The 62,760-nt window shown below is 47.1% G+C and overlaps 13 protein-coding genes across 18 annotated transcripts; 6 read left to right on the top strand and 7 right to left on the bottom strand.

Annotated features, from left to right (window-relative positions):
- Positions 1 to 3,632: 3,632 nt before the first annotated feature.
- Positions 3,633 to 5,522, top strand: LOC101768737 (probable aspartyl protease At4g16563). Its single transcript, XM_004976304.3, has one exon. It carries the CDS (start codon positions 3,732 to 3,734, stop codon positions 5,229 to 5,231), a length of 1,500 nt encoding a protein of 499 aa, XP_004976361.1. The 5' UTR covers positions 3,633 to 3,731; the 3' UTR covers positions 5,232 to 5,522.
- A 6,202-nt stretch (positions 5,523 to 11,724) lies between these two features.
- On the bottom strand, positions 11,725 to 12,733 carry LOC101768334 (peroxisomal membrane protein 11-4). Its single transcript, XM_004976303.3, has one exon. It carries the CDS (start codon positions 12,581 to 12,583, stop codon positions 11,900 to 11,902), a length of 684 nt encoding a protein of 227 aa, XP_004976360.1. The 5' UTR covers positions 12,584 to 12,733; the 3' UTR covers positions 11,725 to 11,899.
- Positions 12,734 to 13,548: 815 nt separating this feature from the next.
- LOC101767930 lies at positions 13,549 to 16,195 on the top strand. Its single transcript, XM_004976302.3, has 2 exons — positions 13,549 to 13,684; positions 14,791 to 16,195. Exon 2 carries the CDS (start codon positions 14,829 to 14,831, stop codon positions 15,819 to 15,821), a length of 993 nt encoding a protein of 330 aa, XP_004976359.1. The 5' UTR covers positions 13,549 to 13,684; positions 14,791 to 14,828; the 3' UTR covers positions 15,822 to 16,195.
- A 609-nt stretch (positions 16,196 to 16,804) lies between these two features.
- LOC101765894 (vesicle-associated protein 1-2) lies at positions 16,805 to 20,381 on the top strand. 4 transcript variants are annotated; one of them, XM_004976296.4, is made up of 9 exons: positions 16,805 to 17,150; positions 17,382 to 17,452; positions 17,578 to 17,659; positions 17,762 to 17,877; positions 17,955 to 18,152; positions 18,240 to 18,275; positions 18,359 to 18,400; positions 19,552 to 19,629; positions 19,991 to 20,381. In XM_004976296.4, the coding sequence occupies exons 1-9, from the start codon at positions 17,093 to 17,095 to the stop codon at positions 20,096 to 20,098; spliced, it is 789 nt and encodes a 262-aa protein (XP_004976353.2). In that variant the 5' UTR covers positions 16,805 to 17,092; the 3' UTR covers positions 20,099 to 20,381. The 4 variants fall into 4 exon arrangements, with proteins under 4 accessions (XP_004976353.2, XP_004976356.1, XP_004976358.1 ...); XM_004976299.4 differs by having other exon boundaries at positions 18,234 to 18,275; XM_004976301.3 differs by having other exon boundaries at positions 16,807 to 17,150; positions 17,955 to 18,110.
- Positions 20,382 to 20,681: 300 nt separating this feature from the next.
- Positions 20,682 to 23,881, bottom strand: LOC101765485 (calcium-dependent protein kinase 27). The gene is made up of 6 exons (XM_004976294.3): positions 23,524 to 23,881; positions 23,060 to 23,167; positions 22,789 to 22,950; positions 22,646 to 22,706; positions 21,739 to 21,863; positions 20,682 to 21,092 (listed from the first exon to the last, which is right to left on the bottom strand). The coding sequence occupies exons 1-6, from the start codon at positions 23,833 to 23,835 to the stop codon at positions 21,024 to 21,026; spliced, it is 837 nt and encodes a 278-aa protein (XP_004976351.1). The 5' UTR covers positions 23,836 to 23,881; the 3' UTR covers positions 20,682 to 21,023.
- Positions 23,882 to 24,164: 283 nt separating this feature from the next.
- Positions 24,165 to 30,219, bottom strand: LOC101765091 (probable LRR receptor-like serine/threonine-protein kinase At1g63430). The gene is made up of 14 exons (XM_004976293.4): positions 30,044 to 30,219; positions 29,292 to 29,944; positions 29,032 to 29,170; positions 28,131 to 28,202; positions 27,903 to 28,046; positions 27,691 to 27,819; positions 27,251 to 27,370; positions 27,113 to 27,174; positions 25,807 to 26,049; positions 25,522 to 25,727; positions 25,312 to 25,444; positions 25,057 to 25,214; positions 24,722 to 24,928; positions 24,165 to 24,623 (listed from the first exon to the last, which is right to left on the bottom strand). The coding sequence occupies exons 2-14, from the start codon at positions 29,368 to 29,370 to the stop codon at positions 24,369 to 24,371; spliced, it is 1,947 nt and encodes a 648-aa protein (XP_004976350.1). The 5' UTR covers positions 29,371 to 29,944; positions 30,044 to 30,219; the 3' UTR covers positions 24,165 to 24,368.
- A 1,692-nt stretch (positions 30,220 to 31,911) lies between these two features.
- On the bottom strand, positions 31,912 to 34,931 carry LOC101764671 (protein O-glucosyltransferase 1). The gene is made up of 5 exons (XM_004976292.3): positions 34,517 to 34,931; positions 33,989 to 34,181; positions 33,741 to 33,805; positions 33,422 to 33,632; positions 31,912 to 32,467 (listed from the first exon to the last, which is right to left on the bottom strand). The coding sequence occupies exons 1-5, from the start codon at positions 34,825 to 34,827 to the stop codon at positions 32,120 to 32,122; spliced, it is 1,128 nt and encodes a 375-aa protein (XP_004976349.1). The 5' UTR covers positions 34,828 to 34,931; the 3' UTR covers positions 31,912 to 32,119.
- A 125-nt stretch (positions 34,932 to 35,056) lies between these two features.
- LOC111257962 lies at positions 35,057 to 37,015 on the bottom strand (the record flags this gene model as incomplete). The annotated part of the gene is made up of 2 exons (XM_022828537.1): positions 36,679 to 37,015; positions 35,057 to 35,215 (listed from the first exon to the last, which is right to left on the bottom strand). Coding segments are annotated over exons 1-2 (303 nt in total), but the record flags the coding sequence as incomplete, so codon positions are not given.
- Positions 37,016 to 40,423: 3,408 nt separating this feature from the next.
- Positions 40,424 to 43,114, bottom strand: LOC101763993 (O-glucosyltransferase rumi). 2 transcript variants are annotated; one of them, XM_004976290.4, is made up of 6 exons: positions 42,745 to 43,114; positions 41,833 to 42,419; positions 41,527 to 41,719; positions 41,339 to 41,403; positions 41,021 to 41,240; positions 40,424 to 40,919 (listed from the first exon to the last, which is right to left on the bottom strand). In XM_004976290.4, the coding sequence occupies exons 1-6, from the start codon at positions 42,898 to 42,900 to the stop codon at positions 40,575 to 40,577; spliced, it is 1,566 nt and encodes a 521-aa protein (XP_004976347.1). In that variant the 5' UTR covers positions 42,901 to 43,114; the 3' UTR covers positions 40,424 to 40,574. The 2 variants fall into 2 exon arrangements, with proteins under 2 accessions (XP_004976347.1, XP_004976348.1); XM_004976291.3 differs by having other exon boundaries at positions 41,833 to 42,413; positions 42,745 to 43,112.
- Positions 43,115 to 43,794: 680 nt separating this feature from the next.
- LOC101763184 (heavy metal-associated isoprenylated plant protein 39) lies at positions 43,795 to 44,701 on the top strand. 2 transcript variants are annotated; one of them, XM_012847661.3, is made up of 3 exons: positions 43,795 to 43,881; positions 43,987 to 44,065; positions 44,331 to 44,701. In XM_012847661.3, exons 1-3 carry the CDS (start codon positions 43,870 to 43,872, stop codon positions 44,498 to 44,500), a joined length of 261 nt encoding a protein of 86 aa, XP_012703115.1. In that variant the 5' UTR covers positions 43,795 to 43,869; the 3' UTR covers positions 44,501 to 44,701. The 2 variants fall into 2 exon arrangements, with proteins under 2 accessions (XP_012703115.1, XP_004976345.1); XM_004976288.3 differs by having other exon boundaries at positions 43,825 to 43,881; positions 43,984 to 44,065.
- Positions 44,702 to 45,951: 1,250 nt separating this feature from the next.
- Positions 45,952 to 49,080, bottom strand: LOC101753065 (putative non-inhibitory serpin-10). Its single transcript, XM_022828536.1, has 2 exons — positions 48,986 to 49,080; positions 45,952 to 46,708 (listed from the first exon to the last, which is right to left on the bottom strand). Exons 1-2 carry the CDS (start codon positions 49,078 to 49,080, stop codon positions 45,952 to 45,954), a joined length of 852 nt encoding a protein of 283 aa, XP_022684271.1.
- A 350-nt stretch (positions 49,081 to 49,430) lies between these two features.
- Positions 49,431 to 51,904, top strand: LOC101763592 (probable ascorbate-specific transmembrane electron transporter 2). The gene is made up of 4 exons (XM_004976289.3): positions 49,431 to 49,902; positions 50,899 to 50,947; positions 51,057 to 51,259; positions 51,335 to 51,904. Exons 1-4 carry the CDS (start codon positions 49,750 to 49,752, stop codon positions 51,641 to 51,643), a joined length of 714 nt encoding a protein of 237 aa, XP_004976346.1. The 5' UTR covers positions 49,431 to 49,749; the 3' UTR covers positions 51,644 to 51,904.
- A 5,423-nt stretch (positions 51,905 to 57,327) lies between these two features.
- LOC101762776 (remorin) lies at positions 57,328 to 60,341 on the top strand. The gene is made up of 5 exons (XM_004976287.4): positions 57,328 to 57,790; positions 58,971 to 59,036; positions 59,113 to 59,200; positions 59,587 to 59,668; positions 59,856 to 60,341. Exons 1-5 carry the CDS (start codon positions 57,589 to 57,591, stop codon positions 60,054 to 60,056), a joined length of 639 nt encoding a protein of 212 aa, XP_004976344.1. The 5' UTR covers positions 57,328 to 57,588; the 3' UTR covers positions 60,057 to 60,341.
- The last annotated feature ends 2,419 nt before the right edge of the window (positions 60,342 to 62,760 follow it).

The following is a 62,760-nucleotide window of genomic DNA, read 5'->3' as shown; positions in this document are numbered from 1 at the left end:
CAAATCCTGATGCAATAACAATGGTAAGATGACGAAGTTTTAACTCACATGATATGTGCTGTGCACTTCTGCTCCACTTCTGTGCACATCATCGGTTGCATGTGCATTCGCTCTCTTCCGTGCACGCAAAGTCGGACAGTCTTTGAAGTGACTGCTACGTCTCTTTTCTTATGCTGCTGCTGGGAGAATTTAGGCAGCATTTCAAGTCATATGCACCACTGCTACCTCGTGAATCAGAAGGTAAACGTGTCCCGAGCCCCAAACATTCCTCTAGGGGGCGATTGGTTGGCTGCAGCAGCCTCGGGTCAGGCTCCTGACCTGGCCGACGCATGCAACGGAGCCAGGCTCGCGGGAAACAGACTTCATCTGCGTTTCCCGCGAGTCCGTTTCCCGGGAGCTAGGCTCAGCCGGATGCAGGAGCGCGCTAGCTAATAGGTGATTAGCGTGTATTAAGTGATATTAGCGTTTTCTAAGGATGATTAAAGTTTAATAAGGTAAACTAAGAACTATTAAAATATATTTATGCAAGGTAAACATCGTAAGGATACTCAGTTACAAGATTTTATCTCATGCGACGTATCCTTATACAAGCAATCAAACAGTTTCTATTCATAACCTGGTTGGATAAATACATGCAACCAATCAAACTGCAGTTGCATTGCGATCTTACTTTGTCCCGCGTTTGGTTTGGAGATAGGTGGGACGGAGACATCCCTACGAGGGAATATACCCTCCAGATTCGGGATGCTCCTGTCTCACCAAAACGAGCGGACGGGGGCATCTCACTTTGCCCCCATCACGCGCCGTCCGCCATGGCCGTGGACGAGCCTGCAGCATCGCCGGCGGAGCTCGAGGGGAGGGGGGGTGGCGCGGCGAGCCCGCGCGGTGGAGTTCGAGGGCAGGAGCCGCTGAGCATGGTGGAGAAGATGAGGTTGGGAAAAAAAAAAAGAGGATGACATGTGGGTCCCACTAGAAACTGCAGCTAACGGTGTTACCAAAGCCATCCATCCCTCATTTTCAATCCATCGTACCAAACAAAGAATTAGGATGGACCCATCCCTCTTAACTAACACCAAACAGGGATGATCCTATTTCAAAGGATCGGCACTGTTCCATCCCTATTGTCTTCGAACCAAACACATCCTATGCTATGCTATGGTTCTCAGCTGCTTTTGCGTTCGCGGCTGTGGACACGGACCAGAGAGTAGTAGCAGCTCTAGCTTGCCTCTGCAGGGTCCCTCACTCCCTCCCTCGTCCTCTGCCATACGGCAGTATCCAGCTGTCCACAGCTGTTCTCCTCCGGGCAGCGTACGACGCATATCGTGAGGAGGGCAAAGCAGGACAGCAGATGAGCTCATGAGCAGACCCTCGCCTCTTCTCTCTTCTCGTGTCCAGATGTCCTTCACCGAGAACCCTGCTGCCATGGTCATGGAAGCCCCCACCCGGCCACCCGCCGCCGTATGCGAGTCCGTGTCATGGACTCATGGTGGCCTGGGAATCCGAGACAGGGGGAACGCGACGGAGGAGGGAGGTGACATTGTGACAACGTCCTCGCTGTCTCTGAGCTTGCTTCTCAACCTGCTTTGGGCCTTTGGCCGCTGCTGTCACCTGCTTATTGGGTACAGCATGCCCCACATACCCCTGGCCCCTACGAGCCTCACGTCCTTCGCTCCGTACACCAGCTACTTTGCACGAATGGGCGTCGTGCTCTGTAAATCAATGCATCCTTCGTTTTGCAGGATGAATCGTGCATTTGAAATTTGAAATTCTATGGAGAGAGCTCAGTCTAGCATGACCCAACAGAAGACGTTGCAGAAGAGTAGATGATTTTTCAGACAATTTAGCTTGCAAGGCAAGTACTGACCCTGTTTCCAAATACTTCCTCCGTCTCATAATAAGTGCATTTATAGAGTTCAAAATTTATCCAAAAATAAGTGCACATCTAAAAATGGGACCACCTAACTCTGGTTGACTTTTTATACTTTTCCTCCTCCCAAAGTGTAATGATTACATCTTTATAGAGGTATATATGAATTTCTCACTAACATTGATCTCTTCACCCAAATTCTAGAAGCACATTTATTTTGGGACAGATGGAGTACTGGTCACTTTTGACTACTTTATTTGTTTCAAAATATCTGGCACTTCACATTTCCTAAGAAATACTTTCTCATTTCGCCCTTGAACAAATATTGTAGTTTTAAAATATTTGGCACTTCACATTTTCCAAGAAACACTTTCTCATTTTGCCTTTGAACAAATATTATAGGAACGTCCTGAAAACACTTAAATGTTGCTTTGTAAGGGTATTTTGGTCATTACATTCTTGAAAAGGTGAATTGCCATGGTATCTGTGTTTGGTCAAAATTGTCAAGTATTTAGAAACGGAGGTTGGTACTCGTTTACGTTACGAGGAGCCGAGGATGTCCGTATTCGTACCTCTCGCATTGTGTATTTCGAACAGGATGCGTACACCGCTACAGTCGACGAAGCCAGGACGCTGCATAAACAAGGGCAAAAGCCTTTCCGAGAGATGCTGCGCGTACGCCTTCACGGCATGAAAAACGCAAAACCTGGCGCTACATTTGGTTGGAGCACACTGGCTCCAGCTCACGGTTCTCATGATAACGCTGCCACGTACGACGGCGCTTAATAATTCAATGGAAACACTATTCGGCGAAAGATCAATCGAACTAATCCACTTCGGTGGGGCCCCCTAGAGGCCCTTTCGGCTCTTGCACAGGAGTGTGTTTCTGATTCTGTTCATCTTGCATGGTTTAGTACTGGTAGTCTGCTACTACGATAACGAGGAGACGGGAAAAGTGAACGAAGTACGGTGATAGCACTGATTTTTTAGTGATTTGATCAGTGCAATCAACAGTTGGATCCACCTAAACACTGATGATCGCTGTGCATCTGGGGTCCCTGTAATTTATCAGGACGCCTTTAGTTTGATGTAACAGCTCCTCCTACTTCAAAATGCTTCGTCCTTGTCAGTAAGTGAGGAACTGCACTAAAATTGTGTGTTTTTCCTCCGGACCTATTACTAGCTTGTACATTCCTTCTTTCTTTGTTTGTTTCTTTTTTCTTTTTCCTTACTCAAACAGGCGTTGCTGGTCTATTTGCTATCACCTGGTACGCTTCGTGCAAATAATTGCGCTGAGCTCAAGTGAGGGAAAAAAGAAACACAAGTATTTTAATTCATGCGTGCAGGTTTTCTGGAACTCATCAAGCATGCAATGCAAGTACGCTACTACAGCACGGAAAGCCCCGCCATTGTTTTACGTCGAGAATCGAGAAGCACGTCCTGAAATCTTTGAGCCGACGTCCCTACTCCGTCAGGCCGGCCGCCACAGCAGAATGACCCCAGCATTGCGCTTGGCACTTTGGGCCTTTGGCACTGCCACTCCCCGCCTCCTCGGCACCAGACACCTCGCTTCCAGGTCCGGCATTCCCCTGCGCCGGCCGCTCCGCTCCGTACCGATCGCCATTCGCCAGGAAGCGGCCGCCGCGGCTGCGTGTCCTCCATGCACGCATCGTCCCCGTACGGATTTCCCCCACGCGCGAAGATTCACCAGTTCACCACCCGGCCCCAGTCGCGCCGCGCCGTCTCGGCGCTTCAAAACCCCCGTCCGTCCCCTAGCAAGTAGCAAGCCAAAACCCCACGAGAGCACCATCGCCATTTGCCAGGCCCAGAAACCCGACGGTTTCGACCGCGACAACGCGGTGCCATGCGCCTCCTCTGCTTGGCCGCTCTGCTCGCCCTCAACCTCCTCCTCCAGCAGCAATGCCACGCCCTGCTCGTCCCGCTCACCAACACCCTCTGCTCGCTCCGCGGGGCCAACGGCACCACGCCCCTCCCAGTCCCCGTCCACCACCTCATCCGCTCCTCCTCCCTCCGCTCGGCCGCGCGCCACCGCCGCCACCGCGCGCGCGGGGGCACGCAAACGCCATCCCCCGGGCACCACCGCCAGCTCTCGCTCCCGCTCGCCCCGGGCAGCGACTACACGCTGTCCCTGTCCGTGGGGCCGGCGTCCGCCGCGGCCCCGGTGTCCCTCTTCCTCGACACCGGCAGCGACCTCGTCTGGTTCCCCTGCGCGCCCTTCACTTGCATGCTCTGCGAGGGCAAGCCCACGCCGCCGGGCGGCCACTCCGCGCCCCTCCCGCCGCCGCCCGACTCGCGGCGCGTCCCCTGCGCGTCGCCGCTCTGCTCGGCGGCGCACTCCTCGGCGCCACCCTCCGACCTCTGCGCCGCGGCGGGGTGCCCGCTCGAGGACATCGAGACGGCCTCCTGCGGCCCGTCGGCACACCCGTGCCCGCCGCTCTACTACGCGTACGGGGACGGCAGCCTCGTGGCGCACCTCAGGCGGGGGCGCGTCGGGATGGCCGCGTCCGTGGCCGTGGAGAACTTCACCTTCGCGTGCGCGCACACGGCGCTCGCCGAGCCCGTCGGGGTGGCCGGGTTCGGGCGCGGCCCGCTCTCGCTGCCGGCGCAGCTCTCGCCGTCGCTCTCCGGCAGGTTCTCCTACTGCCTCGTGTCCCACTCCTTCCGCGCCGACCGGCTCGTCCGGCCCAGCCCCCTCATCCTCGGCCGGAGCCCGGATGACGCCGCCGGCCTCGGCGCCGCCGAGGCGGGCGGCGGCGGCGGCTTCGTGTACACGCCGCTGCTCCACAACCCGAGGCACCCGTACTTCTACTCGGTGGCGCTGGAGGCGGTCTCGGTGGGCGCGACGAGGATCCCGGCCCGCCCGGAGCTCGGGCGCGTGGACCGCGCCGGGAACGGTGGGATGGTGGTGGACTCGGGCACGACGTTCACCATGCTGCCCGGCGAGACGCACGCGCGGGTGGTCGAGGCGTTCGCGCGCGCCATGGACGCGGCGGGGTTCGCGCGCTCCGAGCGCGCCGAGGCGCAGACGGGGCTCGCGCCCTGCTACCGCTACGCCGCGACGGACCGCGGCGTGCCGCCGCTGGCGCTCCACTTCCGGGGCAACGCGACGGTGGCGCTGCCGCGGAGGAACTACTTCATGGGGTTCGAGAGCGAGGGGGGCGGCGGCATGGGGTGCCTGATGCTGATGAACGGCGGGGACGGCGACGACGGGCCAGCCGGCACGCTGGGCAACTTCCAGCAGCAGGGGTTCGAGGTGATGTACGACGTGGACGCCGGCCGCGTCGGGTTTGCACGCCGCCGGTGTACGGACCTCTGGGACTCGCTGTCCCGCCGGGGACGATGATACGTACACCCGTTCATCAGACATCAGTGTCCGCGTGTTGTATGATCACTTAGCTTAGCGTGTCCCCGTTGTACAGAGCAGCCGCCGCCGCGTGTGTTTACTGTTTAGTGCGATGGGTGTGTAGTGTTAGGATCATCTCTTCTGTTTGTACTGTGTGTTTTTTATCCTTTCTCATGTCGTTCTTGTAGGTAAATGGAAGGGTAAAGTCCACCTTCGGTCCTCTATCATCCCTGTACTCAAACTCTCAAAATGCACTATAAAATCCTTAAACTTGCTAATTGTACCATGCAAGTTCTAGTTCCTCACAACTTATGTTAACCCGCTTGTGTGGCACGCTGGTTGTGCTACGACGTGGATCTGACAGCTAGGTTCATGTGCCAGCATCTCTCTCTCTCTTGGTGCTGCTGCTCTGGTTGCTGCCGCTACTGCTTGATTAAACTACGGTGGAGGAGCAAGGTGCTGGTGGTTGCTCTTTCCTGAATATGAATAACAAAAGGGAGTCGGTGCTGGCAATTAGGAGATAGACATGACCTTGAGTGAGAACAGAGAGGAGTACAAGCTGTTGGCTTGATGTGTGTGCTGCTGTGCTTTTGGCCTCCTTGGATGCAGCTGCAAATCGATGGCAGCTGGGAGGCTGGGCGGCCGGCGCCCAAGGATATCTGTGTTCGTGCACAAGGATATCTGTGTTCTGGCCAAGATCGAAAAGGACTCCACTCCACGGGTTGCTACCAACAGAGATTCAGCAGTAAGCAGACTCGAATCTTTGGCACATTTGCATTTGCATTTGGGTGTTGGTGTATCATTGTCCTGCCTGCGGGATGCTGTTGGAGCCTTGGAGTTGGAGGTTCCATTTCCAAATGCCAAGACCTGTGTCCGTGTCCCGTTGGAGCAAAGAGCAATTGCTCAGCGCCTTGCTGCTGCACAGGAAAGCCAATGGATTTTCTCAAGCAGGAGCCGTAAAAATTCATTTTGCGTTGGGTGTACGGTATATACGTACTGTACGTAGCAGCGGCCTTTTTGCAGGCGAGCGAGGATGAATGATATGATGGCCGCGGTGTACGGACGACCACGGCCCACGGGGTAGATGCGCACGTGTGGAGTGGTGAGCGGAGCATGAGCTGGCGCCCTTTGTCTCCTGCTGCAAAGGCAGGGCGAGGTTCAATGTGGTACAGAAATTCTAAATTTGGGTGGTCCACGTGCGTCAGAAGCGTCTCGAGGCGTCCCAAGCTTGTGTGCGGAAAGTGGAGACAGATGGGCGCCTCAATGGATCAGAGGTTCTGGTTGCTCGTGCTGCGAAGAGGACTCTCCTCATCTGCTTGGTAGCGCAGGACATGGTGCAACGAAACCGAGCAATTAGTGGAGTGATCAGGGGCGGAGCTGAGATCACTTCAGAGGGGGTGCTGTGACACTAACAGTTAACAGTGAGGGGGTGTTTGGATCTTGGAACTAAAATTTAGTCAGTGTCACATTGAATATTCGAAGACTAATTAGAAGGATTAAATATAAGTTAATTATAAAATTAATTACACAGATGGAGGCTATACGGCGAGATGAACTTATTAAGCCTAATTAATCCATCGTTAGCAAATGGTTACTGTAGCAGCACATTGTCAAATTATGGACTAATTAGGCTTAATAGATTCGTCTCGCCGTTTAGCCTCCATCTGTGCAATGGGTTTTGTAAATAGTCTATGTTTAATACTCCTAATTAGTATCTAAACATTCGATGTGATAGGGACTAAAGTTTAGTCTGAGGATCCAAACACCCCTAAGCTAACTTCAAGTTTTATGTTCAAAATTCAGGATAAGAGGTTAATATTACATGGACAATCGTGAGTTGCAAACATATTCTCAGCATGTTCGGCTGCATGAATAAACAGGTATGGCTGCTTATTCTTGTCTCACAAAGTACTATAATTACAATACTTTGTGAGAGAAGAATAAGCGGCTACAACACTCTCAGCACCCCGTGCATTCGTCCCTAGGAGTGATGAACTCAAGGAGGCCGCTTGGGCGGTTAGAGAAGGAAGAGATGTTGGAAAAGATAGAGGTCCTATTCGGCTAAAAAAATAAGCGGCTGTGTGAAAGTACCTTGTGATGCCTAGCCTAGAGGGGGGTGAATAGGCTCACTTTAAAATTTTTCTAAAAAACTTTACAGCGGTATTAGATACGTCAGAACTTCCCACACTGTGCCGGAACTTCCGACCGGATCAAAACTTCCGGTGCAGGGGCGGAACTTCCGATGGCAAGAAATGAGCTGAACAAAATTCAAAATAAAACTTTAAACTACCAATTCTATTTGAATCAAAAGATTAGAAATGATGAATAGAGACTACTGCAGGTGATATATATAAGAGGAACTTTACAAATATATAGATTAGCATAAAATAAGCTTCTAGGTCAACAAGAACTAAAGGAACACAACAAGCACACAAGACAAAGGATTTGTTTATCAAAATTTACTTCCACAAAGGAAGCTACGTCTCCGTTGAGGTCTTGAGGAGCTCACAAAGAGCTGGATCCTCACTAACCCTTTATCTCTCTCAATCAACCACATAGGAGAATTGAGTCACTTACTATAAATCCTCACAAAGAGGATGGGTGATACAAACTTTACGGGCGTACCACACAAAGAGGACACTCAAACGGGCGACGCCAAACCATCTAGAAGCAAGCTTCAAGAGTAACAAACGCGAATCGAAGACCAATGATGCTTCAAGTGCTCTTGAGATGGACTTATTAAACCTCACACTCAAAGCCCCAAGTCTCACACCTCTAATCCTTCTCCCAGCCAAGCCCTAAATCAAAGCTCTCAAAAATTTAGCTCGAGGAAGGAGTGGGGATGAGTATTGAATGCTCAAGGAGGTGTTTGTCTCGTGGTTGGTCAGCAGCAAATGGGGGGAGAGCTGTATAAATATCTGAACCCCAAAAACTAGCCGTTGCATTTCTGTTATGTGCTTGTCGGAACTTCTGACACTGGGTCAGAACTTCCGACATAGCACAAATAAAAACGGCTGGGAACCCTACCTATTATCGGAACTTCCGACTCTGTTAAATTCAATCCGTAAGCACCCCTATCGGAAGATTTTGAAAACTTTCAGCAGGTGTCAAAACTTCCGACCTCACGTCAGAACTTCCGACATTCACATAAACTGTGAGAAATTAAATATGCAAGTGTGTGAGTGGTGTCTCTCATGGGTGGTTAGCATCTCAAACGAACACTTTGACATTTTCAAGCTATCTGTCCGCATCCCCCTTTATAGTACGGTATTCCTATACTCAATTTCAAAAACTTCTTTTATGCTCCAACACCGTTCTTCAATTAAATTGGGATTTTTTTCTTGCACTTTTGCACTTCTTAGTGTTTAAACCTGTCAACTACTCGATAAAATCATTAATCCTTAATTATGCATGTTATCAACATCAAAACTCATTTAGAGGGCCAAATGTACTTTTCACTGTGGCTGCTGCAGCCGCTTATTCTTCTCTCACAAAATATTGTAGCTACGGTACTTTACTACAGTACTTGTGAGACAAGAATAAGCAGCCGAACATGCTGAGAATCTGTGCGGCTATTTGCAGCGTATCATAAGTAGTAAATTGGATCAATGTGTACCAGTTGGAGCTTGTCATCTTGGAACCACGGGAAAACTCTTTCTTAAAAATTATTTCGGCGATGGATGATTCGACCCTAGACCTCAGATGTTTCTCGGGCCTTGTAAATCCAGCGAACTCGTGATTGAAATAGAGCTTAAATCTATAAGACTGCAGAATCAGAGTGGGGCATGTGCCCCCACTACGCTTTCTTTCGATCCGCCAATGCTCAGAACAACTAAATCCTGGTTCAAATTTGAATCAGACCGTTCATAGTTGCTCTGTCCTCCGGAGGGCAAGCAGAAGAGAAAAGAACAGAAAGACAATGTTGGTTGGCCGTGGTGCATGGAGAGCTGGAGGCACCGTTGCCCGTTGGATTTTGAAGGTCCGTGGAGGAGCAACAAGACTGTACTCCTGCAAACGCATCATTGCAATGCATTTGCTGAAACAACTGGAACCGATCCAGTGGCTTTGATGTCAACTTCAGAGTCCAGCAACCTCACCCAATGAAGCAGCAAATACGGCAGTGGCAGTACTTAATACTGACCAGTGGCGCTCTCAAATGCAGTAAAGTTCGTGTGTGATTCGGGGGCAACAGTGACACCGATTTGGTGCCAGTCAGTCTGCAAGTTAGCATGGCAAGAATTTCGTGGGATCCCCGTAGGATTTGGTCCGTATCCACAACCCCAAGAAACAAACATTCGCCTTGGATCACAGAACTACGATATGCTCGATTCAAGCAGGGGGGTTCTGTTCTGCCACGACTTTAGATTGCAGAACTAGGATATCCTTTGTTCGGCAAAGATGGATTTGATTGCATTGCATGAGCTGCCGTGTGGCCGAACCAAAGTATCTTTTGCCTGGGCTGCTTTGATCTGCCAGTTATCAGCTGACCCACGCATAAAGATTGGATTTGGGTCCAGGACGGACGATTACTCCCATCTTTTCATCTGTCCTGTGCTGATCGCTACTTGTGTCAATGCCGGGATGTTGGCGAGCAAAGATGGAATCCAGCTTGGCTCTCATTTATACTGCGTCGTTACTCCTCACTGTTGAGCCTGGGGATGCCTCGTTATATTACTTGAAGGACTGCAACGGGAGCGGTTGAAGTTTGCCCATGGGCACAGCCTGGCTGCTCAGGCTGCTCCAGGAACTTGGGCCTTGTTTACTTCCCAAGTTGGGAGTTGCAAAATTGACATTTTACCATAAATGCGACACTGTAGCGTTTCGTTTGTATTTGTGAATTATTGTCCAAATATTGACTAATTAGGCTCAAAAGATTCGTCTCGCAAAGTACAACAAAACTGTGCAATTAGTTTTTAATTTCGTCTACATTTAGTACTCCATTCAAGCTTGTTTACTTCCCTCCAAACTCCCAACTTTGACACTATGCAAAAAGGAGATTCCCCATCACATCAAACTTGCGGTACATGCATGGAGTACTAAATGTAGACGAAATTAAAAACTAATTGCACAGTTTTGTTGTACTTTGCGAGACGAATCTTTTGAGCCTAATTAGTCAATGTTTGGACAATAATTCACAAATACAAACGAAATGCTACAGTGTGCTACAGTGCTGTAACAGTAATTTGACACCTCCCAACTTTGACAACTAAACAAGGCCTAGCACTGCCGGCAAGAGTCCTTTACCTCACGGTTCACAGTAAAGCATAGAACAGGGTTACTTTGTTACTACTCAGTAGAAAGCAGGGCGCGGCCTTGCCGCGCCTACGTTGGAGTGGTCCAGTGTATCACAGATTCAGGTCCATTTTTGTTTGCAATCCTGCTCTGTAGACCCTTCTCTTCAGGTTCAGAGGCCGTGTATCTCATTATATGTTTGTTGGTGGGGGTGTGAGGCTCATTCCGTTTATTTCGCGCCCGCTACGAAGGAACCATTGAGATCATTCGCGTTGTAAATGGGCTGTTTTTTTAAGCTCTGTGTGTGCTGCAATCAATAGAGAAGGTGCAGTAACTTATAATTTTCTTAGGGGAGAAAATTAACATGTGATGCAATTGTTCATTTCTCTTGCAAATTTCAGTACAGCTCGGAACTCCGACGCCGGCTCGTTGGCTTCTACAGCAATTTCAGGAGGAGTGGGTGTGCTGCTCTCATCGCTCGTCTTCGTCAGTGGGCTCAGGTTTAGGCCCTGGCAGCTGCTCCTCTGCCTCGGCTCTTGGGAAGCACCGCAGCCTAGAGCCACCGCACCGGACAGGGCCGAGTCACGGAGCAGGGCCCGCAGCAGGAGAGCTGGGATGATGGTGGCCAGGAGCAGCAGTGGCGCTTGAGAGGGACATACAGCAGGCAACAAGAGACGTCGACAGGGCAGACGGTGGCGGGCGGCGTCGCTGCAGACGGTTCGAGTGTATGTGCCAGAAAGTCGGGGCAAGGCTCGGAAGGACGGCCGTGGACATCGCTGCCGTCGTTGTCTGGGGGTAAGCGGGGCTCGTGGAGAGGACGGGCAGGGAGATTGGGGACGAAAGCCGGATGCGGCCGGCCCGGTGATCTCGAGCGACGCGGCTACTGGGAAGAAGTACCGACTACGGCGAGAAGCGGTGCTGCTCGGGACTCGACACCGCAGCTGCCGCCGGCGAGCCCATCACGTGGGACGTGGGGCCACAGCTGCGAGGCGGGCGGCCATGGGCGGCGACGGCGGCGGCGTGGTAGAGCTGGAGCACGCGGCGTTTTTTCGCAACAGGGAAGGGTCTCGAAACGCCGGATGCTGTGTCCGCTCTTGGATGGCCCGATCAAGATCGGATGGTAGAAAAAACAAGATTGACGTGGCCCAATCTCTGGACAGATCTTGTCCGCAGGTTTCGTCACTTGAAGATTGCTTTGATTTGCTTCCCTGAACTCCTTTCGCTATGAAACGATTCCACGGACTTGAGAACAGGTAGGGGATCGCGAATGCACTATTAACGCTATGTTCAGTATTAACTTCGGTTCTGATTGGAGTATTACACGGCGGTATTCACGAGTTGCCTGCTTAGCGAAATAGAGATGCGAATCGTGGCAAAATCATCACGCAGACTGAAAAAGGGAAGATGAACGAGCACATGGGCCGAACCGGCCCATTCTACGACGGCCAGTTTCTGTACCACCCGGCCCACGCGGACACGAGGCCGCTGATCCCCAGCGTGACGGCGTGGTTGCAGAACCGGTTGGGCTCGACCTCCGCGATGGCGATGACGAGGTCGGCGGCGTTGGCCGCTGTCGCCATGAGCCGCATCACCCTGTCCATCCGTATCTTCCGCAACTCCTTCTCCTTCTCCGCGTCCTTCCCTCCGCCGCCGCCTTCCCTCAGCAGCCTCCGCTCCTGCCTCAGACCCCGCCTGATCATGATGAGGTCCATGGCGATGAAGAACACGTAGCCGATGGACTCGCCGAACGCCGAGATGAAGCTGGACCGCCGCGCCAGCCTGGCCTCGAGGAACCCCACGCGGGACATCCACGTGAAGTGGTCGAAGAAGTAGTAGACCATCTCGCCGGCGTTGGCGAGCACGGCGAGCGCGCCGAACTCCCCCGGGGCGCGGCGCAGCGTGTTGAACCCGGTCAGGAAGCGGCCCGACCGGAACGCCTTGCGGCTCAGCCCCGACGCCGTCTCCCAGCTCTTGGCGCGCTTGGCGAGCTCCGGGCGGGACGACTCGGCGCCCCAGTGCGCCAGCTTGGACACGTACTGGAACGTCTTGACCAGCTTGTCGATGCCATCGCGCTTCGCCAGGAACACCACGAGCTTGTCGAGCGTGTCGCCGGCGCTCATGGCGCGCGACGGTAGACTAGCTTGCTAGAGATGCTGTTCTGGGGCTTGGCGTTGGTGAGGCTGGAGTGAGGAAGTGGGCGCGCGAGGCGTGCGTGTGGCTGTGGCTTGGGATAGAGGCGCTGTGGCGGGTACTTGGCCAGGAGCCCAGGATGCGTTTGTCCTCTGCGCCAGAAGTAATTTTCTGGTGGTGATGAGGATTGAGAAGGGATGAGGAGCGAGGAGCACGTAGTATGAGAGCTCCACTCGTTTTTGTTTGCTAGCTTTGATTGGGGCCTCGGTTTTGTCGGGTGCCTTTTTCTTGGCTTTTTTCTTTTCTTTTCTGGCCTACCTACAAGCACAATGGGATTTTGAACGTTCTGTGTGCAGGCATGCTGCATGCAGCAGCATTGTGGAGTGTGAAGATAACACGAGATAGCATGTGCTTTTGGTAGTGAAGTTTCTTTCTTATTTTTTCCCGCAAATTATTTGGCTTCAGAACGTGAGTCATACAAAATGGAAAAGATTATGCCTGAGATGACTGGCCGAGGATGGATTGATGCTTAACCGAATTTGCGAGGACTGAGGAGCGTGTGGAGGACTGAGAAAAGCATAAGATGGCAGCTGAGCACAATAAACTCCGAGAACAATTTTCTCGTGCATTTTGGGCGCGTTTGGATATGAGCCACGGGGAGCCGGCCAAAATTTTGCCGCTGACCGTGGCCGGTGCATCGTTTGTTTGGATGCCGGCCATAATTGGACCTGCCCTGAATTCCGTACCCATACTCAGTTCATTTTGTACGTCTTGTCTCGGCCAATTCCTGGGCGGCCAAATCGACGACCAAATTAACGGGGGCAAGCATCCAAACGGAGACGCTCTGCCTTTCTGGAATTCCATCTTACGGCCCAATTTCTAAATTCGTTTATTTTCCTGAGTTAAAAGCCCAGTAATGAATGCCCATGAGTCATTCCTTATTGGGCCGTACTGCTTCGCCTCTACCTTGCCGAACCCGGCGACCGACCCCTGCTGCGTCGGAGGCGAAGACCGAATAGTTCCGGAGGTTTCCGCTCCTATTTCACCTCCGCCACCGGGCTCCGGCGAGAACCCGAGGGGATTCCAGTCAGGTTAGCCTTCCGCTCTGTTCCATTCATGCCTCGCTTTGACTCGTCTAAGTCTAGCCGCGAACCGCATGTCGCCTTGCGAAACTAGTGGATCTGATCAAATTCAAGGCTCTGGGTTTGGGGAACTCGCTGGGTTTGTTTACAAATGATGAGGATATTACACTATTTTGTGTGCTGCGTTTATTGTTTGTCCGGAGGCGCAGACGTTGCAAGCCCAAGCCTCGTTTATGTTCGATTCGAGTTCGTTTGAGACTTTATGCTCCTACTGTCGGGGGAGTTGGTGGGGGATTGCTGCTTAAGATTACTGAGGCAAAGGGCTGTTTCCAAGGTCCTTGTCCAAAAAAAAAAAAGTGCTGTCCAGTATATGTGAAGGTACAAGTAGTAGGTTTAAGGCTGGGAGTGAATTACTTCTATCAATAGTGTTTATGCAATTCTAGATGTGCAGATTCTGCATTCTGCTGGTTTGGAAATTTCGCTGCAAGTGCCCTTGATTTATTTTTCTAGCGCAAAGCTTGTTCTGAATTTGGTAAGACTAAATTTAGTTTCTGGTGTTTAGTATCGTCATCAGACATGCCTGTTATACTCTTAGGCAATCGATTTCTACCATGATCGATTCCTTGAATGTTTGACAGATACCATCAGAGTTAAAACTGTTGCAGTTCTAAGCAAATAAACCATTTGACACTTTATCTTTCCCTTGAATTTAATATTATTAGGCCAACACTGTACTTTTGTAATTCGATGTTACAACTTCTGTGCCTTATAGCGTGGTTGTCAGTTGTCACAACACTTTGATGGCATTGTACTTATGAAGATTAGGAGCTATATGCTTGTCATATGCACTGACATTTTTGGTCAGTTTCGACAAACAAATGATTGAGTTGGATGAAAATGCAATAAAATACTAAGGCAACTGTTATATCTAAATTTTGTTTTGCTGTTCTCAACCTGGCATCAAACTGAATTGCATTTTGTGGTATCTGGTTTATTTCTTGATAGGCCACACTTTGAGTTTTTCTTGATCGTTAATTTATTAAATACCTCTAGATCATTGAGGCACCACGGATACTTACTTTATCTTTTTTCACTTCTCTGTGGCTTCTCTGCAGTCTGTAGCTCGAGAGACACATATTTGACATCCTATGCCATGGCCTCTTTGCTTTCTTCACAAATAAAATTAAGCAATGCATTTGTTAGGAGGAAGGTTCATGAGAATGGACAAGCAAGTTTGCCAAGGTCTCTTCGCTGGAAGCCTTTGCAATCAGGCCATTTTGAAAATCTCGTGTTGCGGTGTGCCAAGAATTTGTGTTGGGAGTCTTCGCTTCCATATGCTTCCGTGGAGGATGATGCCAGCATAATCAAGGGTCCAAATGCTATTGAACCTATTGATACAGAAGAAGCTCCAGAGATTCCAATCTTCCAGAGTAATGAAGATGTGGTGGAGGTGAAGAACGAACCTTCCATGCAGCTAACAGTGTTCAAACTGCCAATGTGGCTGATAGGGCCTTCTATTCTGTTGGTTACGGGTATAGTTCCAACTCTATGGCTGCCATTGTCTTCAGTATTTCTCGGTCCTAACATTGCTGGCCTTCTATCTCTAGTTGGACTTGATTTCATTTTCAACATGGGAGCAATGCTGTTTTTCCTTATGGCTGATGCATGTGGGCGCCCAGAGAATACTATTTTCGACCTGAAAAGACAAATCCCAGTTTCCTACAGGTTTTGGAATCTGGCTGCTAGCATTGCAGGCTTTGTTGCTCCATTTGCCCTGTTTTTTGCATCTCATAGGGGCACTCTGCAGCCACAGCTATCATTCATTCCATTTGCAGTGCTGCTTGGACCATATCTTTTACTGCTATCGGTACAGATGTTGACTGAGATGCTTACATGGCACTGGAAATCGCCGGTATGGTTGGTGGCTCCTGTGGTTTATGAGGGCTATCGAGTACTACAGTTGATGAGGGGTCTTCAGTTGGCTGATGAGATCAGTGCGCCTGGCTGGATGGTGCAAAGTCTTCGTGGCTTGGTATCTTGGTGGGTACTCGTCCTTGGCATCCAATTGATGCGTGTTGCTTGGTTTGCTGGACTCAGCTTTGCCAGAAATTCAAGGTATGGAGTAAGTGATGATCTGAACCAGTAAATTAGACAAGAAATATTTCAGGTGTGTTTTTGCACTCATGATACCAACCGCAACAATGCTTTTCATGCTGAGGGTGATGCGTTTTCAGTTTCTGGATACCATGCTAGGCACAGAAAGGCCTGACTGAACATCGTTGAAAACTTGCAAAGCTTGGGCAATCGTTTTGGTTAAATAGTGCAGCTGCAGGAGCAGGAACCATGCTTCTAGATACTTTGAATTGTATAGCTATATTGTAGTGCAGGAACTAGACCATATTACTGAGCATCATACCGAACACAGAAACATCACTGTGTAAGAAATATTTACTTGCATATGTACTTATATAGTATGTGTATACCCTTTATATCAACCAGATGTCCAGATGTCATTCCCTTTGCCAGTTTGCCTACGCAAAGTTTTGCCAAATGCCAACAGAATCAACTGCTTTTGGCGCTGCAAAGTCTAGCAAGTCACGTCTCCCCGCCGTAATTGTTGATACGGATGTGACACTCGACCTGATGTATCTTGTTACTTGTATGTTGAGATCTGACGCGTTGCCTACCATCTCAAAAGCTCAAACCTACAACCATCTAATTCAGAGATCAAGTTTCCATTGTCAAAAAAGGCAGTTAAAAGCTCTCCAAGATGATTGGTTAAACGCCTAACGAGTGAACTTCACGCTCGAACAGCCAAGGTGAGATTCAATGACGACAACCAAGATGGCTAAAGTTCAAACGAACTTCGAAACTCAGGTTCCTGTTTCGTTTGGAACGCAGGAATGCTGCAATTGCCGTAACCGTGGGAAAATGTCCAAATGCTACACCTCAAATCGCAATGTGCTAGTCTTTTATCGAGCAAGCAGATAGAATCTGCATTCACCTACCGAACTTTTTTGCCGTTTTGCAGAGAAAGGAAACGGCGGTAAAGGCGCGGGCGCGCGGCGTCTTTTTTTACAGCTCGTGCTCGTCCGAGTGAGTCGTCTCCAGGTCCAGCGACCAGCGCCGACTGCCTCCCCCTAGTCCCACCCGACCCCACACCAACCAACCTTCCCTTCGTCCCCTCCCGTTACCTTCGGCGACTCCCAAATTCGCATCTGCTCCACCACTCCACTTCCGGCTCCACTCCGCTCCGCTGTCCGCTCCTCTCTTCTCCGAGGACGCGAGCGCAAACCCGCCTCGCTTTCTGCCAAACCCTAGCGCCCCGCTCGCCCGCCCGCGTCGCTGCCACCCCGGATCAAGCCCGTGCAGCGCCCGAGAGCGCGCGTCTCCCTCCCGGATTCGAGCGGCAGCGGGATGGGGTCCGACTCCAAGGAGTTGCTTGGGATCGAGCCCCTCGAGCTCCGATTCCCATGTACGGTTCCTCCGCCGAACATTCCCTCGTGTCGTAATTAATTAAGTGTTCCCTGCACATGCTGCTGTGTTTTTTTTTATGAAGCGGAATTTGGGTGTGATGCTTGGGTGCCTGCTCGTAGATTCTCCCGCACGTTTTTTCTTTCTATTTGAGAATATAAGAATGTCGAGGGAATTTTGGCTTTGTTGTCGTGCTAATTCTTTTTTGCTCTTCCTTTTTTTAATCACGCAGTCGAGACAAAGAAGCAGATCTCGTGCTCTATGCAGCTAACCAATAGAACTGATGACTACATCGGCTTTAAGGTAAACTTGTAATGCCCCTAAACTTGTTCACTCAGCTAGTTAGCTTTGTCAAGGTCATAGAAGCCAGCAATTGCGCAAAATGTTGAGCAGTAATGCATGATTTGGATGAATTTTGTGTGTGTTAGGTTAAGACGACGAGCCCCAAGAAGTACTGTGTTCGACCAAACAGCGGCATTGTGCCACCACGGTCCACCAACGATGTCATTGGTAATGGCAAACTCATCTCCTTCCCTGCAATATCATTTTACATGGGTCTCTCCCAGATTATTATCGTTCTGGAAATGCCTGATGCCCTTTCCAATTTCTTAGTGACAATGCAAGCACAAAAGGAGGCACCGCCGGACATGCAATGCAAGGACAAGTTTCTCGTGCAAAGTGTCATTGTGGCGGAAGACACATTACCAAAGGACATCACTGGGGATATGGTACTTCATATTCTGACTTCTGAAATTTTCCTGTTCGATGTTTGTTTCTGCAGTGCTTATGGTTGTACCTTGTGTAGTTTACCAAACAATCAGGTAATGTGGTGGATGAGGTGAAGTTGAAGGTTGTCTACGTCCCACCACCCAAACCGCCATCCCCAGTGCGCGAGGGATCTGAAGAAGGCTCATCACCTAGACCTTCATTGTCTGATGGAAGCACCTTGAATTATCAAGAGGTGAGATCTGCAAATATTATTGCTTGGTTCAATTCCCAAGAGGTGAGGTCTGCAAATGTTATTGCTTGGTTCATTTCCTTGTTCACCCTTAAAATAATTTTCCTGTAATTTATTTCCCTCTAGATGCAGACAACCAGGGAATCAGATGAGCCACCATCTTTGACTGTTAGTATCTTAAACTTTCATGTGCATTTACTGATTTCTGCTCTTTCTCATACTGAGTTGAGCTGAACTGTTGCTGGTTACAGGCTGTAAAGGCTCAAAGGGACCAAGAAGGCTTTACCTCTGAGGTGAGCTCTCTGCAAAGAAAATCTTAATGTGATGAAACCCCTCTGTATGTGTTTCAACCAGATCATAGAGACGTTGCCCTTGAATCTTCTACTGAACTAATATCAAGCATTCAAGCACCCCTGGGACAAAACATATGCTTTTTTTAGTACCAGTTGATCACTGCAATGACAACTTGACCATTTCTAAGCTAGTAAGCTGATGATACCTATAAAGTAAAAAATCATATATCTGGAACCGACATAGCTGTTATCTCCAGACTTTTGCAGCACATTTGCTTTACAACTATGAATGACAAATGTTTTAGAGAGCCACACTTATATTGATGGAGTTAGATATGATGGTTCAAATGTTAATCAGATGTTAAGAGTGGCTTCGTAAATTTTTGTGGCGTCTGTAAATGATTTAAGAAACTATAACGTATCTTAAGATTTTTAAAAGAGATGTTGAGTGCACCAAAACTTCATTCACATAGTGTGTCAGCTTTCTATCAAGCACCGATGTTTAAACCTGAAACCACTTTACAACAAGTTGGTAGCAATAATTTCAAAAGTGAGCACAGAAACATTAAGCACATAGTTGCAACAGATGATGTTCTGCTCTCTTACACAATTGGACTTGGATTAATGAAAGTTTGGGATTTTGATTTTTAAGCACCTTGTGCAAGGAGATCCACAAGCTATTAGTGAGCACTGAGTAGTGAATATATTCAGGCTCTAGTTTGCTTAGTCATTGTATTTGTCATACTTGCATGAGATTTTACTTTAGCACTGTGCTTCAAGCTGTCAACAGCCATATAATGGATTTGGCTAAGTTTCAACTGGGTGCAGCTGTGTTGATTGATGCTTCTAGCTTCAAATATTTACTGTCGTGCACTCCTGCTACTGTGTATATTTTAGCATGGTCCTTACATGCATCCATCTCAGGACCTAGTTTTGCTATTGATTCATGCATTCTCCATTGCTCATTGGTCCTTTCTAGTTTCTAGCAAGTGTGGAGTTGTCTGTTTAGCTGATCTCATAAAATATTAAGCACTGTTATATATTTTTTGTACTTCATTAACCTGTTCTCACTTCTCACAAATGTGGTCCAGTTCAACATTTGAGTTACATTCTTTGAATAAGGCTCCTTATTCCTATTGTTCTCTGTGTAGACCTCTGCTTTGATTTCAAAGTTGACGGAAGAGAGGAACTCTGCCATTCAGCAGAATAATTTGCTTCGAGAGGAACTGGTTAGTGCATTCTATCTTTATGCAAACATTTGGGTGCATGCAATGTTCGAACATGGCAGTGTTTTTTTTTCAGTAGTGAGTTTGATTGTTATTCCATCTCTGTTCCATCTTTGCTTGTCATTTTGTAAATCTACAATCTTATGTATATCCATTTTCATCTCCTTTGGCTCACAAAACCAGCTGCATTCCACAAAGGTGTAATATCCATGATATTTCAAACCAAAACATGTTATATTGTGTACATGTTATATTGTGTACACCAATGGATGACTGGTAGAGACATGACGATCATTAAAACTTTGCACATACCATTATAGTAGCTTATGGTCGTAATTAAAAATTCTATACTAAATCTCGACAGGACCTTGTAAGGAGGGAACTCAGCAAGCAGAATGGCGGTTTCTCATTTGTGGTCGTGGCGGCCATTGCTCTCCTCGGGATTCTGCTAGGGTTTATCATGAAGAGATAGATGAGCCAGTGTTAATCTGCATCCTGCTAGAACCGTTTCCCTCGTGAGATTGTATTTTGTCCAATGCATTTATTCTCATGTACTACACTGCTACAGCGCTACTCCATAGCATATTCAGGATCCAGTGTCATCAGTAACTGCGTGCGTGGTAGCTACCTCACCCAGGCAGTAAGCCTGTCTCTTGATCTTGTGTTAGCTCTTATGTCAGCTTGTGGAACTAATGAACTGGGTAACTATTGATATCTTTTGAGCCAGCTGTTGAGAAATCCTTCTGGTGTGATAATCACGAAAAAGTGTGGTGTTTTTTTTTAAAGGAAGCGATACTTTTCGCACAGACTGACAGACATGCTTCAAACGGTGGAGCACCGTAGCTGCTGTGTTCAGACTCTTGACTGTATGCCTGCAGTCTGCATCAGGCAACGATCGCGGGGACACTGCACTGTCCAATATCCATCGCCTACGCCAAGAACTGCAGCGCATGAGCAGAACCATGTGCCGAACTGAATTGGCGATTGGCAAGAAACCGCGGACGTACGCTAATTACTGCCGCAGCCTCGACTTAAAGGAAATACAATGGCCACTCTTTGGCACGGCTCCTCCCCGTATGCCGCTTGTAAACAAGCTGAAGCTACGACAAAAAACAGCTGTCAGTTTCAGAAACTGTTTGTTACGTGGAAGAGATTAGCACTCATGCCCCATCACAAAATCCCTTAGCCAGTTGGGAGTTGACAAGCTCCTGTGCAACTTAAAGTTCGGGCTCAGACGCTCAGTGTACAATGGCTACTGCCTACTGTCCTCCATTGATTCGCATTCTTGATTCTTCGTTCTGCTCTCTGCGTAGTCCTTTCATGCACTGTCTCGGGCGAGCCTATGGAAACACTGCTCCCCCATGCGATCTTCTTCAGACCACCACCATGCCTCATCCTCACTTCTCGGGCTCCTCCTGCAACATGTTGCATCGAGCTATGATGCTCCGGAAATCCTCGAGGTTTATCTGTGGAGAAGGAAAACCAAGATGTTAAAAAATGGGGGAGAAGTATTGTGCGATTGAGTTGGAGAGAAATTCCCACCCTAGTACTGTGCAACTTTGATAACCTTGAATAGAAATACATGCACAACAGCACAAGTCTGAATCACTAGTACACATCATAATGCTAGCTAGTGTCTGCTTAAATTGGCTAGTTAAAAGAGAGACCCATACCTTTTGTTACACTAATAATACAAAATCAATTGTAAATAAAAAGTTAAAAGAGAGAGTCATCGTCAGCCGACCATTTTCTAATTCATAAACCAAATAAGTAGATGCCTAGAAGTATTGGACAAGAATACAGAAACTCAAATGTAACTTGCAATGTGCCTACAATAATTCTGTGCATCCTATCCTCATCATCCAACAGTGCTTAGGGATATGATATTTAAATGATATCTTTTTTTTAAAGTGCATATAGCAAGGAGAATGCAAGAAGTGCCAGTTCTGCGCAGTTTCTAGGTGCTGGGGAATGCTTCAGCAAATGGAAGCTGGCAGGAACCAGACCAGTTCTACTTTTCCGATGTGGATTCTGAAGAAAAGCTCTGATATTTTCACTTGACTAGAAAACAAAGACAAACCCATTCTCGAAAAAAAATAAACAAAGACAAACCTTTCCATCTCCATCACTATCAAAGCAACGGATCATCTTAGATATCTCAGAATCTGTCCAGATGAAATCGTTTATTGTAGCCATTCTTTCAAGATCCCATGGTGTGATATATCCTTTACCAACTTCTGTAAATCAAAATGTGAACCAACTGATAGTTTGATACTGTTTGCACAAGCTATATACAAGAGTAACAAAAAAAGTGAAGCTTTACAGAGCACGCAACAAGTATAAGCAATAATTATGTCAATAATGTGTTTGCTCCTTAGATAATTACATCCATTTCACTAAGAAAGGAATACCCATAGAAATTGATTTGTGGTGCAGTAGTTGCAGGTTGCCTTGTTAGGTAACTAAAACTCTAAAACAGTACTGACATATTAACATCCCGCACTCACCTCTTGGCAAATATTGTGCAACGAATAGATTATAGACTAAAGTAACTTCACAGTTATTCCTTGCTAGGCTAGGTGCAACAACATATCATGATAATGACATGACCATTCTAGAATAGATGTCGATTCCTTGTAAATTTGGTTTGTTCTTCTATCTTTCATCTAAACCTACAGCTAGTCAAATACTCAAATGTAGATGGGGACCAGGGGGCAAATTCTATACACAGAAAACAAGTATGAGGTACCAAAATAAACTAAAATTCTCTGCACCAAAGACGATCATGATTTCCTCCAAACAGAAGTGGCTCAAAACAAAAGTTAAGTCGAGTTAACAACATTCCATGTAAGGTATTCACTCTCCTCAACAAGATGAGGAAATAATGATTAATCCTAGATGCATTAACTAGTATCCATTCACCTAAGCAAGATGAGGAAATAATCGATTAATACTAGATGCATTGACTGGGCAGATATGTAGAAAACGAATTTGGTGTCAGTCTGTCAGATAAGAGTACCATCAAATGAGAAGAAGAATGCAACCACATCATCTTCTGTCAGTTGAATCCTGCTCTTACCCTGAAAACAATAAAAAGCCAAGTGTAAAACATAAACAAGACACACGTGAAACTTAAGGCATGTCAAGCCGGAAGGGAAGTACCAGTATTTTAATCTTCCTGTTCTTAGCTGAGTCCTGAATAGATGTTTTGCCATTATTCTTGTTTGAAGTGCCTTCACTTGATCCCTTTACTGTGCTAGAAGTTTCTGCACCCATTGTGGTAACAGACTTTTCTGAAGATTCCGCCAGGGAGAGAGCAATCGCCTGCATATTAGCATCGCTAAAGTGCTGATCAAATCATACAATGAAAACTTAGCACGAAAGCTTAGGATTAATGTCGGTTTGGTGGTTGTATTTGTGGTTATCACAATACCTGCTGTAAGGCTGCATCATCATCCACGAAATCAGCAAAAGAAGAGCTCCCTTTTGTAGGCGTGATCTTTGTAGGTTTACCTGACTTTGACAATTTCGTTTTCTTTCCCTGAAACAAAATGAGACGTGTTATGAAACATTACACTTCCATATGTATGAATGCAATATGCACATATCTCTGATATAAAATAGCAGTTGATAACGAATCGTATTATCTCATTAGCCAAATCCATGGCGCAGTAAAAGTTACCATTTATGCGTTGTTAATTATGGGGGTCTCTTTTTTAATATTTCACGAGGGTATTGTTCAGAAAAATACTTCACGAGGGTTTAACTTGGCACTGGCAACCACAATTTATTTCATAAGAAGCTATATTTATCAATTATTATCACGAAATTAAGCTAGCCCCATCAAATCAATCATGACACACAAAGTAGCAGTCTAAAAGGGGAAATAAGAGGCACCTTGGCACGAGACCTAGACGCCGATTTCCCATCCCCATCCATTTCTTCATCTTGCTCGCTCCCCGAAGAGCTCTCTTCCTCATCATCCCCACCGCGGCCGTCGTCGGACGGGACGTACTCCTCATCCTCGTCGGCGGACCGCTTCTTCTGCTTCCCCTTGGCCGCCGCCGGCGGCGACGGGTTGCGGAGGAGAGGGGACGCTGCGAGACAGCGGAGGCCCAGGGCCTCGAGGCGTGCCTCGTTCTCGCGTATCCTCGACAGCCGCTGCCTCTCGTACTCCGTCAAGGATTCGTCGGTTTCATCTCCCGCCATGGCGACGCGGCCGCAAAAAGACCTTGCCTTCTCCAGTTCTCCCCTCTTTTTCCACCCAAAAATAAATAAAGGAAAGGAAAGGAAAGGAGAAGGGGTTGCAGGACCGATCCGTGGGCTGTGTATCAGCGATTTGAGCCCATGCATGCCTCGTTTTTTTTTTGAGAGCCCATGCATGCCCCAGTTAGCTCGCGATCCCTGCAAAGTAGAAACTAGGCCTTACAGTTCGTGGGCTCTCTTTTCCTTACAGTCAAAATTTCCAAAAAAGAAACATATACGCTCAAAAAATTGGGGAAGATTCTCAGGAAGGAGAAATGATCCGTCTGTTTGAATTTTTTTAAAAAAATAGCTCTCTTTTCTCATGCTGACTAAATCGATAAGTTAAGCCATTTTCAATTCAGATCTTTGTGCCATTCTTTCTCATGAAAAGGAAAAAAAACATTACAATGCCAAACGGAGTAACAATGGGTCAAACCATTACTGTCAAGCAACTACAAAGCCTGATGACAAGCGCCGGCGGCATCAAACGAGGACATCTAGGGGATGGCCAGCTCGGCCTCGGCCCAGGCCAGAGACGAGTCCCTCATCAAGGTGGCCGCCGACGCCTCGATTCCTTCCTCCAGGATGGCCGCGATCATGCTCATGGAGGGCCGCCGCGACGGCTCCGGGTCGATGCACAGGTTCACCACGTTGCAGACGATGCCCAGGCCCTCCTGGTTCACGCTCTGCCTCTGCAGCTTCGGGTCCACCAGCTTGCTGAACTCCTCCGGCTGCTCCAGATGCTTCCGTGCCTGAAATCGTTGGCGTGCCATTCATGTCAGGTGTCAGGGCCAGTGAAGCTTGAGCTGATGAGCAAGCTGATCAGCTCGAGCCAAAGCAAGCCACTTACCCAGTCTACCAGGTCCCCTGTATCTTTGGAAGCCGAGGCTCTGCCGCTGATAAGCTCCAGCAGGATCACCCCGAACGCGAAGGTGTTTGCCTGGACGTCCATGAAACGCTTGTGCCGAGAATCCGTAACGCTGTTGACGGACCCGCCATTTACCGAGGCAAGTCCTGGTTTCGTCACAAGATATCTCCACCTCTCCAAATCGATTATCTACAAAAGCGCGATGATCGCAGTTGTTACACGAGCTAGGACTATAGGCTGATGTTCATGGTGCCATGTGAGAAGAGAGTCTTGCTCTTGATTTAGCGGTGTCGTTAGGAGTGCAAACCGACACAGACCTTTGGTGAGTAATCTTCAGTAAGGTAGATTGAACTGGACGTCAGTGCAGCAACAGCAAACGGAGGTTGCAGCTCAGTGTGCAAGTATCTGAGAGCACGCGCGATGGCGAGTGCTAGTTTCATCCGTCTGGGCCAGGATAGCTGCCACCCTTCCCCATCTGCAAGCAAATGGCCAACCAAGTTTATGCTTTGAATGCCTTTTCACTTGCTGTGGAATCATACATAGCAAAGCAACAGCTTATGCTTTACGCTTACCGTGAAGATGCTCATAGAGTGTCCCGTTTGGTGGGTACTGAAACACCAGCATTCTTGAAAACGGCTCGGACTCCTTGCAGTATCCCACCATCTTTGCAACATTTTCATGACTCAGCCTGGCCATTTCTATCACCTGAAGAATTTGAGCATGCTATGAGATATGATTCCAGGAATGTGAGTTCTGTGAGAATAGAACTGGTGAGCGCGTGCCTCCTTCTGAAAGTACAGCTCCACATAGTCATTCCAGTAAGGCACTGAAACGGACAGTGACACAACAGCGATCTCCCGGCCATCCTTCAGAGTTCCCTTGTACACGACAGTCTCCTGAGAAGATCCAATTATGTTGCTGAAGTCTTCGCAAGCTTCTGAAAGCTCCTGCCGGCTTATCTTCGGCACATTTACCAGGAGGTCATCATCTACAAAAACAACAACTGATAATCAACAGATTGTACAGTTTAGCTTTGTCAGTAACTCGCATAAGAAACAGGCACCGACCGATTGATATTACTGTGTTCTCCTTCCAGCTTACAGCTCTTGTCCATGGAGAACTGTTCCTGGACTCAGAGGATCTAGCTCTGCACCTTCGGAGGCCAGTGATGGTACAAAGTGTTAACAAACAAAGGAATGAAACTGCTGCGATGACTTCCAGAATGAGAAGCCAAAGTGGCTCCGGCAGACCATTCTCATTCTTATCAGTATGGCTGTCTTTGCCTGTGTCCTGATTAATTGCATTTTCACCTGTAATTATGATGTAGTGCACTTGTTCACTGTTCAGAAAAAGCACAGTACAGTAACACGGAAGTAACTGGGTAAACTCTATTTAAGAGAGAATGTATAGACAGGTATGAGTCATCTTGTGCCACTAAATGTAACAAGCATATGGAAGCACACAGAATCAATTTGGGCATCTTTAAAAAATAAGATGGGCCTATTAACAACGAACAAAAACGAGAAGAGCCTTAGACTAAAGATCAAATCACAGAAGGACAAAAGGAAGAATGTGGGAGATGGGACCCAACAAGGAAGCAAACGAAGTGTCAAGTTCAGGTCTTTATTTTAAACAGCACCATCCCATAGGCCCCAAATGATCAGTAACTTAGTGATCAGAAACTGACAATGCAATCTGCGATGTGACTAGGCTTACTTTTCTCCTGTTAGTGTCAAATAAATTTTAACAGCCTATAGTTAGGCTTCCATTATTGCACTATGTCCTCGAGCCCAGAAATGCACCCAGTTTCACTTCTAGGAATGAAGAAAGGGTTGGACTTCTTTTTAGACTAGCCTAATGGGTAGTTGACAGAATATTTAGTTTAGTAGATACTCCCTCCATATCATTTTATTTGACGTTTCGACAACTTTGACAAAATTAAGGAATGCATGATTTGACACTTTTGGCCTTCATCCCTACTCCCTCCAGCTGTGCGCTTATCCATCCCGAGCGTGAGAACGGTAGCGCGAGAGGTCAGGGGCAACAAAGGAATTCAAGATAGGGATGTGAATACAGCGTCAAATATTCTGACTCTTTTTTATTTGGCTTGCTGGCGTCAAGTATAACGATATGTAGGGAGTACTGAATTGCTGCAGTAATAGCTTATAGATAAAGTAGATTTATGAGATATTTTAATTTTTTTTTCCCGCACATGGATTGTCACCAGGAACTGTTGATTGAATCTTGCAACCAGTGATGTGCATATATGCTCTTGTCAAATTACAGAAGGAAAAGTGTCCAACAGCCAAGAAGAGGATAAATTCTATTGTTTACTTTAACATGTCAAATTTTGGAATATAAATATCACCATACATTGCTGGAGTGGACGGTTTGACGTGTCATTATTCTGGAAGCAATTCCATGCCAAGCTTGATCTGTTCAAATGCTGTAAAACAGGTAAGTTCAGGAACATAAACTGAAACATTTAAGCCACAAAAGGCGAAGGTGTACCTTTGGATTTGATTTAAGCATGTGGGAATATCTCCAACCAAAAAGTTATATGAGAGATCAATATCGGTTAGCTGAGATAACTGACACAATCCAATTTGATCATTGCTGTTGGCGGATTCCCTGAAACAAGGATTATAAATGCAACTGCTTGTTCATATGCCATATCAACTGATGTCTAAATATAAGAGTACTGTTAAGTTTTTGGATTTGACAGTTTGATCATTGTTTCTTGTCTCATTCAGCTTGTCTCCAGACAGTCAATTAAATTCAAACTGCATGCTGGCACAGTAAGCATGGCAAAATGCAGTCAATGCTGATTGATGCTAACTTCTTAACTAAATTGCTTCATCCTTTGTACAGAAAAAATAACATGCTTTCAAGTTCATGCTTACTGAAAACAACTTTTGGGGGTTTTGAGACACTGAAGAACAGTTACTTACATGTTCGAATCATTACTTGCCGGAATAATCCCTGTAAGGCGGTTATTGCTCAACCGTAGCTCAAGGAGGTTTCCCAACTTGCCAACCTCGGGAGGGATTGCGCCATCCAACCGATTTGCGTGAAGGTCTCTAGGGCATAAGAGAACAGATGAGTTATGAAACTGAAGTAATGCTGAGAACTGTGCAAATTGATTTTTGGCTCTTGCTTGTACATTTTTGTGATCTTTGTCATGTCACCAATCTCACTGGGAATGGGCCCTGCAAGTTGATTGGTGCTAAGGTTCAGCTCCATAAGGTTCTTTAGCTTGCCGATGTCTTTTGGTATTGAGCCCATGAATGTATTGTGATCCAACACGCTGCAAGAAGTTTGCCAAGACTATCATTCGGTGTTCATTTTAGATGAAATTAAAAATTAGAGTTACATGGACTGTAGTACTCACAGTTTTTGCAAAGATTTCAGGGATCCGATTTCTGGTGCCAAGAATCCTTGCAGAGATGAATTCGACAACTCTCTAGACAGTACAGGTAACAGACATATTATTATGAGATGAACACGGTCATTTTTTAAAAAAAAGAAAGAACAACACATTCATCAACAGAGAGGGAAACAAATGGTCTAATACTTTTTTGTTCAAACAACCACATTCACAATCTATTTTTTAAAAAAAATCACAATCTACATTTTTAAAAAAACATTCAGAATCTAAATTTGGAGAAATAACACTAGTCTTTAATTGTTTTTCTTTCAGCACAAAAATGGGAAATTTAATTGGCTTGAGGGATTGCTCTCCAGAACAATATGGCTTCAGGAGGGACCACAAAATCCACATACTCAAAAACATGTGCATGATTTTTTTTCTAGGGAGAAATTTTGTGAATCCTTCGTTGAGTCAACTGAAGACACGAGTAAAAAGTAATAGATAAAGTTCAATCATAGCTTCCACAGCTAGGCGCCTTATCGCGTGTCAGAAACTTTATCCACTTTTTACTGTGAAAGAACATGCATCATTCTGTCCTGCCGTTGGTGCCGAGAGGCATCTACGGTTCTACCTCAACCTACTGTTTAATTTCAACAACAATGGACAACCCTTAGTTATCCGTTTCAACAAGCTCTAAAAAACACATTTCGCGTATGGTTAGCAGCTTTGTTTTCCATCTCAACTATGCTATTTGGACAAGCAGACAGTAGAGGCCACAGCTACGACTCATAAAACACTGATGACGGACACACGAGAAGCTTAAAATTTTGATTAGAATCGTACAACCTTCATAAAAGATTGCTACAAAAAAGAAGAAAAAATCATGGGGCTCAACTGAGAGCGATCAGTTTATAGCTCTTACAGAGTAACCACTTGTCTGTTGAAAGCCGAGCACCCGACGCCGGACCATGTGCAGGGATCCTTGTCCCTGGAGTTCCAGTCCGATAGCTTCGACAGAGGATCATCGTAGATGGCTCTCTTGAACGCAAGAAGCGCAGATACTGCACACAACGCAAGAACACAGCACAAACCAAATTCTTCAGAACTCGCCAAGAGGCAAACTGAAGCATAGTGGAAGAGAAATAGTTGCAAAACACATGCGAGGAGAAAACCGAGCAATACCGTCATCTGAAACGGATTCAGAATTCCTGACGAGAAGCAAGCAGAGGATGGAGATCCCGAGCAGCCTCGCCGTCGACATGCCGCTTCTCCCCCGCCGAGCACGCAAAAACCCGGGGAACGAAGGACCACCACAAGAAAAAGAAGGTATCGAGGAGAGTTCAAGACGGCGGCGGCCTGCTGGAAGCAACAGAGAGGAAAGCAGACTCGTCCGCTTCACACGGTCAGCGAGCTTCTCGCGCGTGTTTATGGCCGCGAGGTGGAAGAAGACGAAGCATCTGCACAGTGCTTGCACTTAACGGCCACGCCAAGCAGTGATAATGGGCATGGGCTAGGCTACTACTCGCTAGTACTAGTCTAATCGTACGAGGACAAGGAGACAACCAAACCCACCCCCAGGTATTAATCCATCAGCTCCACTTTTTTTTTTTGCCAACCTTTCTGGGTCTCTCACCCTACAGCGGATGTACGTACTGGAGCTGAGTTTGTACACCTCAGGCACGTGCCACGTACCTACCGTTCCGCACACTGGCCTCAAGGCCCGCACGTGACATACACGCCCTTGCTTAGAGATGGTGATGCTCTGCTATCTCCAGTACTCACAGTCACAGGTTAAGGGACTTCACCTGAAGCTGGCACCAAATCTGAGAAAAGCACTGTACAAAACCAAGTAGAGATCACAGATCAGGACACAACACATGCGTGACACGCCCAGGTCCAGAGTACCAGATAAGGTGGCAAATCATCATCTTTACCTGAAGCTGACACTTGAGCTTATCGATTTATCAGATCAGAGTTCTGGAGTTCATCCCTCCATAGAAGTTTGAAATCTTCCGGGGCAATTCGGGTCTCAGCTTGGCAGTCTGGACACGCTCCCTAACGCAGACGTCCTGAAAACGACCCGGTTAGGTGACGATTCAAAATCTTCCTGGGGATCAGGGTATATAGAATACAGTTTCGTTCCATGTCACGGCCGGACCGAATATTTCTTTGCGCCGTGGTCGTTTCCTTGCACTTGCTTGCTTCCAACCAGGTACTTGGGCATTTTTATCGCAAAGAATGACGCGATAACCTGAGAAGGAGTTGTTGCAACCACTATTGCAGAAAGTTACGAGAATTCTAGAGTAATCAGAGATGGGGTACACATCACCATTGTCGCGTACTTAAATTTGACAGGGCGCCATCATGCGGTAACCAGGTCCAATGTCAGCCTGCAAGGAAAAGCAATATACAGTACACTAGTTGATCAGAATACATGAGTGACTGACAAGTCACAAGCATTACCATGCCTCAACTTGGGTTAGAACTTCGAACACATGCAAACAGTGCTGTTTTTTTTTTGGATAAAAGAAACAAGCCTTTTCTCACTTTCAGTGTTCAGATTGATTTGCGCGTCTGTAAAATTCTTGAAGCCCAGGGGTATTAAAAAAATTAAATGGGGGAATACGCACATGCAGGAGATTGTTTAGCTTAAAGATGTCCTGGAAAGTGAGATAGTGCTGCTTCGAAGCAAATCAACACAAGACTAATCATGATTCCTGTGGCTGGCAACTGGAATGGTGTGGGATATAGCCTTCAGACACAAGTTTCTCTGGTACTCTTCTGAGAGTGACATTCTTTACTTTATCTCTTCTTTCTGCATTTGCCTTTCTAAAAGAAGTGGTTGTTTCCCACCTTTGAGATTGAGCATTGAGTACTTGTAACCGCTCGCAATTCCCTGAAAGAGCATGGGTACAGAAAGAGATGCGTTACCTCTAGAAACATATCAATACTGAAGATAGCATGCTGATGTTGGTCGGTCCCATCTCCAGCCTCAGTATTCATTCCAAAGTCCAAACTGATTTGAGTTTCTTCAGATCTCAACCCTCCTTGTTTCTCAGCGCCTTGTTCCACCAACGAAAATTAGCTGATATCTTGTTCTTTACTATGTCAGTGTAGCGGTGTAGCTAGATATTGATAATCTCTGACCACATAACCTGAAATGCAGTCCGGATGCAATTTAATGCACAAAGCAACAAACAGAACAGTAAAAGGTGAAAAATACTTGACAACAAAAAGGAAGACTGTGATTATGAAGAACGCCGAAGAAACTACGCTTCTGACTTGCTCCCAAAGTCTCTTTTACTCCATTGACCACTAGCAAGTTAGTTGTTGATGCCACACTATAAAAGTTAGCAGTAGCATGTAAAGCAATCGAAGGGACTATATCATATACTCTGATGCTGCCATGGCCTTTTTCCACAGTGGACTGTGGGTGTGGCAGAATGTCAAACAAGGGAAGTTTTCAATTTTCACTGAAACCACCAAAACCATGATCAAACGCCGTGATTGGTAGCAGGTAATAGTTTTCATTAGTCTTTGCATACTTGTTTGTCGCAAGTACAGAAATATCTATGTTATCAAGACCATTGTTTGTTGCATCCAAATTATCTCAGTGGGGCAACAAAAGCGTTTAAAAATACCATACAAACAATCCAATGTGAAAAGAGAAATATGAAGATGCACCAAGAATCATATTTTCTGAATAATTGTTAGATTTATCAGAGACGGTTACAATGGATTTACAAACATTAACCCAAACAAAATCAAATACAGAAAAAATGATGTTTATAACTAAAATCACTTTAAAAAGAAAAAACTGCTGAAGAAAAACTGTTATTTGCTCAATATCTCCAGATGCTTACACGTTGATTTCAGTAAACAAATGATTCGTATTTGTTAGAACTACAATGACACTGAATTAGACCGTAAGTTACAAACAGTTAAAAGTTAGTTATGCCTATGCTTGGAAGAAAGTAAGTCCCAGGGGCCCAGGGCTCCAAGCTTGTTATCTAAGCCCCTGAAGCTTTTTGCTCCCACATTTCAATCTGCTTTACTGAATTTTCTTTCCTCTGTTTTAGCATCTTGAGTTCATGAGAGCTGAAGGGAGGAGGCAGATTGCATGGACCTGCATCATGAGAAGACTTCACCATGGAGTCCACAAGAAACTTCTTCTCAAGGCCGTCAGCTTGGCATGCCAAAGACTCAGAGCAGACCTCAACAGCTTCAGGTGGCTTAGTTGGTTTGAACTTTAAAAGCTTGGCATATTCAGTTAGAAGGTGAAGCATGTAATCATAAACGTGGTCCATACTGAGCTCTTCTTGAATGAAATTGCTTGCTTGCTTTCCTATTCGCTGTGCCTATAAAAGTTTTGAAGCATAAGAACAGTATTTCATTTAAGAAGAATTGAAAGGAAAAGGAACAAACTGAATAAAGGCACTTAAAATTCTAAATAGTCTACTCAGTGAAAAATTACTGCAACTTGTCCGATTTACTAGTTTTTGTATCATTGATAGTCTATAATACTCACCTTTGACTATTCCTTTTTCTAAGGAATACATTATAAAACCATATATTGATAGTCTATAATACTCAACAGTGAAACAATTTTGGTGATGGTTATATAAAGTTCCACGTGACAAATCTTAGCGTTTTAATTTAGAATATTGTCCGAAATACTTATACAGTCAGAATTTAAATGTCCAGCTGTCTGCATGCATGCGGGGTTTGGACCAAAGGTACCATTTAATAAATATCTTAACTCTATGTAAAACTCCAAAGGTTCATTAGTAAAGACATGGCAAGCAAAACAAATTCATTAAGCAGTAGGCACATTGCAGTTCTACAAATTTTGGATGAGAACTTCCACGTCGCAGTTCTTAATTCAATGCTCAAATGTTAAAGTCACTACTTGGTTGAAAAGTGTAGTACTACAGTGTTGGATGAGACCTTCCACGTTGCAGTTCTTAACAAGTCACTGCTTGCTCTATCTAACATTCTGTCATCATTCACTTCTTACATCATGGGCAGTTCTAATGCTATTTTCTTTTCAACAAAGTAACAAAAACTCAAAATTATGTCATGACAGTAAATTGATTCCCAAGAGCACTGTTATGGGCAGAAATTATTTGTGTGGAACTCTTTCAGAAGACAAAGAAAACCCAGAAAGACCCGAAGCTGTGCATTGCAGCTCAACTGGATTTCTATTAGTACCAAATTGACTTATTATGATTTTATCCATATCTGATGTTTAAACCCGCAAAACTTAATTGCCTACAAATGTAGATGACCGCATGGAGATAGATGCAAAGTACCAGTTGCTTGTGAGAATTGCCCCAGTCAACAGCATATTTTATGGAGGCACATTTATTGTCATCCCGAACAGGCCAATAATGCTGAATTGGCATGAGTGACCTTGAAAAGAAATCATAGTATTTTGGTGTAACTAGCAGTGCCATTGAATCACAAGCTAGTATATATTTCTGACTGATTGACCACGCTGATCCTTCAATATAGATCTTGTACCTGTTAAAGTTAAGTAAATATTAAGAACTTTGATGCACCAATTAAACTATGCAACGTAACTCCTTGCTTGTTATAACTACACAAGAACAAAACAAAAGGAAGAAGAACCTGTGTGAACATTGACTACCCAAATCTGAGTCCTTATACCCTGCCTTGCTCTCTTTGAACCAGTCCTGCAACCGAACATCAAGAACAAAGTAAGATAATAAATATCTAAAGTATTTATCACCTAAAGAAAAATTACAGAGGCAAGAATCAATAGTATTCGATTTGGAATTAACCAATTTAGTCTGCGAGGGGGGGAAGGGAACAACTATATTTTCTCTATTAAGAGTTGCAGGGATGGAAAGAGTTACCTGAGCATAAATCCTTGCGTTCCAATCTTTTGTACTAGAGACATTACACTTAACCAATTCCTGCCGTGTCGCCGAAACTGATGGATTCCCTTTCCAGTAAGCATAAGGTTCCCTATCCATCCATTTCACTCTATTATTACCATCCTTTAAGTCTTCCTGCAGGGCATCCCATGGCTTTATGTTGATCTCCGGCCTGCCAACCAAGAATACCCATTGCCATCAAAACAGTTGTACTTCATATGAATATCTGAAGAGTCATTTCTGAACATTAATATCCAAAGATAAGCTAAGGAAACTATGAATTAATTTGGTCGTTCTCTTTGTGATACTGACAGCATTAGGCATTAATCTAGTGAACAGTAAGTAGCACACAGTAGAAACGGTGCATACATTATATCATGGCTGCTGATTCGAACATATCATAGAGAAGCAATTTTGGGGACATCAAAGTTCTGGTGCCCAGTTCCTCATTCATCCCTTTTAGAATAAAAATTGACAAGTCAAACGCAAGCAGGAAAGTGAAATTACCACCCCCAGAACGACCAATCCGGGAAGACGATGTCCAGCGTCCTGTCATCCCCGCAGTAACGGAACAGCGGCGGCATGACCTCGGCGTACTTCCCGCGGTAGAGGTGGGTGTGGACGACGGGCCAGTCGACGGTGTCGAACATGAGTTCGAGGTCGGGGACGCGGCCGGGGTAGCGGCGGAGCAGCTGGAGGACGCCCCAGACGGTGAAGAGGTCCCGCGTCTGAAACGCCGGGCGGAACCGCTGGACGTAGGCCCGGCCCCCGAGCACAACGAGGCGGAACGTGGCGGTGAGGCGGGCGCGGCGGAGCATGGCGCGCGTGACCCCGCCCGCGGCGCGCCATGGGCGGAGGTCCTCGTGGATGAAGCGGAAGTAGGATGGGCACGAGCGGTTGGAGGGATGGGAGGCGGCGGGGGCGGGCGGTGGTGGAGGGCTGGGGGAGGAGGGGCAGATGGAGGGAGAGGACAGCGCGCGCGCGAGGGTCGGGGAGGTTTTGGGCGCCCTGGTGGTGTGGGAGAGGTTGAGGGCGGTGGGGCAGGAGATGGAGTACAAGGCGGGAGGTGGTGTCCGGGAAAGGGGGAGGAGGCGAGGGTGGTGACGGCCGCGGCGGCTGCGGGTGCTCTGCTTCCGGGTGGAGTGCGGCCGCCGCCGCGCCGGGAATGGCCACGGTGGCGGGGTGGCGCGTCAGGCGTCCCTGAAACTGCAAAGAGGAAGGAAACGAATCGTTAGAATGGTGAACCATTTGGGCCCCAAGGCTCCAAGGCCCAAATAATTTGTGCCCCTGCCATCCATCCTCTAGCCCACCCAAGCCGATTCCAAGGCCCCCTAGCGGTGGACATTTGGGCTAACGCGGCAACGGTTAGCGGAGCCGGCCCATGCAAGGCGAAAACGATCGGAAAGAAAGCAGCCGAAGCAAAAGCAACAAAAGATTCCCGCTGATTCCTCCAAACGGTATCTCGCTTGGTCACGGCGCATGTCGCTGACTCACCAGACTTGCACCACAGACGTGGCGAGCTTCCAGTTCCCAGGCTCCACATGCCCGTGGGCTGTGGCTGGAAGCTCCATCCAGCCATCCTCCTAGCTCGTGACTCGGGAAACCTCTCCGGTCACCCTCTATCTCTTCCCGTTTTCCGTTCATTCTTTAAAGACTAGCCTACACGGACTCCCGTGGTCGTACCAAACCATGCTTGAATTGCTAGCAGGTTGGCACTTGGCAGATATTCAGCACTTGGACCGTGCGCCCCCGCACCCCACCACAGTTCTATACTTCTATCATCAGCACAGTGCGCGTGCATTAATGAACGAGCACCGTGACGCGCGGGGCACCATAGGATACAGAATACAGAAAACCGTAGGGCATCTAGCCTACGGCCTACCTACCGTCCTACCGGTCTTCCTGCGCCGGCGGTCCCAAAGCAAGCCGACGCGGCGGACCTGCTCGATGCCTCGACTAGAGGAAGTGGGAGCACTGCTGCAGTTCGGAGATCACGGCGCACAAAGCGGCAGCGCCTCCTTAAAGTCACTTTCACGGCCTCAGTCTCTGCGATCAGTCCACGGCTTCGACGGCGCTTCCTCAAGTCAGCAGTCAGCTAAAGGAAGAACAAGCTTTGGACGGCTATAACATATCGTTTCAGAGGTAAATCATGCAGCAATCATGGAGTGGGGGAAGTGCACTCTTTTTTCCAAAGCGAAGCCATGAAAATAACTCTAGGCCATGTTGTGGGGTTGTGGCCCTGGTTAGCGTCCGGGTAGGCGGCTAACGGAATTGGAATTGGTTACGCACAGCACAGTGCTTTTGTGTGCTGCGGCGCGCGGCAACCATTTGCGGGCCAAGCAGAGCTCGACAGCCAGGCAGAGCTACTAGCGAAAAGGAGAAACTGCCATCGCTACGCCCGAAACTGGAACGTTGCCAAACCAAACCATTCGCGACCTTGCTTTGATACAGCAACGCAAGTTAATTCGCGCACTCTTCGCCCCCAGAAAGGAAAGTTACTCCGTCGTTCGTCATGTTTCTACAAAAAAAAACTCGCATCGTTTCCTAAGGACAAAAAGGTAAGGGGAGAGATACTCGCGATCATGCGAGAGCGAGAGGCGACAGCGCCGCAACGACAGAGATACCGATCGAGGCGCGATAAGGAGGAATCAGAGAGCTTTTCGACTCACAGCGGTGGTGGCGGTGATCCAGCGAGCCGAGACGACCGCAGCGACGGCGACGACGGAGAGGAAGAGGAAGGCGGCGCTCGTCCTCGACAGCGCCCCGGCGAGAACGGTCCGCCGCCGGCAGTCCCCCGGGCCGGCCGTCGCCATGGCCGCCGGGGCCTCGACAGTGGCCGCTCCCGGGTCTCGGCCCAGGTGAGGGAAAGCAGAGGAGAGGTATGCTAGCTTCCCCTGCTTCCGGAAGAGCGGACTAGTAATCAGCGGCTGCTCCCGTGACCCTGAGCTCTCAGTCTCAGTTATGACGTCCCCAGACGGCTGATTTTATGAGTGGGGCTGCGCGGGCAAGCGCGGAAGTGCGCGAGGCGGTTCAAGGCGGGCACGAGCTGCAAGGGGACTTTGTTGGAATGCCAAAGTTGTACTGTAACCCGTTCGCAAGTTCTGACCAGTTCGTCAATCGTCGCGTTCAGACACGGAAATGGGCTGGAGCAGGAACAAAGACGGGAAATGGGCCGTTGGCGAGCTTTTTGCATTTTTTGGACGTCGGGCGAAATTTTGGAGCGCGCCGCTTTCACGCGGGCCGTTGAATATGGTCACATCAAAAATTATAATGACTTGCCACTCATTCAAGGGAATATGGAGGCAAACAGTATGCTTCAATTAGTCCTATTAGATGCGTGTTAATTATATGGAAGAAGTACCTCAAAATTAGTGATAACACTTGGTGGGACAAAACATTTTTTTCCCACGCACTCACTACATTTCCATAGGGTAGAAGAAGAGAGGACGAGGGTGTTTCGAGGTTTCTCAAGTGGCATTAGGCTTAGAGTGCGCCACAGCCACAGGGAGCAGGACAACAGACTGGGGGGTGGCATGCAATCGGGAGGAACATCCGTCGCAACACGCTAGGTTAGTTTTCGAATCATATGCTTTAATTAGTTAGCTTAGTTATGCCTAAGGTTTGTTAGTTTTAGCAGAAGCAAACTAATTTCAGCATAAAGACAAACCAATCCTTAAGCTATCCATCCAAAAAGGAAACATATGCTTAACAAATACTCCCGTTTTAATTTTTCTAGGTTTATAAATATTATTATGCATCTAAATATACATTATATCTAGATGCATAATATCTATACATCTAAAAAAACTAAAACGACCTGCAACTTAAAACGGAGGGAGTACATGATATATATGATATATATAGGCAGCGTAACCATCTTACTATTACTAATTGGAGGCTCCTTTTGAAGCCTCTAGGTGAAGCCACCTAGGATTCCTAGGTGGACACTCAAGAGAGAAATCCTAAAAATTCTCACAAAAAAGAAAAACATCCGACAATCAATCGATAGATTCAAATCATCATAGCCATTGGATCTATTATACCTATGCCATTATGAAAATAGCCTAAAGTAACCCACTAAAACTATATATAAATTACCCACCTATGCCATTATATAAAATAAACAAAAGCAACCCCCTAATCTTCATCAAACATACCCACTTCTGCCATTATAAACAATACTTAAAATAATCCCCTAATTTGCAACTGAATTTAATCCCTTAAATTTGCATCTATATTACCCATGCATGCTATTATTAAAAATAACATAAGGTAACCCTACGTTTGAATCAAATAACCTTAATTAAAAATATATATATAATTCTAAATCATCTATACCTTGCACTATTGGTATTCGATATACAATTAAGGTCTATAAGCATGATGTGTGTCACCATTTATAAAGATCTAAAGTGATGTGAATATAGATTTCTATGTTAAAATTGTATCTCAAACTTAGGGTTCATTAAATAAATTCAAGCGCATACCTGCGATGCAAAGTGAAAAGTTAAAGATTATACATGTGGATGAAAATATTATAGAATAATTACTAACTAAAATCTATCACAATTGGATGAAGATTTTAAGTATATACCTATATAAGTATTGTGTTCGAATATTTAACAAACGAGAGGTAGTTTATGGTAATAGTTTTGTAGCAATGTAGTCTCATTTTTTTCAATTGGAGGCTCCCATTAATTCCCACGAGACAAGCTAGAAAAAAGAGATAAATTCTCATAAAAATTAAAAATATCAAACACCAATCCTGTAAACTCTAATAATCATAGCCATTGATCTATTATATTTTCTAAAAAATTACCCAACACTATCATTGTGAAAATATTAAAAAATGAGCTCTAAACCTGTATCTAAATTACCGAGCTCAGCTATTATAAAAAATAATCTAAAGTAACCCCATAATTTTCATCCAATTTACTAATATTTATCATTATAAATCATTATAAAGCATAACTTAAAATATCATTCTAAAATTTTATCTATGTTACCCACGTACGTCGTTATTAAAAATAACCTAATAAAGTAAGCATGTGCATCATACATCCAAAAGTAAATTAATATATGATTCTAAGTGACCTATTTATATCATTGTTAATATAAAAATGCTAAGTTAAAGTATATACATATGATGAATCCCACTATTTAGACCATTTATATATGTATGTGAGGAATCGATGAAAAATATTGATTTATATGCTAAACATAATGTATGGAGGATTGGAGGTGCGATACAAAATGGAAAAAGTATGAATATGGATGAAAAAGTGCATAGAGTAATTATTAATTAAAAACAATCACAACTAGACAAAGATAGGTACATATCTATATAAGTATTTTGTTGAAGTATTGAAAAAATAAGAGAGTAGTAGGTAAACAATTTTGATTATTAGTTAGGAGTTTAGTTTCTAAATAATTTTTAAATACAATAGCTTCTAAAAACATTAGCCCGTACGGGAGCACGGGTTGGTGGACTAGTATCAGCTAAATGGGTATCGACTCTCAACATAGATCAACCCTCAAATCTAAAAAAAAGAGAGTTAAACTATGACGTGTAACCTAAACAGATCTCTTCCACTATATGCCACAGAGATAAACATCAATTTAGAGTTAGAGGTTTAGATACATCAAGATGCATAATCTTGGATGGAGCAATTTATATTTGGAACTCCTACCTTAGTAGGACACATAAGCACTTCCCTCAAGAATGATTGAGAACGTAAGGTTGCCAACGAATCTAAATATTTCATGACATTGAGGACAAAATCCCCTTCTTACGTGCCAGATCTTCTCTCCAACCTCTTCCTATTGTACATACATCTATGGGCCCATCAGAAGGTTGGGACAGTTCTAAATATGGGGCTGGACACCGGGACGTATCTGACATGAAGACCATGGCGCAGGATAGCATAGTCTACATGGAAAGACAGTAACTAGTCGAGGATTAGGAAAGTACTCGTTGTAATAAGAGTAGAACTCCTCTAGTCGTATTCGACTAAACCAACCGACCAGTAATCCTGCCCCCGGCAATATAAAGTGAGGCAGGAACTCCCTCCAAAGTAATTAATCCAACTAATACACAGGACATAGGGTATTACACAATCTAACGACCCGAACCTATCTTAATCGTATGTCTGTGTTTACCTTCAAGTTCCTGTTCTCGACGAGCCCCACTAACTAAAATACTACCTCGGGTATCCCCATCGGTGGATTGCCGGGTTTAAACACGGACACCTCCTTTCCCCTTCATTGTTTCCCCTTCGTTGTTTGTTCTCCCACCTATGGTTGCAGAAGAGACCTTTTTTCCTTATATCTAATACTACCATGAGTTATGCTCAAGTTAGGCTTTGAAACACATGCTTTACATACGGGGGCTTAATGCTGTTCTTATGAGAAGGGTTTCCCAACAAAATTTCATCTTACGCTATATTCATCAGACCGCTTAAGATTTTAAATCTTAACAAAGTATATTGCCTATCATTCATCAAAATTCTTACAAAGTCTTGTTACCCTTTGTATTCTAGTCTACGCTCTACGTGCGTCGACAGTGTCAATGATTCTCCCACGCCTCCACTTGCCTCACCACATCCGCCCTCTCTTTTCGCAGCGCCTCCAGCTCTTGGGCACTGAAAGGCGGCTGCAACCTGCAGGGGCCGCCTTCGCCGCCGGCGCCGTCCACCTCCACCGTGTCCATCATGAACTGCCTCTCCACCAGCCCGCGCCTCCCCCGCATCATGGACTCGACGGTCACCTCCGCGGCGCCGCGCGGCACCGCGGGCCTGTACCGCAGCAGCCTCGCGTACTCTGACAGGAGGTGGAACATGTAGTCGTAGACGCGATCCATCGCCAGGTCCTCCCGGACGAACCGGCTCGCGTTCCCGCCGATCTCCCTCGCCTGCAGGGCACGGCAAAGACAAGAACAACGTTTGGTCCCGGTCCCGAACCCGATCGTGTTTTGTTGGTGGATTGGCGCAGGCCGGGAGAGAAATGAAATACCTTGTCCGTGTGGGCGTTGCCCCAGTCCACGGCGAACTTGATGGAGCGGCACATGGCGATGCCGCGGTCGCGGACCACGGGCCAGTAGTGCCGCAGCGGCGCCAGGCCCCGGGAGAAGAAGTCGTGGAACCTCGGCCGCACCATGAGCGCCACGGAGTCGCACGCCAGGATGTACTTCTCGCTCACCGACCAGCCCCGCCCCTCGATGTAAATCTTGTACCTGCACGCACACGTGCGCTCGCATACTAAATGTGGCACGGAACAACAGGAAGGGGCAACTGCGAAGTTAAGGGCGAACAGAGGCTCATGTGATTCTACCTGTGCGTGCACTGCTTGGACAGGTCTGATTCCCTGAATCCTTGCCGCAGCTCCTTCCCCCAGTCCTGAAAAAGATGCAAGGATCACCCGTGTCACACGTCACGTGCTCTGGCGTGGCGAGTGCCGCCAGTGTGGATTGCAAGTGTGTTCGTGTACGCCTGCGCGATTCAGGGAGTTAAAGTGTGTACCTGCGCGTATATCCGCGCGTTCCAGTCACGCTTGCCGGACGCGTTGCACCTAAGGAGGAACCGGCGTCCGGCGCCCACGTTCGGGTTCCCCTTCCAGTACGCGTACGGCGACCTGTCCGTCCACTTCACCATGGTGTTCCCTTCTTCTATCTCCCTCCGCAGCGCTTCCCATGGCTTTATGTTGAGCTCAGGCCTTGCAAAATTCAAAGCGGAACGGAACACTTTGTCACTCAAAATCACGGAGCATCACGTACGTCGTACAGGCATGGTCACGAGGAAGAATTGCAATGCAATGTGCGTATTTACCAACCCCAGAACGACCAGTCAGGGAAGGCGATGTCCAGCGTCGCCTCGCTGCCGCAGTACCGGAACAGCGGCGGCAGATGGGGGTGGTGGCGGTCGGCGGCGCCGACGACGGGCAGGTCATCGCAGTCGAACATGAGGTCGAGGTTGGGCACGCGGCCGGGGTAGCGCCGTAGCAGCTGCAGGATGCCCCACTGAGTGAACACGTCCCGTGTCTGGAAGCACCGGCCGTAGCGCGCCACGTAGAGGCGGCCCGCGACCACGGTGACCCGGAACTTGGGCGCGAACCGGCGCGCGCCCTCCACGGCGTCGAGCGTGACACCCGTGTCGCGCCACGGGCGCAGGTCCTCATGGATCCACCGGAAGTAGGCCGGGCACTCCCGCGGGGCTGGCGCTGCTGCACCGGCGGGGGACGGCGCGGGTGGCAGCTCAGGAGGACGAGGCGGTGGAGCGAAATTGGCCGGTGTCTGGTTCGTGCTCTTCGTGCCGGCGTCGGTGAACCGTGGCGGAGCCGGCGCTGGCTCCGGCCCCGTTGCGGCATCGTGCGCTAAGGTTGGGGTACCGACAGGACTGATCGGAGTGACCTGTAACTTAGTATCAGTAAAATAAATATCGCATAAGATGCATCATACGTGTCGTGAGAAGAGAAGCAAATTCGTAAGCGAAAATTAACAAGTTTGACGATCTAGTGTGCAGGTTTCAGCTGTACGACGGCAGAAAAGTGTCGGCAGCCGTGCACTTGTTCTAACTTGCAACCTGGTTATTATTCAACTACCAAGGTCACGGTTGAACCGATCATCCAAATACTACTCGCCATGTGTGTCGAGTCGAGAGTCAAGACTCTGAGACACGGACAGGAGAGAAAAATTGCGGCATGGAAAAACATGTAGGTGTTTCCTTGCAGGGGAACCTTACTCTGGCGCTGGCATACATCCAGGAGGCGGTGACGAGAGCCCCGGCGACAAGCGCCGCGAAGAAGACGACCACGCCGCCGTTCGCCGCCGGGCACGGAGCTGCCGCAGCCAGGCTGCTCCGTGCCAGCCGGGCCGCCTTCGCCGCCGCGGTCTCCATTCCTCAACCGGATGATGGCATCTGCCTCCGCCTTTCCGCGAGCAGGAACGAACCAGCAACGGACGGGCACATGAGGCGACGAACACACCACGGCGCCGTGGTCCCTTTCTTCTTTCCCCCTTCTTATCACGTCAGCACGGGCTCATGTCCGTATTCCATTTCCTGCTCGCGCCTTCAGGTGTGCCTGCGGATTTTTTTGGGGGGCGTGTAGGATGGGGGAACGCGAGGATCAGAGGCCGCGACGCCGGTGGAGCGCGGTATTTGCCCCTGATGCTGACCGCGCGCCTACCCCAAGCAGCATCGGTCAGATGCTATTCCGGCTAGGACGAGCGGTGGGCAGCCGCCCGGCGGTTGTTTTCGCCTTTCGCAGCGTGCTGAGGGTCTGCTTGACTTGGTGGTCGCTTGCAGCTTCCACTACCTTCTGTTTCGCAGTGATGATTTTGCGTCATGGAACGTCACCGATCACCGTGACTCTTATCCATGCACGTTAGGTTAGCAGCCCTAAGGGAGTAGCATAAAAGTGGTTGAACGTCGTTTCTGGTTAGCTGCGTCTGCTCTCTGGCTCTCTGCTGCTCCTGTTCCTTTGCCCTCTCCGGTTCGCTGTGTTAGGAAGTGCGAGTGCAGCCACCACACCAGACTCGCCCCAACCTTACCTGACCTCATGTGCATGCAAGAGGAGGGCGGCCGAGTAGGACCCAGGAAGTAACTGATGACTGGTCCGAGCCGCCGCCATTGGCACGGCCACACCAGGCGATTGTTCTCATTCCGCGCATCGCTCGTCAGTGGCGAACATATGCCCTGGGCTTGGGCCCACCACGCAAGCGCGACGCGGACCGTGGTGGCGCGGTCAGGTGTCCAAGCTCTGCGTGACTGCGTCGATATATATACCCCCACGGACGGACCGGCTCATTGGCTCATTGCAGAGTTCGACAAAAAATTCCAAGCAGTCTCTGTCCTCCTTCCTCCAGGATGGCGCCGCAGGTACAGCTCCAGTTCATTTCGCAGCTCCTCGCATCTTTCTCTGCTTCGGACTGTTCCCTGATAGGGTTCTAATTCATTGCTGGGCTGTTTGCTCCGTGGCAGCAGAAGGTGGTCTTGAAGGTCTCCTCGATGAGCGATGACAGGGTGAAGCAGAAGGCAATGGAAACTGTTGCGGATATCTACGGTAATTTCAGCTAGCTTGTACTGTCAGCATGATCTGTCACTTTCTTCGGTTCTTCAACTTGTTCGCTTCAGCTTATCAGCCGGCTTATCAGCCATCAAATAGTGTTTTCTCTCACAACAAATCAGCCGTTTCAGCTTTTCAGCCGGCTTATCTTTTTCAGTGAGCCATGGTTTCTCTGTGCTGAATTTGAGCTCTCCTGCTAGGCTGCTAGCATACATATGCTGGTTTTCATTCGTTCATTTATTTATTTCATTTTAATAAACAGGAATCGATTCGATTGGCGCTGATGTCAAAGAGCAGAAGGTGACTGTAATCGGTGACATGGACCCCGTTGAGATCGCCAAGAAGTTGAAGAAGTTTGGGAAGATCGATATTGTCTCGGTTGGGCCGGCGAAGGAAGAGAAAAAGGACGACAAGAAAGGGGGAAAGAAGTGATCGAGTGGATTCTCTCGAGTCACGTCATCGATGCCACGCTGATTTATCCCCAAAAGAGTCGCTGAGTGCATGTTTGGTTCAGGAACTAAATTAGTATCTGTTCATATCGAATATTTAGATACTAATTAGAGTATTAAATATTAGTTAATTATAAAACTAATTGCATAAATGAAGGCTAATTCGCAAGACGAATTTATTAAACCTAATTAGTTCATGATTTGACCATGTGATGCTACAGTAAATATGTGCTAATTACGAATTAATTAGGCTTAATAGATTTGTCTCACGAATTAACCACAGCTTATGCAATTAATTTATATAATTAGTTCACATTTAATTCTTCTAATTGGTATCCAAACATCCAATATGATCCAAACTAGTCCACGAATCCAACCACCCTCTGATTCTCCTCTTAGGATGAACATACATAGCAGAACTAGCGGTGTCGGTGTTTTAATTTGCTTACCGTCGATGTAGCGAGTACGGTGTACCTTTAGACCAAAGCTTGGTGTACAGTCTCCCGTCTGGCTACCTGCAAGGGGTTATAATTAATAAACTAGGTGCATTTGTTGCAGGAACAGAAGCTTATTTTTTATGCTACACATGGTATATTGCTTTATTATTATTATTATTATTATTATTATTATTATTATTATTATTATTTTCACTTGTCTATAGAGCTGGTAGCTCAACATGTTTGGGCCAGTTTACAACATGTTTCCAACTGCGGAAGTTTTTGCCATATTATTCAGTTGGGTAGGCTTGGAACTTAAAACTAGCGAGAATTTCTTTTTTTTTCTTCTGTAGCACTCAAAATTATTCGAATTAGTTTAGAAAATCCAGTCCATTTCCCCTTGCCTAGGATCACTTTTAAACTCATTCGAGGGGTGAAACCTGATAGGATAAGACCAGGTAGCCATGTAAAATCAAGAGTTCAAAATGATTACTTAACGTCGGCCTTACCATGTTCATCTGGAATGCTACCTTGAACACGACCGTAGCGAGAATTTTTTTTCATTGTAACGGGACCAACAATATTTTTCCTTTAAAAATTAGTCAAATTTAATTTTTCAGTGGAAAACTGCATAGAACTCGTATGAGCACCACTTTTACGGTTTTACCATCCTGGAGTTACCGCTAATTAAAACTCAAGATGTGCCGTACGAATTGAAATTTCTGTACCATATTTTGTTACTTGGGTGTCGATCTTTTTTCTAAAAAATGATTGAGGTTTTTCTTTAGATTACAAGTGCTGCCTCACGACTAGCACTAAAAAATGATTGAGGTACCAATCTCAAAGTTATACTTTTCGCATCTCCTTGTACTACAATCCCAAAGGCTTGCAAGTCACAACCTATTACGGCACAAAGACAGTCGAAAAGGCCCAGCCAAAGTGGCCTCATCTTGGATTCGCCATTGTGTGCCCAACCCATAAAACTGCGCAGCCCGACTCAATTCTCCTGGGAAGGATCCATGACGTGGCCGAGGAACAAGACCTCGGCCTTCTCGTACTCGACGATCGCGAACATGAACGGATGGTCCGCGACGAAGCTCATCGGCGGCGGTGGGGGATTCTCCGGAGGACTGTAAGTTGGGCTTGAAGCGGAGTACGTCGCCGCCGCCGCCTCCGTGCCATCCTCGTCGACCTCCACGGCGCACGTCTGCCGCACCGCCGACACGTACAGCCCCTCGGGCGGCATGTTCGACACCATCCCGGACAGGTCAGCGACGCCCTCGTCGAACGGCGCGGTCAGCCCGAGCTGGCAGAGCGCGCTCACCACGTCGAGCCCGGAGGAGAACTTGAACTTGGGGATCATGCACGGGCACACGACCTGCTCGCGCCGGGGCGCGCACCGCATGACGAAGTCCGGCTGGGTGACGGCCGGGCGCAGCAGGTCGGCGAGCCCGTCGCGCCCGTGCGGGAGGAAGATGAGAATGCAGAAGCACGGCGCCCCGGGGTCCAGCCTGCCCTCGCGCCCCACCATCTTGTAGAAGCACTGGATGACCTTGAACCCCAGGCACGGGTCGTCGAAGCTCTCGGCGCACTGCATGCCGGCGTCCGACAGGAACGGCACCCGCACGGGCCTGCCGTCGCGGCGGAAGAAGTCGTGGGGAACGGTGTCCGACGGGTCGAACCTCCGTGCCCACTTCGCCTTGAAGTGCAGGCCGTTGGCGAGGACGATCTTGGTGTCGGGGCCGACCAGGTCCCTGGAGAGGATGTTGGGCAAGCGCCCCTTTGACCTTTGTGGCCCGATTGATGAAATCGTTCACCTCGGCGCGCGACTCCGCGGGCCGGTTCTTGAAGTCGACGGATCTCGTGACGGCCCGATGAAAGGAGACGGCGGGGGTAGTATTATTATGAAAGGAGACGACGGTTCTTGCTCACACATTGTATTATTACTTATTAGCCATGTGCCAAACCGTTTGATACAGAGCTGCATCTCATAATAACGTTTCGAAATAAAATAAATAACACATATTATGATAGAATTTGTTTATTCAAATTTGAATTATAAACTTAGCATGAATAGTTATGTTTTCCTCTACTTGTTTGGGGAGGAATACTCGTATACACATGGGAGCATTAAGTGATGCACGTACGAGTGTTAAAGGTTCTCAAATTTAGCCTAGCAAATTTAAGGATCAAGTTTAATAAGGATCAGACTATAGTAATATATAATTTTTAATAAAAATAAATAGAGTTAGATTAGATTGTGAAGGAGGTACGAGGGCAGGAGTGATCAAAGCTTGTGCCAAGGTGAGATATATACGACCAGGAGTGTAGTGTTTAGTCCTGAGCATTTAGGCCTGGCCCGATCTGAGCCCACCAGGTTTTTGCCAGTCCATAGCTGCTATGGGGCGGGCTTGGTCAGCGGAAAACAAGGTCCAGCTCGAGCTTGCCCGGAAAAAAAAGAACTAGAAGGTCGAGCTCGGTCTAAAAATCTGGCTCAGCAACTTTCATGGAATTTTCGATCCGAAAATAGTGTACAATTTCTTTTCTTTTAAATATCGTGCTATTGTCCTCACATGTTTGTAACCAGCAAATAGATTCCATATCAGGGGCGGGTCCAGCCCTATTCCGTGTTGTCAAGTTGCACTGAAAATTACGAACATATGGATGAATATAACGCATCATTTAGTGAGGATGACAACAATGACTTTTGATATGGATCTGCCCCTGTTCCATATAATATTATGAAACTCTTCCTGGTTAATATGGAATCTGGAGCTAGCAAGAATCCTTCTGGGCTACTCAAAATTATTTAAATTAGTTCAGAACAATCCTTTCTATGAACCAAGCATTGCATAGGCATTGAGCAAAGGTAGGTGTATGTACGCTATATACATTCGATCAAACCGCAGGCTTCGAATACAGCCTAATCCACATGAAGGGCGTAGGATGAGGTTTGGGCGACTCCCAGGGTCGTAACTCTCATATAAGTTGAGTTGCTGGGCTCTTACATGACCTCAACCACTGTCGTTGTTCCTTTCTCGTCCACTGCGTGCACAGTAGACGTCTGCACACGGTTGATCCAAAAAGCCCCTAGGGCCGTTCTATACAGGTGTGCACGGGTGGCAAATTGTAACGACCTACAAGTTGGGGATCGGACTATTAAACTAACTGGCCTCACAAAATGTTACTCAGATTGTACTAGGTCGTTTTGATTTTTTAAGATTAATAATTTTGACTATGCACATAGATATACGCTATGTTTAGATACATAATAAAATCTATGAATATATGAAAACTAAAATGACCTATAATTTGAAATGGGGGAGTACAATATAAGATGGAAAGATGTTTGTTTGTTTTAGCTTGTGATCGTAGAAGCTAAAATTCATGATCCTAAAAGATAAAGATCCATTTTTGCTTCTTAAACTGTCGCAATAGTCTAATTTTGGCACTCGAAATACAAAAGCAGACAAAGAATACTCTTAAACTATACATGTTGACCATTGATTAGGTGGTTTTTGCTAAGTTGGTAGACACATCACTATTTTGTTCTACAGACACCGGCCTACGGGTGGAAATAAAGCTTTTGTGATAGTGGGAGAATAAATGTAGACTTCACCGTTTCTAAAATGGAAGTGTGTTAGTTAACCGATAATTAAGAAGGCCGGGCCAACAGTCACTGGGCCTGCACGCATATGGTCCATGCGACGTCCTGCACACACATAATAGTTAGGCCTTGTTTAGTTGGCAAAATTGGGAGGTGCCAAATTACTGTTACAGCACTGTAGCACACTGTAGCGTTTCGTTTGTATTTGTGAATTATTATCCAAATATTGACTAATTAGGCTCAAAAGATTCGTCTCGCAAAGTACAACAAAACTGTGCAATTAGTTTTTAATTTCGTCTACATTTAGTACTCCATGAACCGCAAGTTTGATGTGATGGGGAATCTTCTTTTTGCATAGTGTCAAAGTTGGGAGTTGGGGGTGAAGTAAACAAGGGGTTTGTTGCGCACGGATTTGTTCACCAACCTGCCATTCCAATCCCAGAGCTCTGACCGACCTGTCGACAGCGCGTGTATCTCGTGCTCCAACGACAGCGCCAGGTCGTGTGTGTTCGCCTGCATCGGCCACGGACGGCTTGGGCCCTTCCTACGTTCGCTGTCACAGAGCATGAGAGCAAGGACACAATTAATTACACAAATCATGGCGTCGCGGGTCTACTCCTCCGATGCCAAGGGCCAACCGGATAGGTAATAGCCAAGCCATGGCAACCTTCTAACACCACACCACGAAGACCGGAGAACCAACTAGCCAGGGATCAGGAGAAGATCACCCTTCAGCATGTGTGGGCGGCAGGAATAAACAAAGCGCCCCAGTTGACTGATCCCCAATGCGACTGACGAGCCAAGTTGTCGAGGGCGATTCCTTTCGTAATGGAGGAGGCGTGTTTGTCTGTTTGATGAGAACGGCTCGGGGGTAACCTTTTCGGTGAAATCCCCATCTCTCCACTTCTCCAGATCCGCCCACGAACGGAGACGCCTTCCCGGCCTCAGCAACTGCCCCCCACCAACCACAGCCAGGAAACAGAAGCGGAGCCCTGTTCTCTCTGTGTCTCCCGGCCCCCTTCTGGCCTTCTCATAAAGGACGAGGCCGCCGTACGTGCTCCACACGCTCCTCACTCCTCAGGCCTCACTCCCGTAGCTCGAGCTGTTCGTGGCGGACAGAGAGCGTGAGCCATCACCGCACGGCCTGGAAAGGGGCAGAGGAAGAAGAGGAGGAGGAAGAAGAGCGAGATGGCCAGGGCCGGGCTTGGCGTGAAGGCGACGCCATTCACGTACGCGGCGCACGCGCTGGCCGCGGTGGCGGCGGTGCTGGTGCTGGTGTGGTGCGTCCACTTCCGAGGCGGCCTCGCGCTCGAGGCCCCCAACAAGAACCTCATCTTCAACGTAAGCGACTACCCCATGCTTCTGCTTCCTTTTTGCCCCATTTCTCTTTGCAAGTTGCAAGCCTCTGGGATGATTAGCTTTCCTCTCTCAGTTTAATTTGTTCCTTGCTTTGTTTGTTACGGGTCACGTCAGTGGGGGCGCTTTACCGCTTTAGCAACAAAGAGGAATATCGGACCCTAGTACCTGTTCGGTTCTTAGTTCTGAATCAATTGTGTTCTTAGCTATTCCAAAAATCTGGAATTTTTGGATTGAAATCGTCAGCCTTATGAGCTTTGAAGGTTTGATTCGTTCGGCGCTGTATGATAGATTTGATCTGGCACTAGACGATCATGATCTGTAGTCTACTAGAGGCACTCTTCTGTTTTTTCTTGATAAGATTGAGGCACTCGTTTGAGCCAATTGATGAAGACAGATGCAAAAAATTCAAAAAGCCATAACACTGGTCCTTTTGTTCACTGGGAGCTCATGTTCACATACAATATTATACTAGTACTCCGTAGATAGGAAACGAGACGGAAATGATGCCAAGATTTTAGATAGCATACATACATAAGAAAGTCAACAGCACATGGGGCTGATCCTATTATATTACTGCTAGCTGTTAATAATACTAATGACTCACGTGACCTACCCTGCAACTGACCATCCATGGTGCTCCATCCATTCCAAAATTTAAGGCGATTTTATTTTGTTTAGTAAATTTTCTCTAACTTTGGCCAAGTTTATTGAGAAATACACCAATATCTACGATGCCAAATTAGTTTTATTGAATCTATCGATAATACATTTATTTTGTATTGTGTATATTAATATATTTCTCTATAAACTTGCGTTTGACTTAGGATAAAACTAATCGTCATTTACATTTTGAAATGAGGGAGTAGTTTTGAAATGCTTATTGTGAAGATAATGTAGAAAGCTTGAAAGATTTGAGTATTCAGTATTCACCCACTCACTGGCTGTAACTTTTCTTGTGTTGTGGTATATCCATTGCAGGTTCACCCTGTCCTTATGCTGATTGGCTACATTATCCTCGGCAGTGAAGGTAACAGCAAAAACTCAAAACAAAACAAATCATACTACTTGAGTTCTTCCATCTGCAGCGTATGACTTATGAGCATGAAGCGTTGATTGCTCCTGATCAATTCTTGCAGCCATTATGATCTACAAGGTGTTCCCAAACCTGAACCACGACACAGCCAAGCTGACGCACCTGATCCTCCACGCCATCGCGACTGTCCTCGGCGCCTTCGGGATCTACTGCGCGTTCAAGTTCCACAACGACAGCGGGATCGCCAATCTCTACAGCCTGCACTCCTGGCTCGGGATCGGAACCATCTCCCTCTACGGGATTCAGGTAACGCCAGCCGACCGCCCCTGTTCTTGCCGGCGAATTAGCTGATCGTCTGACGGCTGTTGATGACGCTCGCAGTGGGTGTTCGGGTTCGTGACCTTCTTCTTCCCCGGCGCGGCGCCGAGCCTGAGACGCAGCGCGCTGCCGTGGCACGCGCTGTTCGGGCTCTTCGTCTACGTGCTGGCGGTGATGACCGCGGAGCTCGGGTTCCTGGAGAAGCTCACCTTCCTGGAGAGCGGGGGCCTCGACAAGTACGGCGCCGAGGCATTCCTGGTGAACTTCACGGCGCTCGTCGTCGTGCTGTTCGGCGCCTCGGTCGTCGTCGCCGCCGTCGCGCCGGCGCACGTCGAGGAACCGCAGGGCTACGCTCCGATCCCCGTCAACTAAAGGGAACGTTTACTGAAGGGAAATATTCAGAAGAGTGCCGCTGTGTTCGGTTTGAAGTCTGAACCATGCCATCAGGCTTCCGGCTTCCGGCTTCAGTCTGAAATGACATCCGGATTTATTTGTAAATCTGGAGTACTTGGTATGAACGTTCTTCTTATTTTCTTTCTTTCTTTCTTTCTTTGACTGAGATGATAATTTGAACACTCTTCTGGTCCTCGGGTGTAGTAGCAAATGCAATAAGACCTCTCTCGTTTTCATGCACTCTCGCTAGAAGAAAAAAACGTGGACAAAAGCATATGGGCCTGGTTTAGCTTCAGGTTTTGACCCAGAGAACTTATTGGGCTAGTACCAGGGCGTCACATTTTGTAGGTAGCCAGGCTGGCTGGGCTGGTTCCAGGACCATATAATTCGAGGCTGGCTGAGCTTGGCACGTTCAAGGACCAGAAGCTTTTGTTTCGTTTTCCTCTCAAAAAGAAAAGCTTCTGCTCCTTTTGATTGCTCCCAATTCTAGAACAAATTGGCACTGAGTTTGACACTGATTAAGACTAAAGAGCATGACCGGCTCCAATACATTGCACCAGGGATTTCAGTCAAAAGGGCCAAAAATAAAAAGGTTAAAGAATATAAATGGAAGCGAATATTGGTGAGAGAAAGAAATGCGAATTCTTTTTCCGTTATCTCTAATATGATATTTAGGAAAAAACCTTCATTTTTCAGTAGCTGTAAAGCATATAACGAAGTGATCATGAAGAAGATTTTGTATTGCAAACAAACACGCCTTTATAACTGTTTATAAGCGCTCAACGGATTAAACTGTGGTACTTTGTTAGGTTAGGACAGATCAAGTTGGTACTAAACGCAGATTTTTGTGAGCTCATCGAATCTGTCATGCATAAAAAATACCCCTGGAATCGTTACACACCAAAAGAAATGACTATTCATGATCACGCTCTGATTGTTTACAAACGCCTAGACTAAGCATACTCTTGGCCAAGTCATTTTGAAAAGGACACGGCACATTTCATGTAGGGTCGCCGTGTGTACTTAGTTAACTGTAAAGCACACGAGCACTTCTCTGATTTTCGCGATAAACCCGAATCTACCATCATGCAATTGTGATTTTTTTGCGATTATTTTATTTAAAGGAAAAGGAAACATTGGGGCCTGAAAATGAGATACGAAACATCGCCCACCAAGTGAAAAGGACAAATAATACAGTCCATATATTCAGTGCTACTGCAGCTGCATCTAGTGCTTCAGTGTACTTCCACCGCAGTGGATGGTAGAACACTTAGGGGGTGTTTGGATACGAGGTGCTAAACTTTAATAGTGTCACATCGAATGTTCGGATCCTAATTAGAAAAATTAAACATAAGCTAATTATAAAATTAATTGCAGAACCCTGTGCTAATTCGCGAGACGAATCTATTAAGCCTAATTAATTCACCATTAGCAAATGGTTACTGTAGCACCACATTATCAAATCATGGACTGATTAGGCTTAATAGATTCGTCTCGCGAATTACACTCCAACTGTGCAATTAGTTTTGTAATCAGTCTATATTTAATACTTCTAATTAGCATCCAAACATCCGATGTGACAGGTGTTAAACTTTAATAGGGTGGAGCCAAACAGGCCCTTAGTTTTAGACCTGAAAACCAAGAATTTCTTCTTTTGCTTTCACATTTTAATGTGGCTCCAATTGGAGGGTCAAAATGTCAAAAATCATAATGCACGATTCTTGACAGTGTCACCTTCTGAGAACCATGGCCCTGTCCGTCTCGTGTTCTAGGTTAATCGGTTCTTTCCAGCGCGGCCAATTGAGCTGAACCAACGAATAAAGCATCACATAATGCACCTACTTTTAGTTTTGCAGTGATGAAAGAACTCTGATGGGCCATCAAGCCCTTCTTGTTTTTTTTTTCCATCTGCTTTGGACTAACGGGACAGCCATATCCTTCTTTATTTGTGGGTCGATCTGAACCTGTGCTCGTGTTGTCATTTGTGAGCTTTCCAGCAAACAATATCCGAGTACTCGCTGGTGCTCAGGTACCTGCTGAAGGAAATCGTGCAACAACTGCTATGCAAATGTCCTGTTTGATCACTGACTGAAAGCAAGAACGCCACGCTTTTCAGACATCGTTTTGCCACATCAACCGGAGACTGCAAGAAAAATCGTAGAAATTTTCCATGCACTGAAGACATCCTCGATTAGGGGTCGATTCTAAACGTGAATTTGATCTTTACCCCTTTGACTGAAAAGATCTTATCCGCATCCCACGAGAAGAAGATGGCAAAATGTATAAAGCTGAGAAGAGGCTCTTCACCTAATTACAGTGATCGGTACTGAGTAACGTGAACAAGAAGTCATCAGTCGTTTCACAACTGCGAATTGGGTGCCGATCACTCGGCAGGTGAAGCTGATAACACTGTCTGGTTAGGCGAATACTGACGCCTCAAACTTTCAGAGCACTGCACCCATACATGGATCATACGCCTGTGTCACTGAACGGCTGTTTGGTCCACTATTTCAGTCCTACTTGTCAAGTCAAGACTTCGCTCCAACCTGAACCACTGGATCCTGACCTGTCTTTTTTCAGACAACATATAGTATGCTCACTTGCTCAGTAAGGATACAAGTCTATTTTAGTACTCACTTCAGGACTCGCAGTTGAGAAATTGTTGGATATACAACTAAAAGTTTCCGTTTGGAATGCTTTGTTGTTGGCGGAATCTCCAGCAATGCAAATAATCATAAAGACCCGGCCGGCACCGGGAATAATGCAAAGTCCAGGTGACTTGGCCCATAAACTCATTAACCTCCATCCAGATCACAGCTCCACCCCTCCACCTGTAAACCCCTAGCCTGAAGATAAAGAAATGCATACATCTTCATCAAGAAAAAGCCGGATACAGCCCATGCCGCACACGGAATTGCCCATGTTTTTTTTATGTAAACGACGTGCAAGTCATCAGAACGTCAGAACAGCAGAGAAATCGGAAGAAAATTTCCAGAAGGCACCAGGATAACCTGGGGCCAGGTGGTGATGGCGCGCAAGCAGCTGAAAACGATCCCCTCCCTCGACTTCAAAGTCCAAACGGGATTTATAAGGCCGAGAAAGCCAACAGATGTAGGTGAGAGCCAGCCTGACAGGGATTTGGGTGCATGGGGGCAGAGCCTGATGGCTGATGGATTATTCCAAGAGGCTGGGTTCGTGTATGGAAGGCTTGCAGCGTATGGGCATGGATCTTTGGGTGAAGGAAACCCATTAAACTATGCACGTTTCCGAAGGAACTGCAGAGGGGAATGGCGACGGGATTGGTGCCTGGCTTACCGACACGGTTGCTGTCGAGCCGCGATGTCCCCGCGATGCGTCCAACGCGGCGGCGGGGCCCGCGTGGATGTGGATGCAGGATTTTTTCGAAGCTTATGCCAGCCTTGTATGCTTCAGCTTCAGCATTAGTGGCGAGGTAAACCAGGCCTGTCAAACCGTAGCCTATAAGCTGACGCGTGCTTAGCCATATCTCACTGTGTTTTAGCCCCTTCGCTCTGTGTTTCCATTTGCTGACCAGCGAACTTGTTTGGTAAGGTTTTGGATATCGATACAGTACTGCTTCGGTCAGTTTGGTTAACAAAAGGAAAAGGAGACAGCGAGGTTTCAGACTCTCAGAAGGAGAAGAACAGCAACAGGGAGACAGCGAGGGATGACGTCTCACGACGAGACCGTGATGCGTGCGTAGCCGGTAGCCGGTATTCCTAACTCCATGCGTAGGCGCCGATCAAAGACGTACGAAGGAAATGTCGAACCAGAGGTTTTCAAGCTGTTTATTTAAGGAAAATTTCACCCTGTTAAACTCAGCCGGAGTTGGGGGTTGCAATAATTGGACGCATCGCGTAGCTGTGGCCGCACTCAGCGCTCACCAGCAAGGCATCTTCCCTCCTTGTCCATTTGCCCGCTAGATGATTGTCCCAGCACATTGCTGGACAGTTGCACACAAGGCCTGGCTCTGGCTGGGGCCCTTGTTTTAGAACGACAAGGCTTCGTTGGCCAGCTATCCTATGACCTGCCAACGGCACAACCACCACTAACCGGATCAAAACTCCCAACAAAATCCAATAGCAGGTCCTGAAAAAACAAGGAGGTTGGCCACAATCATTTCCCATGGATACGATCGACCACGATTCATCAAACAAAACGATGAAGCAGATTGAGTTGTTTAAGCCCACGTTCCAACCCGAACGCGCCAAGAATTCCTTGCGGGGTCGCGCGTACAGCCGGACAAGAGTTTTCTTCTGCAGCCTGCAAGCCCAGCTGAACCCAGAACCCTTGCCCTTGGTAGTGTACCGGAGGTAACCGAGCCCCGGCTGGCGTGGTCCATGCGGGCATGCGGCGGCAGCAGGCAGGCATGTGGGATGACACCGGCCGCGGTCGGGTCGCGTCGAAACCGCCCAAGACCGCGCATTTTCCCGTGCCGAAAGCGCCGCGCAGTACACTTGTCGGCCGCGGCATCCGGGCGGGCAGATGCGCGCCCGCACGCGCTCCGCTCCAGGGGGGAGCCGCCGTAACGGTGGCCGGGTTGCGCTCGCCGTCCCGGCCCCGCCCCGGCGGCAGCAGCCACCGTAGGACGCACCCGTTCACTAGTAGCCCATCGACAGGAACGATTCGGCGAGGCTACAGCTGCAGGGCTACGGATCGACCAATGGCGAAACGGCCGGCTTTAAAATCCACGCACGATGCGGGGAAGGATACGATCGGCGATGGTCCTCACCGACGACGCCGCCCGCATTGATGCCGCGCGGGTACGTGCGAGCCCCGCGGTCTCGCCACGTTTGCCGCGTGATCCGTCTCCGCCACGGAGCCAGCCGGCCGGCGGGGCCGCGTGCTCTGCGTCGCACGTCTGTCAGCAGTGGCCAGTGGCCAACGGGACGACGCGGATGGGGATGGGGAAGAACGTTGCTGCTGGCGTGGCGGCGACGCGCGTCGTGCAACGGCCACCAGAGTCGCCGCGCTCACGGGATCCGAGCGCCAGCGGCGCGGGGGACGCGGGGGCGCCGCGGAGGGGGGCCACCACCTCGCCATGGCACAGCGCAATTGCGCTGGGAGCCACAGCCAAGTAGCCAGCGCGCGGACCCGAGGGTCGCCGTCACGTACGCGCGCATGGGTTCCTTGCCGACTCTTCTTTTAACCAACAGTGGCCTACGGCGCGCATCGGCTGATCTCGGTCACCCCGGTCCGGATATGGACATTTCCGTATTTGTTTACCCATTGAACCTTGAAAACTTAAATATTTGGGTGACCAATTTTGTGGGCAAAGAATCAATTGCAGTTTTTTCTTCAGTTTCGGCTAATTCCTTTCAGTCTTATATTAAAAAGTTGGTATTTATCTCTTATAAATTTGATTTTCGTTCACTGACTGCAGTAAATAATTGTGCCAAGTGTGATGGAAGATGGAGAAAAGAAATATTTTACAAATAAAGCATTTTCCATTTCTTTTACAAGAAAGATTGTACTAGTTTTTTTTTAAGTGATGGGATCGTTTTTTTCCTAGGATAACAGTAGTCATTTTCCATAGGACCAGCAAAGCAAGATACCACAACAACTCTGCAGAAACGTACAACCCACCCTCCTGCAAGGCTGCACATGCTTGGCATCCGGGGCTATAAAACCGTCCCTGAACCGAGGAACCCCACACGGCCACACCCCAACTGGATAGAATACGAGGCCCTCTTCTGTCAGAAAATTCAGAAACACACCACGCCTCCCCTCCCTTCCCTTGCGCCCTAAACTAATCTCCCAACTCCAGCCGGCTTCGTCCAGACAGTTAAACCGGTTGCTATTAGTACGCGCCACCACGCTCGCACGCACGCACAGGCAAGCACAGCTAGCTCCCCACCCCACACACTCAACAGCAACAGCTAAGCTACACCCACAAAGACAGCAACATGGCTGAGGAGGCGGCCAAGAAGGTGGAGGTGGAGGTCGCCAAGGAGCCCGAGGCGGCACCGGCGGCCGCAGAGGCGGCCAAGGAGGACGTCGCCGAGGAGAAGGCTGTCATCCCCGCCAGCGAACCGCCAGCCGCGGAGGAGAAGCCGGTCGTGGAGGAGAAGCCGGCCGACGACTCCAAGGCCCTGGCCATCGTCGAGAGTGAGTACTCTGCTTCCTTTTTCTCTCTCTCTGTACTGGAAGGCTTGCGATGGAATTATGGAAAGGTGGTGGTGGTGTACTGGTCTGTGCTGCGTGTGCTGGGAATTGGGAGAAACTTTCCTCCTCCCTATGCTTGGTTGTCGTCTCTGTACTTTCTCGTAGCTGTACAGTGGCGGTACTAGGTACTTGTGATCCTTGACAGTTTGTTTGCTTCTCTTTTCTTGGGTTCCCGGTTTGTTGTTGACACGATTCTTTATTTGGTTGCTGCTGGGGAACCTATATGTATTTAGGCTACTTTTCGTCAGATATCAGATTTCTTCTTAGGAATTCAGAATTGTTTGTTTTGGCTGCAAATTTTATTATAACCTATTTTGAAGGGAGACGAATCTTAGGCAAAGGCAAGTTCGTGTGTGAAATTTTCACCTTGCTAAATTGTTTTCCTTTTGGGAGAGTGGTTGCCATGGCTGCCAAGTGCCAGGGACTTTGGAGGAACTGTATGTCAAGGCCTAGAAAACATTATGGTGACCTTTGCCTCGCTTCTTAACACAATCGATTTTAGGACGCCTGGCCATCCTAGGTTGCTACTCTGGGGATCTAAAAGGGTGCTAGTTGTTTGATGCTAGACCTGCAGTATTTCCTTTGCTTGCAATTTATTTTGAGTGAAGCGTCATATCGTAATTCAGAAAAGATGGTAGTTGGAACTTTCCTGAATTCTCCACTTTCTCCCCACCTTTTGCCCTTTCTTCATCTGCTCTTATCTTTCTCCTATCTTTATCCATCCCAGTTTCCTTAAAATGCTCTATAGAAAGATTCAAGTTCTATGCTGAGAGAAAAAGAATCAGACAGAAACAAAGACACATCAAGACCAACTTTCCATTGTGGCCTTGCCTTATTTCTTCTGGATTTATCTGACAGTTCTTTCTTATTTCTTCAAATCTTAGAAGAATTATTTGGGTTATAAAACATATAAAATTCTGTTAAAGATAGTAGTATAGTGACAAATTATAATTTTCTCGTGGATGCTATGGGTTGCATCGGATCATTGATCAATATACAGACAATTGCTAGCTTCTTTCTTCTATGTAAATTTGTTCATGCATCTGAATTTATTTTTTTTGCACAAAAGCAATCATGCTTCTGTATAGCTCATTAAAAATTCCCTATTTTTCTGTCTTTCCAGAGGTTGCAGATGAACCTGCTGCAGAGAAACCTGCAGCTGAGAAGCAAGGGAGCTCCAATGATAGAGGTAAGTCTTAAATAATTGTATTCTTATTATCGAGTACAGCTATACCTATTATAACAACCTAAAACCTGGTCTGCAGATCTCGCACTTGCAAGGGTGGAAACTGAGAAAAGGAACTCTTTGATCAAAGCATGGGAAGAGAATGAGAAGACAAAAGCTGAGAACAAGTATGTTGCTTACCTCTTCCAATTCCCTTGAACTCTTTTTCAGTGGAACCATTATTTGTCTGTTACAGTAGATGCATCTTTTGCAAAAGCATTCATCAGTTACTATAATTCTTTCATCAAGGGAATTGGAAGCTTCGTACATTTTGATGTGAATGATATTTCTAGCATTACAACCAGGGTAGTGTGGACATAAAATTCTGCTCAATCCAAACCAAAAAGACAAAAACGGATAAGAGAAAAAAGAATAACAGAGTTCCTGAACTGGAACATCATGTGAAAACACTTCACATCTATGTAGATTCTTGATATCAAGTAGAAGTTGGTATAATCTGTGGGCAAGAGATGTAGAAATTCCTAACTTGAATCAATGGGTACAATTGTGACAGGGCTGCCAAAAAAATATCTGCTATTCTTTCATGGGAGAACACAAAGAAAGCGAACATAGAAGCGCAACTGAAGAAGATTGAGGTAATTTCGTTTTCTCCCTCCTTTACCCCTTATAACTTTTAAGTATACCTTATATTTGAACAGAGACTTGAGCCTCAATGATAGCAATTGCACAGAAAACGATAGCTTTAGTAGAACTAACACGGCATTCTTCCCTCAAATATGTTAATCTCTTAGCTAAAGCTTATATAAATTTACTCGTCTGCAGGAGGAACTGGAAAAGAAGAAGGCTGAATACGCCGAGAAGATGAAGAACAAAGTGGCAATCATCCACAAGGAAGCCGAAGAGAAGAGAGCAATGGTCGAAGCAAAGCGCGGCGAGGAGGTCCTGAAGGCCGAGGAGATGGCTGCCAAGTACCGCGCCACCGGCCATGCTCCCAAGAAGCTCATCGGGTGCTTTGGAGCCTAAGAAACGTCCCGAGATACACCGAGCAGAAAGTGAAAACGTCAATCTATGGTTGCTTGGTTCTCTCGTTCTATCAAGTGTGTAGTGTGCCTTCAAAAGTGTGTAAAGCCTACCGTTGCTGTACATACACATATTACTTCCAAGACAGGCGTTTGGTGGTGGTGTACATGTTGAATGCTTGACGAGCAACATTCTTATGTGTAGTTAAGAAGTCACATTGTTGGTGTTGTTGACATTTAAGCAGACATTTTGTTCTTTTCCTAGTGTTATGATTTTTGCCTGTGACTCTTTGTTCCTCTCTGCTGATTTGTTTAGGTTTGTATGTATGTGCACCTGTCATTGTTCTTCTCATGTAGTACAGTTTTTCGAAGCACATGAATAGCCCCCACATTTAAATACCAAAGCACTTGAAACGGGTTCAGTCTGAAAAATCTGGTGGTTTGGTAAGAGATGAATGGTGAAAACTCAAAAGTTTTTTATACCTGAGATTTAACTTTCTTTTCGAAATACTAGTCTTAAAACACCGTAAGCAACAGGCGTTCTTCAGTAGGATTGCACGTACCTCCATGTTGTTCCCTTGCTATCATGTCGATATCACGTCAGTTCAGGCTGCGTCCAGACCTTGCAATCGCCTGGGAGGGTCCGAGGGCAAGTGAAGTAGAATACCTTTCGTTGCCATCGGGCGAATTTGTGGGTGATTCGCATTATTAGGGTTAATGACTTAACGGTGACTCGTCGCGTTTGGCGTTTTGGTTTCGGCTTGTGTTGGCGCTGCATCCGCATGTAAAAAAGTAGGGGCCTAGGTGGGCTGAGAGGGAGGTATGGGTGTCCAAAATGAAGCGTGCCTGAAGATGAAAATACTGTGTTCCAAATTACAAATTATTCTAACTTTCTTTGAGAGTCAAATCAAAATGTTTGATTAAAATTATAAAGAGGTTCATAAATTTTATGGCACCGAATAGATATACTATGAAAACATATTCAATGAAAAAACTAATATCATTTATTTAGTATCATGAATGTAATATTTTATTGTATAAATTTGGTAAAAAAGTTAGAATGAGAGGGAGTACCAATTTCGTGCGGCCTGGGCTCAGCAGCAATTATCGTACTAGTTTGGGCTGAAAGTAGACGGGCCTCCCCCGTGTCTGGGCTTCGGGCATTTTGTTGTCAGTGACACGCACAAAGGTTTGAATGAAATGCGCGCTGCGCACTGACAATTAGTCAAACTCAACTTCATAGGTTGTGATAAGTAGTCTGTCGCTCTAATCACTACAAAATCAATCATATTATAAGCACTTTGAAGTCATATAGGAGTACAACTTTTGTTAACTAAATATGAATATAATTTAACTAATTGTCGATCAAAGCCTAACAAAAGAATTAAAATGCGACTCAGGGAGTACTTCTCACAGCACTGCTGTAAATTCAGAATGAACACTGTCCCATGAACTGTATATATAGCGCCTGTTCCCCTCTTACCACGGCTTATCGAGAGTACGAGAAAATCATCAGGCGTACGTAGACGTAGAGTGACCCCCCTGCATCCTGCCAATGTAACTGCAGGCAGCGACTGGCTGAACGCATATCCTTTTCCTCCCTCGTGTCAGGGCCAGGGTCAGGCAGACGACGGCAATAAATGTGCTCGTCCTCGCCGTCGCCGCCCCACAGCGATCCGGCCGGTGCACCTCCGTACTGGACGGCGTGCATGGAAACGGATCAAAACGGAGAGGGGAGATAGCATCCGCTGTTCGTCGTGGCCCCCGTTGGTATGGTATGGTCGTGGATAGAGATGAGGCGACGCCGGGACCAGGCGTTTGATTATTTCGCGCTCGAAGACGAAGAGTGAAACGCTCCATCGCCGGCCATGCATGGTCAGCAGTGAGAAGAAGAGAACCCTAGATGGCACGCTCAGATCCTGAATCATCGGGCCGGCTCGGGCGTCCACTGCTCGTACGTACGCATACGGACGACATGCACATACAAATATGCACGGTCCCGGTACGTACGTACACCGACCAAAGTTGCTTGATTGGTGGTGGTAAAAATCACGCCAAGTGTTAATTCTTTTCATGCACAACTTTTTACTATTTTAGTGTCGCTAGAGAAAAGATCTTCCATCTGGCATAACATGTCTAGGTCGTTTTTGGATTCGGGACTAAAAAGAGCTTCAATCTCGGGTCAAAAGGCCACCACCGACAGGAGTTTTGGTCCTAGTTGTCAACGGGGACTAAAGAGGCCCGTTTAGTCCCAGTTGTAACGGTTAGAAATGGCTAGGGAATTTGGTGGGGCTTTTAGTCCCAGTTGGTGTTACCAACCGGGACTAAAGGCCAACATTTAGTCCCGGGTGGAACTAGGTTGGCTTTTAGTCCAACCGGGACTAAATGCCCGGCCTATAAAATCACCTTCATCCTCCCCAAGCCCGAGCCACTCAAACAGATAGCTCGGGCTCCTTCTCCAAGGCGACTTGGCAAACTTAGGGAGGTGCTGCCCGATTTTTTTCATCAATTTTGTGGTGATTTCACTCATCCAAAGTGTTATAAAGGTTAGCTTCTTAATCCTTCATTCGTTTATTTTTATTATGTTTTGTTTTATGCTTTAGAGATAGAGAAAATAGAGTTTTATAATGAGCTAGGGAGAATGGAGATTTTTTTATTTATACATGTTTTTTAGCTACAATTTTATGGATAGTTTGCTTGTTATATAT

Source organism: Setaria italica, chromosome VII (genome assembly GCF_000263155.2).
Source record: "Setaria italica strain Yugu1 chromosome VII, Setaria_italica_v2.0, whole genome shotgun sequence".
Classification (NCBI taxonomy): Eukaryota; Viridiplantae; Streptophyta; class Magnoliopsida; order Poales; family Poaceae; genus Setaria; species Setaria italica.
The sequence above is the reverse complement of the archived record's forward strand: the minus strand, read 5'-3'. Positions and strand labels throughout refer to the sequence as shown.

Coding starts and splice junctions, on each gene's coding strand:
- LOC101768334 (XM_004976303.3), bottom strand. CDS start 12,583: ATGAGCGCCGGCGACACGCTCGACAAGCTCGTGGTGTTCCTGGCGAAG.
- LOC101763184 (XM_004976288.3), top strand. Junction 44,066..44,330: donor AACTGTTGCGGATATCTACG/GTAATTTCAGCT, acceptor TTTAATAAACAG/GAATCGATTCGATTGGCGCT.
- LOC101764671 (XM_004976292.3), bottom strand. CDS start 34,827: ATGCTCCGCCGCGCCCGCCTCACCGCCACGTTCCGCCTCGTTGTGCTC. Junction 34,182..34,516: donor GATTGGTCGTTCTGGGGGTG/GTAATTTCACTT, acceptor CTTGGTTGGCAG/GCCGGAGATCAACATAAAGC. Junction 33,806..33,988: donor ACGCAAGGATTTATGCTCAG/GTAACTCTTTCC, acceptor GTTCGGTTGCAG/GACTGGTTCAAAGAGAGCAA.
- LOC101768737 (XM_004976304.3), top strand. CDS start 3,732: ATGCGCCTCCTCTGCTTGGCCGCTCTGCTCGCCCTCAACCTCCTCCTC.
- LOC101763993 (XM_004976290.4), bottom strand. CDS start 42,900: ATGGAGACCGCGGCGGCGAAGGCGGCCCGGCTGGCACGGAGCAGCCTG. Junction 42,420..42,744: donor GGATGTATGCCAGCGCCAGA/GTAAGGTTCCCC, acceptor ACTGATACTAAG/TTACAGGTCACTCCGATCAG. Junction 40,920..41,020: donor GCAACGCCCACACGGACAAG/GTATTTCATTTC, acceptor CGTGCCCTGCAG/GCGAGGGAGATCGGCGGGAA.
- LOC101765485 (XM_004976294.3), bottom strand. CDS start 23,835: ATGGCGGGAGATGAAACCGACGAATCCTTGACGGAGTACGAGAGGCAG. Junction 22,951..23,059: donor ATGATGCAGCCTTACAGCAG/GTATTGTGATAA, acceptor GCTAATATGCAG/GCGATTGCTCTCTCCCTGGC. Junction 21,864..22,645: donor ATTCTTCTTCTCATTTGATG/GTACTCTTATCT, acceptor TTTGATTTACAG/AAGTTGGTAAAGGATATATC.
- LOC101767930 (XM_004976302.3), top strand. CDS start 14,829: ATGGCCTCTTTGCTTTCTTCACAAATAAAATTAAGCAATGCATTTGTT.
- LOC101765894 (XM_004976299.4), top strand. CDS start 17,093: ATGGGGTCCGACTCCAAGGAGTTGCTTGGGATCGAGCCCCTCGAGCTC. Junction 17,453..17,577: donor ATGACTACATCGGCTTTAAG/GTAAACTTGTAA, acceptor TGTGTGTGTTAG/GTTAAGACGACGAGCCCCAA. Junction 18,153..18,233: donor CTTGGTTCAATTCCCAAGAG/GTGAGGTCTGCA, acceptor ATTTCCCTCTAG/ATGCAGACAACCAGGGAATC.
- LOC101762776 (XM_004976287.4), top strand. CDS start 57,589: ATGGCTGAGGAGGCGGCCAAGAAGGTGGAGGTGGAGGTCGCCAAGGAG. Junction 57,791..58,970: donor GGCCCTGGCCATCGTCGAGA/GTGAGTACTCTG, acceptor CTGTCTTTCCAG/AGGTTGCAGATGAACCTGCT. Junction 59,669..59,855: donor CGCAACTGAAGAAGATTGAG/GTAATTTCGTTT, acceptor ACTCGTCTGCAG/GAGGAACTGGAAAAGAAGAA.
- LOC101753065 (XM_022828536.1), bottom strand. CDS start 49,080: ATGCAGGCGAACACACACGACCTGGCGCTGTCGTTGGAGCACGAGATA. Junction 46,709..48,985: donor CTCTGGGATTGGAATGGCAG/GTTGGTGAACAA, acceptor CATCCTCTCCAG/GGACCTGGTCGGCCCCGACA.
- LOC101765091 (XM_004976293.4), bottom strand. CDS start 29,370: ATGTCGACGGCGAGGCTGCTCGGGATCTCCATCCTCTGCTTGCTTCTC. Junction 26,050..27,112: donor AAACCGTCCACTCCAGCAAT/GTATGGTGATAT, acceptor TCATAATTACAG/GTGAAAATGCAATTAATCAG. Junction 25,215..25,311: donor ACTCTATGAGCATCTTCACG/GTAAGCGTAAAG, acceptor ATTTGCTTGCAG/ATGGGGAAGGGTGGCAGCTA.
- LOC101763592 (XM_004976289.3), top strand. CDS start 49,750: ATGGCCAGGGCCGGGCTTGGCGTGAAGGCGACGCCATTCACGTACGCG. Junction 49,903..50,898: donor ACAAGAACCTCATCTTCAAC/GTAAGCGACTAC, acceptor TATCCATTGCAG/GTTCACCCTGTCCTTATGCT. Junction 50,948..51,056: donor CATTATCCTCGGCAGTGAAG/GTAACAGCAAAA, acceptor CAATTCTTGCAG/CCATTATGATCTACAAGGTG.